General features: G+C 42.6%; 3 protein-coding genes and 1 pseudogene across 5 annotated transcripts; 3 read left to right on the top strand and 1 right to left on the bottom strand.

Annotated features, from left to right (window-relative positions):
- The first annotated feature begins 8,934 nt into the window (after window positions 1-8,934).
- Window positions 8,935-15,250, top strand: LOC135539239 (polyadenylate-binding protein-interacting protein 2B-like). Of its 3 annotated transcripts, none has more exons than XM_064965062.1 (4): window positions 8,935-9,032; window positions 10,316-10,482; window positions 13,511-13,684; window positions 14,271-15,250. In XM_064965062.1, exons 1-4 carry the CDS (start codon window positions 8,957-8,959, stop codon window positions 14,325-14,327), a joined length of 474 nt encoding a protein of 157 aa, XP_064821134.1. In that variant the 5' UTR covers window positions 8,935-8,956; the 3' UTR covers window positions 14,328-15,250. The 3 variants fall into 3 exon arrangements, with proteins under 3 accessions (XP_064821134.1, XP_064821136.1, XP_064821135.1); XM_064965064.1 differs by having other exon boundaries at window positions 8,975-9,139; XM_064965063.1 differs by lacking the exon at window positions 8,935-9,032 and adding an exon at window positions 9,777-10,070.
- An 8,445-nt stretch (window positions 15,251-23,695) lies between these two features.
- On the top strand, window positions 23,696-28,387 carry LOC135539244 (docking protein 1-like). Its single transcript, XM_064965069.1, has 6 exons — window positions 23,696-23,997; window positions 24,859-25,017; window positions 25,412-25,570; window positions 26,040-26,109; window positions 26,347-26,522; window positions 27,007-28,387. Exons 1-6 carry the CDS (start codon window positions 23,917-23,919, stop codon window positions 27,940-27,942), a joined length of 1,581 nt encoding a protein of 526 aa, XP_064821141.1. The 5' UTR covers window positions 23,696-23,916; the 3' UTR covers window positions 27,943-28,387.
- A 157-nt stretch (window positions 28,388-28,544) lies between these two features.
- On the top strand, window positions 28,545-46,531 carry LOC135539243 (semaphorin-4F-like; annotated as a pseudogene).
- A 3,253-nt stretch (window positions 46,532-49,784) lies between these two features.
- On the bottom strand, window positions 49,785-53,346 carry LOC135539237 (erythroblast NAD(P)(+)--arginine ADP-ribosyltransferase-like). Its single transcript, XM_064965060.1, has 3 exons — window positions 53,260-53,346; window positions 53,001-53,092; window positions 49,785-51,038 (listed from the first exon to the last, which is right to left on the bottom strand). Exons 2-3 carry the CDS (start codon window positions 53,076-53,078, stop codon window positions 50,244-50,246), a joined length of 873 nt encoding a protein of 290 aa, XP_064821132.1. The 5' UTR covers window positions 53,079-53,092; window positions 53,260-53,346; the 3' UTR covers window positions 49,785-50,243.
- Between the last annotated feature and the right edge of the window lie 18,743 nt (window positions 53,347-72,089).

Below are 72,089 nucleotides of genomic sequence, written 5' to 3'. Positions count from 1 at the left end.
AACCAGTTGAAAATGATAAAGGATGCAGTGGTCGACCGCCGAGCACCGCCCGAACAAGGAGAGTGACAGAAAGGGAAGTGAGTGTCTGTCAGATGTTATATAATGAAGTGTGCATATGTTACTTGAAGTGCTCTATTAATTGTGTCCAAGGGCTTCATAACCCTGTTAGCTGCATTCATGTTTATAATATCACCATCATCTATAACAGGAATGAATGTAGACTGAATGATCTGTTTTCTACTATTTAATGAAAGACAAGCCCTATTCCTACAGGAGAAGCCCAACTTAACTCTTCATGTCTTGACTCACTCGTCAACATGCTTTTTAAAACATACCTTTTCATCAATCCAGATGACCAGATAGTTATAGGCGGGAACACGATCAATAAGGGCACCATCTGAGGTACTTATGGACAAATCATCAGTTACATTATTACATGATTAGGAAAATAACATGTACTTGTATTTACCAGCGTCTAGTACCAACTTCAGGTCAACTAAGGCTTTCTGCAAGGTAGTAAAATCAGACTGAAGAGTCAGAACCTGAGCTGCCGTAGGGGCAGTAGCATATACAACAGTGTCAACAGTGTTAATATTGGGTCTGCAGTTTATGTACAAACATAGAGTGTAAACCAGCCAAATAGCTTCTCAAATTGTCCATATTTTGCAAGAACATTGTGGTATAGGCCGGGACTTAAACCATTCGCGCTTGTAGACAATGCAGCTTTTAAAGGTAATGGTACCACGTTCGTGGAGATGGTATTCAAGGGAAATGCTGCACATGTCGGCTCAATTTGAAATTACCTTTAAAATGTCAAGCATGGTAACGCATTTAACATATTGAATCCCGTTCATAATGTACTTGTTGTAAATAGACCTAGTGTCATTCTGTTTAAACTTTAGCATGACATTTTATTGGCAGAAAGACCAACAATTTAGCTGGTTAATACCGAAATAGACTGGCGCCAAACATTTACATGTGTTTCTCTTGAAATGATGAATGATTATTTTCCTTGAAAGTTACAGTGTAGATATTGTTGGGTTGATGAGATTAAATACATACTTAATTATGATCTTCCTGTCAGTCTGTCTTCTTTAAAGAGGATAATTAAAGGATATATATCTATATTTCTAATAAAAAATAACAATAACTATAATAACAAATACAATTATATATATTATATTTTTCCATGAAATCAATGGTCAGTTCCAGCTATAATGGTGTCATGACATTTACATTGAAGTCTTCTGCCTTGACCACCATGTTGTGTAACTAGGGCCTCGAGTCTATCCTGACTTTTTGACCTGACCTGGTTTGGAGAAACTCTGGGCCCTATCCATCAATCTATAACACATTCTACACAGCACAGCATATTCTCTTCAACCATACTAAACATCACTTAGTGTTGTCATAACCAGTGGAAAACATTTGCATGTCAGGTGTGGTCCATCTAGTGAGGTGATGGACAGCATCAGTTTGCAGACCGGTGAAATACAGGTGTCTGAGTGGGGGTGGCTGAGGGTGTGGTTGTAGGTGAAGGAGAGAGGGAGGGCAGGAGGGAGCAAAAGAGAGAGAGAGAGAGAGACACACACGTGTTCTCTCTGTTTGGAGGGAGGTTAAGGTTAAGTTAAGGTTCAAGAACTAATTCTGAAAGGTTGTGAGAGTTAAAGTTTGAGATAGGGTTCAAATAAAGAAATAGAAGAACCAGTGTCCCCGACTAATCACGAGTCATGTGATTACGCTCATAACCCCCAACCAAAGCGTACTTGTTGGTAATTGTTACCCCTAGTGGCCTGTTTAAAAGGCATTTCCCGACATCCTCAAGACATGGATAGGCATCCAATCCCCCTGTGGACACTGGACTGTATCGGGTGTATCAGGTGTCTCTGAGGAAGAGGTGACTGAGTCCTCCAAGAATAGATTTTTTTTCGGGCAATGTAATTTTGTAAAAATGTATAATTTCTTTCACCTCATTAGAACATTCAGAAATATGGAACACAGTTTTTTTCGAATCTCAAGAGAAAAATGACTTTTAACGGTGACAATTAAAGTATCAGTGTTGACCGTTGAATGCACGCTTAAAAAATATATTTTGACTTGTTATTTTCCTACAATCTGACATTCCACGTCAGAGCTCTGGTCGACTTCTAAAATGGCAACCTATACCCTATATTTATTTATTTTATTTTAGTTCAACTTTATTTAACTAGGGCTCTAGTCAAAAGTACTGCACTTTATAAGGAATAGGGTACCATTGTAGATACACTGTGGTCTACATCCGCAGGTTGAGATGACACGACAAGCAGGTGTGGCAGGGCAGGGCAGAGATTTGGATATTTAGTGTGAGGTCATCAGTTCCAGGCACCTGTGACAGACACAACCCATCACACCTCAGAGGACAGAGACGCTGAATCAATAGGCTACAGGTGAGTTAAATAGTTGCATTTGTATTTTTAAATTGTAATTTTTCATTTTGAATTTCATTCATCTCAACTGATATAGATTGATGTAGCTTGTGAGCAAAACTATTGTAATATTAGCAATTTATACAAATATATCGACATATTTTGATATTTCGTCATGTTTACAAAGTGATAATCTCTATTGATTATATTATCTACAAAGGCTGGTAAGAGAGTATCTTTATTAATTTAGCTTCATTGGGTTTTGTGTGTGTTTCATTGTGATTTTGGCACAGCTGCACACCTAGTTGATGGTACTCAGTGTTTTTAATACATTTTTCAACCAATGTAAAAAATAATCTGTCATTACCAGAATAATACTGCATCAACACCCTATTGCTGTGGTTACAGAATGATTATATGTGCATATATAAGATGAGTAATGACTGCAATTATAGCAAGTTATAAATAGTTTACATGATCATGTTGCTTGTAAAAGTGTCCTCCTCTGTTTCTATACCTCTCTCTCTCCCTTTCTATCCCTCCCTCTCTCTTCCTCTCTGTTTCCCTCCTTCCCCCCATTTTGCTCTATGTTTTGGTTGCTTTCTTATGGTTCTAACTAGGCTGCACACCTCGTTGACAGGATTCAGAGATTCACATATGTTTTTCAAACAGAGTAAAAAAGAAGTGTCTTTACCAAACACCCTATTAGACTGGAAACATAATTATTATATGTGCATATATAATATGAATAAAGACTGGTATTATATTGAGAGAAATACTTTGCATAAACCTGTTGTTTATATAACAATCCTCCTCTCCCTCGCTCTCTCTTCTCTCTCCCTCCCGCTCACTCCCTCCCTCTCTCCATCTCTCTCTCTCTCTCTTTAGCTCTTTCCTTTACAGATCTCAAGAACTTTCTCACATTACGGTTACATACATCGTTGAGATGAACTTGACTAAAGACAATGATACGTTCACATCTCCTCCTGTCTCGCTCATTGATCCTGGTGTAAAGGCTTTCCTTGTGGCATACTTATTCCCCTTTCTTACCGCTTCCTTTTCAATCAACATCATCCTGGGTCTCCCCACCAATGTCTACATCCTGTGGCTGATATTGACTGGAGCTGGAGGGACGATGTCCTCAGAGTTCTTCTCTCTCAACCTGACCGTGTCTGAGATCATCTTCAGCCTCTTAAATGCCTTCAGCATGGCTGAACTCTACACCCAGTCTGGTTTTAACGCAAAAGCTGCTGCTTTTTCCTATGGGTTTGTTTTCACTGGCCGTCCCCTGTTCCTGTCCTGTATCTGTGTGGAGCGCTACCTGGCGGTGGTCCACCCTGTGGTCTTCCTGAAGTACAAACCCCTGAGATACAGGGTGGGGTGTTGTAGTGTTGTCTGGATGATGGTTCTTGGGTTCTGCTGTTTATCTTTGTTTGCTAACTATTTACCAGTGTTCTTCTACTCTATATTTGCCCAATCACTGATCTATTTTTCTCTGATGTCATTCTGCTGCCTCTCAGTTCTCTGGGCTCTGAAACGTCCAGGGCCGGGGGATGGGGACAGGGAGGGGACAAACAGCATTAAGATGAAGGCCTTTAAGATCATTTTGATTATTCTGGTGTATGCTACTGTGTCTCAACTCCCACTGGCATTGATGGCACAGACTCAAAGTTACATTCCCTACATAGACTTTTTTATAGGCATGTCTATTTGTTTGTGCATTGTTATAATGTCTGGGTTTGTGCAGCCCCTCCTCTACCTCCACAGGGTTGGGAAACTACCCTGCATCAGAAGTCTCTAAGACATGAAGTAAAATCTCTTCAACCATTAGTGCTTTAGAAAATGTACAATATGTCATTATATTTCTGTCTTATGTTTTTTTTTTTTTATTGTGATTGTTTTCCAATTCATGATGTTTGAATCTATTTCCAAAGTAATCAGTAGACTCGAAAGTGAGGGTTTGATTCCCTGCCCTGTCGATTTTGTTTGGTAATATTGGGTCTGCAGTTTATATACCCACATAATGTGTAAACCAGCCTAAGCACTTCTCAAGTCTTCCATATTTAGCAAGAAAATGTGGATATATAGGCCGGGATTCAATCCAATCGCACTTATAGACAATGTCGCTTTTAAAGTCAACGGTACTGCACTCGCAGACATGAGATTGAAAGTAAATGTTGCACGTCGGCTCAATTTGAAATGACCTTAAAATATCAAGTTTGATATAGCGTGGTTTAATTTTGAATCCCGGCTATAATGTACTTGTTTATAAATAGACCTGGTGTCATTCTGTTTCAACTTTAGTGTGATATTTTATTGGAAGAGAGACAGACAATTCAGTTGACTAAGGCAGAAACAGACTGGCACCAAACATTTACATGTGTTTTCTCTTGAAATAATAGATGATGGTGCTTGAAAGTTACAATGTAGATATTGTTGGAGATGATCTGATTCAATAAATAATTATTAAGGAGCTCCCTGTCTGTCTGTCTTCTTTAACGATGATACACAAAGGATATGCCTGTATATTTATATAAAAAATAACTAATTATAATATCAAACAAGGTAACAGTAAACATGTTATCCCCCACGAATGATGCAGCACCCCCCAATTAGTGACAACAATTCAAGATCAAACGAGACAGGAGATATCCTTGTTAAAAATGTTTGATTTCAGTTGATTACTATATCGTCCCCCTTGGCGTAACGGATCTCGTCTTCCTCTTCTGAGGAGGAGTAGCGAGAAGGATCGGAGGACCAATGCGCAGCGTGGTAAGTGTCCATAATGTTTCATCAAAACACAACAGACCACTGGAACAAAACAATAACCGTGAATAAACGAAACAGTCCCAAAACCCCCAAATCAAAAGTGAAACCAGGCTACCTAAGTATGATTCTCAATCAGGGACAACGATTGACAGCTGCCTCTGATTGAAAACCATACTAGGCCGAACACAGAATTCCCAAATTATAGAAAAACGAACACAGACAACCCACCCAACTCACGCCCTGACCATACTAAAACAAAGACATAACAAAGGAACTAAGGTCAGAACGTGACACTTGGGCCTATCAGTTTAAGTAAATGACGGATCTCTATAGCAAGACACATCTTTTAGCCAGTTTTCATAGAAATCGCGCCAGTGCTGACTGAGATATCGCGTGTGACTGACAGGCGGATGGAATGTGATGGATACATAGTCTCCACCCTGATTTAATTGTGGGGGACAATACAATAATCATATTTCAATATATTTATCCTTGAAATCAGTGGGCAGTTCCAGCTATAATGCACTAATCACCATATTGTGTAACTAGGTCCTGGAGATTTCCTAGTCTTTTGACTTGACCTGGTCTGGAAAAACTTGGGGCCCTATCCACCCATCACACATTCTACACTGCACTCCATATTCTCTTCAACCATACTAAACATCACTTAGTGTTGTCATAACCAGTGGAAAACATTTGCATGTCAGGTGTGGTCCATTAAGTGAGGTGATGGGTGGCATCAGTTTACGAACAGGAGAAACACAGGTTACTTGGTGAGGGTGCATGATGGTGTAGCTGTTGGGGATGGAGGGGGGGGGGGGAGGGTTGGCCAATAAAATGACCTTATTGGATGCAGAAGTTTCACCTTTACCTCCATGTTTTTATCATGCCCAGAGTCAGTCATTCCAATCCAGTGCTCATCATCATAGCAGCAAACTAGAACACAATAACTCTGGCAGGAACCAGCAGCTTCCATCACTTCATTACACTCTTCAAAAGCCTCATAGGTGCAAAGAGAGTTTGCAGTGTCACAAATGATGCCATTAAGTTTGACTTGGTCCTCGGGAAACCCTTAGATCTGATTTTGATCTGATTTTCTATTGTCTAGTTTGCTGCTATGATGATGAGTGCTGGATTGGAAATGGCGATGCTGTGGATGATAAAAACATGGTCGTGAAGTTGAAATGAATCCGTCCAAGTTATCCAGCAATATCCTATTCTTGGCCAAACAGAGAGGACACATGTTGTGTACCAACCACTGCAACTGGTCACCAATATTTGGAATGTAACAACATCACCACAATAGAAGATGCAATGAAGAAAGAAAGTGAAAGAATGAAATGAAGAATGAGTAGCCCTCAAAGCAGTTTTTATTTTTCCTGGGCAAATACATTGGTCTAATTTGAACTATTCACTCTGCATTTATAAATGATTATCATTTAAAGGTTCAGCCTTGAATTAACATTGATTGGGGGTTCTTCACACCTTTTTTAGGAACAGCACCAGAACATGGTAATATTAGGAACAGCACCAGAACATGGTAATATTAGGAACAGCACCAGAACATGGTAATATTAGGAACAGCACCAGAACATGGTAATATTAGGAACAGCACCAGGACATGGTAATATTAGGGACAGCACCAGAACATGGTAATATTAGGTTGTATGATGGTACATAAACTTAGAAACTTCAATGACTGATTTCTCTGAACAGGGGAAAATAACCATCACCAAATTCACAGAGGATGCATGAAATACTATGAAGACACAATACTACGAGCCACAGCTTTGTACTACTTGTCAGACATAGAGAATGAATCAGGTATACTGGCCGTTGGGGTGGGCTTGGTGTGGGGTTTTGGGGGTTCCGTGGGTGGCTTTTTACCATTAATTTGGATTCCTCACATTTTAATCATTGTTAAGAAGAGGTTTGGTCCAAATCTAATGTAGGGTACTATGTTTATTGAATATTATAGGTATCCTATAAATGTAAATGGACATTTTGGGTGCAATCAATTCACTTAATTTGTCTTTCAACAAAACAATGCTGCTTATCTTATCTGTTTATAACTACAGCAACTACAGTGCTGTGAAAAAGTATTTTCTACCATCCTGATTTCTTATTTTTTACACATTTGTCACACTTAAATGTTTCAGATCATCACACTAAATTAAATATTACACAAAGATAAACCCAAAATGTAGTTTTTAATTGATAATTTGATTTATTAAGGGAAAAAAGTGAAGTAGGCCAAAAGAACTCAAAAAGCAAGTCATCGTGACGTGATCCAAAGAAATTCGGGAACAGATGAGAAACAAGTAATTGACATCTATCAGTCTGGAAAGGGTTACAAAGCCATTTCTAAAGCTTTGGGACTCCAGCGAACCAAGGTGAGAGCCATTATCCCAAATGGAGAAAGTGTTGAACAGTGGTGAACCTTCTCAGGAGTGGCCGGCCTACCAAAATTACCCCAAGAGAGCAGCGACGACTCATCCAAGAGGTCACAAAAGAACCCACAACAACATCTAAAGAACTGCAGGCCTCACTTGCCTCAGTTAAGGTCAGTGTTCATGACTCAACCATAAGAAAGAGACTGAGCAAAAATGACATCCATGGCAAAAAGAACATAAAGGCTTGTCTCAATTTTGGCAAAAAAACATCTTGATGATCCCCAAGACTTTTGGGGAAATATTCTGTGGACTGATGAGTCAAAGTTGAACTTTTTGGAAGGTGTGCGTCCCGTTACATCTGGCGTAAAAGTAACACAGCATTTCAGATAAAGAACATCACACCAAAAGTCAAATATGGTGGTGGTCGTGTGATGGTCTCGGGCTGCTTTAGAACGTGGACAACTTGCTGTGATGGATGGAACCATGAATTCTGCTCTCTCCCAAAAAATCCTGAAGGAGAATGTCTGGTTTGTGACCTCAAACTGAAGAGCACTTGGGTTCTGCTGCAGGACAATGATCCAAAACACACCAGCAAGTACTCCTCTGTAAACTGGTCATCTCTGTATACCCGTCACAAGACCCACTGGTTGATGGTTATTTATAAAACCCTCTTATGCATCACTCCCCCCTGTCTGAGATACCTACTGCAGCCCTCATCCTCCACATATAACACCTGTTCTGCCAGTCACGTTCTGTTAAAGGTCCCCAAAGCACACACATCCCTGGGTCGCTGCTCTTTCAGTTCACTGCAGCGAGCAACTGAAACAAGCTGCAACAAACACTCAAACTGGACACTTTAATCTCATGGACAGTTTAATCTCAATCTCTTCATGCAAAGACTCAATCATGGACACTCTTGCTGCAGCACAGTCTCACAATCAATTTGTGCATATATGAACAAAATGCATTTCAGCAAATTTCGAGCGTTTTGGGCTAGGCTGCATACTGACAGTTGTGGCTGCTTTGTGTGAAATATTGTTGTCTCTACCTTCTTAAACTTTGTGCTGTTGACTGTGCCCAATGTTTGTACCATGTTTTGTTGTGTGTCGTGTGTTGCTGCCTTGCTATGTTGTCTTAGGTCTCTCTTTGTGTAGTGTTGTATTGTCTCTCTTGTTGTGATGTGTGTTTTGGCCTATATTAAAATATTGTATTTATTATTATTATTATTCAATCCCAGGACCCGTCCCCGCAGGGGCCTTTTGGTAGGCAGTCATTGTAAATAAGAATGTGTTCTTAACTGACTTGCCTAGTTAAATAAAAAGAAATAAAAATAAAAATAATCGCATGCCCATGACATCAACCTCTCAGTTGATGCGCTGAGGTTGGTATATGACGACTGATATAGCGGGCTGGGGGAACTCAACGACGAAACGGAAGTCCCCCGTGAGCGTCTTGATGGAATGTAGTGAGTTGGCTAGCTTGATAGCAAATTAGCTGTAAAGTCGACGAATTGCCCTGTCAAACATTGAAGATATATCGAGTGGTCTTTAAATATTTATCCAACGATGCCAGGTAGCTACGTTTTTGTTGCGCTACTGGCTGCTTGCATTCCAGATACAATTTGACCTGAATCGTGTGTGCATGTCACGCTGTTAGCCTTCGAGCTAAGTTTGATTTAGCTTGTTTCTACCACTACCAGCTAGCAGTTTTATAGCTAGCTACAAAGACAATCCAAGGTAGTAAGAAGGCTTTGCTAGTTACAGGTGACATAACATTCAGTCTGTACATCAAAAACAGCTTGCTAGCCAAGTTTGATCCAATATGCGTGTTTTTATATATTTCAAGTTAGTTAGCAAGCTCGCTAGCCAAGTAGCTTTCTTGCTCGCTAGTAACCTTAGTATGCCAAAGCCTTTTTGATAGGGTGATTGCACGATGTGTTATCTAGTGAATGCTAACTTAAATAACTCGTTTCATCCGGCTACAGTAAATTTAGTCGAAACTACAACCCTTTTATATCACAAATTATTTTCAGGCTACTTAAGTTGGCTATCTAGTTAGCTAGTCCGTGCTAGTTTTCTGAGTTCGCTAGCTACGTAGTTAGCTAACGTTGTGTACCAACTAGCAAACTACCTAACGTTGTTTACCAACTAGTAAGCTAGCTACTGTAACTAGCTCACTAGCAAACTGCCAATACTCAAAATAGAATTTGTGCTGCGATGAACGGTAATGTTAGCTGTAACTAACGTTACTCCAGTTAGCTAATTGGCTGGCTTGTTGCAGCTGTGACACGCAGGTAGGCCTCGCTCCATGTGGGGTTTGTCATCACTTTTTTTCTCGTGACATGTGCATCCTTCAATGCTGACGATACAGGTAACGCGTTAGCTAGGTGTTGAGTTATAACGGTAGGAACTGGCTAGCTTGTAATTGTATCCACGTCAGCTGTAAGCGCAGCCACTGACTCGCTACTCTTGGTCTACTTGAACTAGTATGACAATAGCAAGTAGTAAGTAAAATAATGAAGTATGCACTTTATTTGCGTTTTGGCAATATACATTTTTTCATGTGTGGGTAGATAACGGTTTAACTTTCTACTCTTATGTTTTAGCTACGTTTTTTGACCTTAATGTTTATTAAACACGTAATTTATTCAGTTTACCCAAGCTGAGCTTTACTCTCAATTTGAAAGCCATTTGCCCCACTTTAAAGTGGGTTGCCATTTATGCATGTGTGAAACCGTTAACCCTACAGAGCCTGCGGAGATGAACAGTCCTGAGATGGCGAAAACACCAGGCGGCAGCAGTGCCCCCGGGAAAGAGAACGTGGCCAATGGGCACAAGGAGGGAGAGGTGGGCAACAACAACAACCCCTTCGCTGACTACATGTGGATGGAGAACGAGGAGGATTACAACAGACAGGTCAGTGATTTTTAGGACCACTCTTTATGTACATACGTATGGACAGAGGGACACCCACACAGGTGAACAGACCACACACACTAAAAGGTGAGGAATGTTGCCCTGGATAGATATTGCCTGGCATTGTACACAGATCTAGGATCAGGTTACTCTACTCTTAGGATCAAGGGGCATGTTCACTCTTCCTTGCAGGTTTTCTCAAGCTCTGTTAAGTTAGATGGGGAGCGGCATCCAAAGAGTTAAACATTTCCCCATCAGACCACAGAATTGTTTGCCTTGTGCTCTGTCTTTCACATGCCTTTTTGCAAACTCCAGCCATGCTGTCATGTGCCACTCTCCCATAAAGCCCAAATTGGTGAAGTGCTGTAGAGACTGTTGTCCTTCTGGCAGGTTCTCCCTTCTTGCCCGGTTGTTCAGTTTGGTCGAACGGCCAGCTCTAGGCAGAGTCTGGGTAGTTCATATTCCCTTCCGCAGATATATGCCTCATCACAATTTTATCTTGGAGATCTACGGACAGTTCCTTGGACTTCATGCTATATTCTACTCTGACATGCACTGTCCTGACATAGACTGACCAGGTGAAAGCTATGATCCCTTATTGATTTAACTTGTTAATTCCACTTCAATAAGTGTAAATGACGGCTTAAATAAGGGGTTTTGAAGTTTGAGACTATTGAGACATAGATTGTGTGTATGTGCCATTCAGAGTAGTGTTGTATACCAGTACCAAGGTACCAAAACGTCATGATACATATGACACCAACATTTTTAGAATACTGTTTCATATGATAATACCACATTTTTCGGCCCGACTGATCTAAAGAACCAACTGGCGCCTGTCAGTTTTCTTAATAATTTCAGTAATAAAAAAATATAACTCAGCAAAAAAAAGACGTCCCTTTTTCAGGACAATGTCTTTCAAAGATAATTTGTAAAAATCCAAATAACTTCACAGATCTTCATTGTAAAGGGTTTGAACACTGTTTCCCATGCTTGTTCAATGAACCATGAACAATGAATGAACATGCACCTGTGGAACGGTCACTAAGACACTACCAGCTTACAGACGGTAGGCAATTAAGGTCACAGTTATGAAAACTTAGGACACTAAAGAGGCTTTTCTACTGACTCTGAAAAAATCGGCCAAAAGAAAGATGCCCAGGGTCCCTGCTCATCTGTGTGGACGTGCCTTAGGCATGCTGCAAGGAGGCATGAGGACTGCAGATGTGGCCAGGGCAATAAATTCCAATGTCCGTACTGTGAGACACCTAAGACAGCGTTACAGGGAGACAGGACGAACAGCTGATTGTCTTCGCAGTGGCAGACCACATGTAACAACACCTGCACGGATCGGTACATCTGAACATCACACCTGCGGGACAGGTACAGGATAGCAACAACAACTGCCCTAGTTACACCAGGAACGCACAATCCCCCCAATCGGTGCTCAGACTGTCCGCAACAGGCTGAGAGAGGCTGGACTGAGGGCTTGTAGGCCTGTTGTAAGGCAGGTTCTCACCAGACATCACCGGCAACAACGTTGCCTATGGGTACAAATCCACCATTGCTGGACCAGACAGGACTGTCAAAAAGTGATCTTCACTGACAAGTCGCAGTTTTGTCTCACCAGGGGTGACGGTCAGTTTTGCGTTTATCGTCGAAGGAATGAGCGTTGCACCGAGGCCTGTACTCTGGAGCGGGATTGATTTGGAGGTGGAGAGTCCATGGTCTGGGGCGGTGTGTCACAGCATTATCGGACCTAGCTTGTTGTCATTGCAGACAATCTCAACGCTGTGCGTTACAGGGAAGACATCCTCCCTCATGTGGTACCCTTCCTGCAGGCTCATCCTGACATGACCCTCCAGCATGACAATACCACCAGGTACACTGCTTGTTCTGTGCATGATTTCCTGTAAGACAGGAATGTCAGTGTTCTGCCTTGGCCAGCGAAGAGCCCGGATCTCAATCCCATTGAGCACGTCTGGGACCTGTTTAACCGGAGGGTGAGGGCTAGGGCCATTCCCCCAGAAATGTCTGGGAACTTGCAGGTGCCTTGGTGGAAGAGTGGGGTAACATCTCACAGCAAGAACTGGCAAGTCTGGTGCGGTCCATGAGGAGGAGATGCACTGCCGTACTATCTGGTGTGGCCACCAGCTGCATTAAGTGACTGCTGATTTTGACCCCCCCTTTGTTCTGGGACACTATTCCATTTCTGTTAGTCACATGTCTATGGAACTTGTTCAGTTTTTGTCAAATCTTATGTTCATACAAATATTTACACGTTTGCTGAAAATAACCGCAGTTGACAGTGAGAGGACAGTTTTCTTTTTTTGCTGAGTTATCTCAAATAGTTTATTGTATTCGCCGGTCCTTATATGCGACGGGTCCGATAATGTTCATATCAGCTCTGCTCAGCAAGCCGCATGGCCCACATCCCCTTCCAGCCGTCACTCACCTGATTCTCTTTCCTGCACATCTATTTTTTTCCATCCATTTTTAAAATATAATTTAGCAGGCGATCAGGGATGCAGACCCTTATCAGTCTTCTGTTACATTTGATACATTGGAGCAGCCCGCAGAGTGAGCAAAGTTGATACATTGTCTCTTCATCCCTGGTGTAACCAGCACTATAGGCCAATCTGAGTAGGCTTTGCAAGTTGTCACTCAGCAGTGCCAGAGGGGGAAAACGGATTTCTGACAGTCATGCTTTCAGCTTTAAAGCAAAGAAAAAGCTTGTCACTAGCTCAAATGGTGTAAAATTAAATAGAACCCATATTACGTTGGAGCATTGTGGTCCACATGGGCCTGCATACCTGTGGAACGCTTTGGACACATTGTTAAGCCCCTGCCCCGGCAAATGAATGCTGTTCTTAATGTTTTGTACACTCCCCTCGAACCTGGGCTGCCCTCCAGTGCTTTGAGAAGGAGGCAAGGATAGAGGACACGAGGAAAGACATTAAGAAATAATCATCATCTAGTGCTGATTGTAATCCAGCCCTATTCTTCCCCTATTGTGTGGTCATCCCAGGTGGAGGAGGAGCTTCTGGAACAGGAGTTCTTAGAACGCTGTTTCCAGGAAATGCTGGAAGAGGAGGATCAGGATTGGTTCATCCCTGCCAGAGACCTCGCCCCTGGGGTGGGGCAGATTCAGCAACAGCTCAACGGGCTATCTGTCTCCAATGGCAACGCAGATGAACTCGCGGTAAGTCCTGTCAGAAGTCCTGTCAGAATGTTTGTCCGTCAGAATGTCTGAGCGTCGTCGACCAAACCGTCACTATATTTATAGGGCCAGTTTCCCAGACACAAAGTTGAATCCTGGACTAAAAAGCGTGTTCAACGGAGATTCTTTATTCAGTCCAGGACAAGGATTCATATTTTGTCCCTTAGAGTTAACCTGAGAGTTAAAAGCCTGAAAAGTATTTGCTGTGGAGCGTTATCCACATTCAGTACCTAGATACCATAGGTAGCCCATCTTCTCCAGTTGTTTGAGCACAGACACGATACCGCTCCTACTCTTTGGCTAGTTTCCCCCCAAAATATTAAGCCTAGTCCTAGACTAAAGACCATGCAGAAAGGAAATTCTCCATTAAAATCTGTTTTTAGTCTGGGACTAGGGTTAATCTGGCAGGGAAACGACCATCAGCTGGAGAAACTATCCTGCATGTTACAATCCGAACCGCCGCCTCTTGTCCGTTTTTAATGTTGAGGCCCTGTTGTTTTTACCTGTTCATACAGGTCTGGGTCCTTTTTGTATGCTCCTATACTAAATCTCTCCTCTCTTTTTACAGCGCAAGAGCAGCTTGAACCCAGAGGCGAAGGAGTTTGTTCCGGGAATGAAATACTAGGGTCCTCCCGCCAGTAGGGGAACCCTCATAAAGACTCTTTGTGACTGCTGGCTTCCCAGCAGACACCCTTGCACTCGCCTGCTTTTGGGCTGTGTGGGGTACATGGGGTGGGGTTGGAGGGTGGGCTGGGGTATACTCTTCAATAAGCTTTTGGTCGCATTCGCCTGCTCAGACGTTGCATGCATCAACCTATGGTTACGTGCCAAGTCGTCTACTGTGCCGTCGGGCACCAGATTGCTATGACATGTGGTTAGGGTTATAAATAAAATACCTATTCAGGAGTTGGAAGATCTGGAATGCGTCAGCACCGTCTGAGTAGGGGAACGCAGCCTTTTATTTCCGTTTTGTTCCTATGTGGTTAACTAGGCAAGGGGCAGTGATGGGAGAAGGGTGGGCAGGGGCCATATCAGTATAAAATAATCCTATTGGACAGATTGGGAGGGGCCATCAGTATAAGATGTTCTTATTGGACAGACGGCAGAACTGGAGGTCAGATCTGCGTAGAAAGTTTGGTGTTTATTTTTGTTCTTTCTCCTCAATCTCAAGTGCAGCCGTGTGAGTCTGTCGTCGTGGTGATCGTGGCTGGAGATTTGTCTCTCCCCTGATCATTGTTGCAGTTTCCTTTTTTTGTCTTTTCTCTTTTCTGGATGTTTTTCTTTTCCTCGGAGGCTGGTTTTAGGGTAGGTAGTGTGTAGGGCGAAGTAGGCTTGGCGAAAGATTGACATGCTGCAATGTACAGAAGGATTGGATGGGATTTGGCTGCGGGGGTGTAGCTGACCTGCGAGGGATTTCCATGGCAACAATTTCGTTTTTTCGTTTGGTTGATATGTAAAAACTTGAGTTGAAATCCTGTCACAGTGTGCGACTTGCATTAACAAACGAGGACAAAGTATGATGGAATAAAGATCAGGTACCCTCTGGGACTTTGGTGTCTTGTTCATTGTTTTATATACAGGTTTGATTCTGTTATTACATGTCCAGTAACCTGTCATTACCGTAGCTAAAGGACCCCTCAAAAGATCACGCTGTGGGTTTGAGAATGTCGACACAAACAAGTATCTCTGAATTGTCAAAATACATTTCAAATGTTTATTTTCTGAACCTTTGTCAGGTTGAACATCGACTAGAGATCATGCAGGTCTAATCCTGAAGATGGTTTAGGTCAGTTGTCTCTGTTCTGTCTGTACGCAGGGCTGGTCTTGGGTCTGGACAGGCCAGGGTAGTTCTGCAGCAAAACCAGAGGAACAACATAATGATTTGTATTGTTTTTCCTTTTGCTCAACTGTCTCTGTAAATGATTGAAGTTATCAGTTGTTCATTGTTGAGCTGGGTTTATACTGCAAGTGTAACCTGATCCCAGATCCGTTTGTCATTTTGTCAACACCAGTGCTGTCATTGTGAAGCCAAACGTGGTATGACGGTGAGGTTGCATGATGGTACACAAAGACTGGCACTCGCACTACACCAAACCCCTATTCAAATCGACGGGAACGCAGTGGAGAAGCTGAACAGCTTGAAGTTCACTGACAATCTGAAATAGTCCAACCACACAGTGTGGTGAAGGCGCACCAGTGCCTCTTCAAACTCAGGAGGCTGAAGAAATTTGGCTTGGCCCCTAAGAGCATCACAAACTTTTGCAGATGTACAATTGAGAGCATCCAGTCGGGCTGTATCACCGTCTGGTACGGCAACTGCATCGCCCACAACCACGGGGCTCTCCTGGGGGGGGGGGGTCTGCCCAATGCATCACCAGGGGTACCCTGCCTGCCCTCCAGGACACCTACAGCACCCAATGTCACCGGAAGGCCAAAAAAAATCAAGGTCATCAACCACCTGAGCCACAGCCTGTTCACCCCGCTGAGGGGAGGTCAGTACAGGTGCATCAAAGCTGGGCCCGAGAGACTGAACAATTTCTAAGGCCATCAGACTGTTAAATGGCCATCACTAGCCGGCTACACCCGGGTTACTCAAGCCTGCACCTTAGAGGCTGCTGCTCTATATACACAGACATGGAATCACGGTCACTTTAATAATGTTTACATACTGTTTTACTCATTTCATATGCATATAATGTATTTTAGTCATTGCCACTCCAACATTGCTCACCCTAATATTTCTGAATTCCATTATTTTACTTTTAGATTTGTGTGTGTTGTGAATTGCTAGATACTACTGCGCTGTTGGAGCTAGGAAAGCAAGCATTTTGCTACACCCGCGATAACATAAATATGTGTATGTGACCAATACGATTTGAAATGTAAACATTAATGGGGTAGGGACGTCCCTTGGATTCCGGATAGCAAGGGCCCATGTAAATCTCAATCTCTGTGCAGAGCCCTCAGTGCACCACAAGGTGAAAGTCACAGCCTCGTCTAGTGTAGTGGTGTGTAAGTGCAGCCTTATGTTTACTCTACTAGGGAGCCTTGAAACTGGGTCTTTGTCACAACATTATTTTCAAAGTGCACCATAAGGCCCTGGTCAAAAGTAGTGCACTACGAAGAGAATATGGTTCCGTTTGGGATATTACCTTCTTAGTGAAGTGCCTCTGATACTCTGAGCAGATGTGTCCTCGGGTCTGGTCTGCAGTGTGGGCACCAGGCTGGTACTCGGCGGTGCAGGGCTCCTTCAGGCCGCTAGGGGGCTTCCTCTGCCCAGGGACGTAGCGATCAGGGCCCTGGTACCGGTCCTGGTACTCTGACACCCAGGCCCTCCTGGATGGATGGTGAAGAATATTAAAGTCTTGTCATAATTCGGCCCTAACCTAGCTATGTTTTTTTAGGGGGTAGATAATCTAGCTATGTTTTTTTAGGGGGTAGATAATCTAGCTATGTTTTTTAGGGGGTAGATAATTAGCTATGTTTTTTTAGGGGGTAGATAATCTAGCTATGTTTGCAGATCTGAAGGTCTGGAGGACAGGTATAAGTAGCGGTGGAGCTGCTAAAATTCCATAATACTCCCCAACTGGGTTTATTGTGACATCACTTTTACCTCTGGCTATTACAGACACCAGACTATCTGATGGACATAACCTCTGCAGCACCACTTGACTGTTAATGAGTTGCTGGGTGAAGGGGATTGCTGTTGAATCACTATGTAATCTGCTCTGCAGTTATCTATCGCAGTGAACAGATTGCAGGAGCTTGAGACAGATGCAAAGAAAACTAGCATGGGGTGGAACGAGCTGGAGGAGACTGTCCTGAACAGAGTGCGAAGGAGAGGAGTCGTCCATGGCCTGTGCACCATGGCCTTAGGTAAGTAAGTATGAACATATCCCTCCTTTCAATCCGTGTCGGTATGTGGATGTGATCTACAGTACCAGTTGAGTGTGGCTTCAGGCTGGATGTACTGCGGGCCTCTCAGTGTGGAGGGGTGGTCCCAGTGTGTGTAACTCTGGCTGTAGGTGGTCACACCGTTGAATGGCAGCCCTACACACACACGTGGATGAGAGTTATCATGAATAATCCCATATACAGCTTCATACTGCACCTACGTCACAAGTTTAACATGTTATTGCCAATGAGGTTTGGCCAGCAGGCTCTCAACAAAGTAGGTGGCTCGGCCCGTATTAAAGCGCCTCAGAGTAGGGAGTGCTGATCTAGGATCAGGGTGGAGGGTGGTAGCTCGGCCCGTATTAAAGCGTCTCAGAGTAGGGAGTGCTGATCTAGGATCAGGGTGGATGGTGGTAGCTCGGCCCGTATTAAAGCGTCTCAGAGTAGGGAGTGCTGATCTAGGATCAGGGTGGATGGTGGTAGCTCGGCCCGTATTAAAGCGTCTCAGAGTAGGGAGTGCTGATCTAGGATCAGGGTGGATGGTGGTAGCTCGGCCCGTATTAAAGCGTCTCAGAGTAGGGAGTGCTGATCTAGGATCAGGGTGGATGGTGGTAGCTCGGCCCGTATTAAAGCGTCTCAGAGTAGGGAGTGCTGATCTAGGATCAGGGTGGATGGTGGTAGCTCGGCCCGTATTAAAGCGTCTCAGAGTAGGGAGTGCTGATCTAGGATCAGGGTGGATGGTGGTAGCTCGGCCCGTATTAAAGCGTCTCAGAGTAGGGAGTGCTGATCTAGGATCAGGGTGGATGGTGGTAGCTCGGCCCGTATTAAAGCGTCTCAGAGTAGGGAGTGCTGATCTAGGATCAGGGTGGATGGTGGTAGCTCGGCCCGTATTAAAGCGTCTCAGAGTAGGGAGTGCTGATCTAGGATCAGGGTGGATGGTGGTAGCTCGGCCCGTATTAAAGCGTCTCAGAGTAGGGAGTGCTGATCTAGGATCAGGGTGGATGGTGGTAGCTCGGCCCGTATTAAAGCGTCTCAGAGTAGGGAGTGCTGATCTAGGATCAGGGTGGATGGTGGTAGCTCGGCCCGTATTAAAGCGTCTCATGCAGGTTGTACATCCCAAATGGCACCCTATTCGCAATATAGTGCACTACTTTTGACCAAAGCCATATTCCCTATATAGTGCCTATAGGGTTCTGGTCAAACGTAGTGCACTATATATATATATACACACACATTAGTGTTCTATTTGGGACATAAGGCTGGTGATAGAAAGCCTACCTAGGTGCATGAGGTTAGACTGGGTGGCTATGGGTATAGAACAGTGTTTAATATATTGTTATGTCTCTATAGGACCTACCTAGGTGCATAAGGTTAGACTGGGTGGCTATGCGCTGGTTGATCTGGCCTTCCAGCCTAGATGAGTGGGTCATGTCCCGACGGAACTGCTCCGCCCTGAACCGCTCCACCTGCAGCGGGAGCTCCCCATCACTTCCTGTGACAACAGGAACAGGTAGTACACACACATATGTTATTGGTGCTGGTCTATCATCTTGCACTAAAGGAAACAAAAGCGGATAAACTGTGGAGTTATAAGGCCATTCAAAGCCTCAAATAAAAACATGTTGTGAATACAAAATGAACAGGGTATTCCCTCTCTCACCTTCTCCACTGCCGATGTGAGGCAGCTCCACCATGTCCTTGGGTGTCGTTGTGACCCCCAGTGCCGGGTCCCCTGTTGCATGTGTCCATGCCTCTTTCCTGGCAGGGCGGGACGGGAGGGAGTTATGGACTGAGGGTGAGGAGAGAGAGGGAGAGACCGACCTTCGTTCCCCAGAGTCGGAGATCCAACGCTGTGGTGGTATCTGGCTCCGCCCCTTCTCTGGAGGAGCTGTCCTTTCCACTTGGATCTTACTGAAATTCTCACTGTCCAACGGAGCTGCCCTCACTGTTCTCCCCTTCTGTAGAGACACAGAGAGAGAGGATGAGAGAGAGGGGAGATGGAGAGAAGAGAGACAGAGAGAGGGTGAGAGGTTGAGAGATAGAGGGGAGAGAGCGAGGATGAGAGAGAGGGGAGAGAGACAGAGAGGGAGGGAAGAGAGGAAGAGAGGGTGAGAGGTAGAGAGAGAGAGGTTTGAGACTGACTAAGATAAGATAATATCAATGCATCTACCATGAAATGCCCCTAAGGTATGCCAGTCAAGGGACAGGGAAGACAAGTAAGTTAGTTCTTGTGGCTGAGGGACTCACCTGAGTGAAGGCAAAGGCGGGGTTCTGTGGGCCGTTGGTAATGGTCTGGAAACACTGTCTGTAGTACTGAGCCCACATATCCGCCAACTGACAAACAGGCAGGCAGAAAGACAGACAGACACACAGATAGGAAGACAGATAGACAGACAGGCAGGCCAAATCAGGGCAGTGTGAATGTGTACAGTTTGTACACTCTAAAAATTAAGAGTTCAACAAAGGTTCTTCTACGATCCTCAAAGTTCTACGAAGAACCGTAGGGTTCTTGGCACTGAAAATTGCCCCCAAAAGTTCTTAGAAGAACCCCATAGCAGGTGGGGTTCATCGAGGAACCACCTTAGTTCTTGGGGGTTCTTGCAGGAACCTAACTGCCCACCTGAAAAATGTGGATTTGAATTTGAAAGGACAGCAGGTGCAGGCACTTAACTGAAAAACATAAAGATCTCCTCAATTTAAGTAAGGTTTGTCCCTTTGTATCATCTAAATGTATATTGTTTATGATGATACCATCTATCTTTTCATATTTGTGAAAATCTTTCTAAAACAGAAAATGGACAATTGAATGGATATAAAACCAACAAAGAGGTAAGAATATGTAGGCTATAAGAATATGTAGGCTATAAGACTATGTAGGCTATAAGAATATGATCTGGCTTCCAGCCTAATATGTAGGCTATAAGAATATGTAGGCTATGAGAATTTGTAGGCTATAAGAATATGTAGGCTATGAGAATATGTAGGCTATAAGAATATGTAGGCTATAAGAATATGTAGGCTATAAGAATATGTAGGGAGGCTATATAAGGCTATGAGAATAAGGGATGAGAATATGTAGGCTATAAGAGGCTATAAGAATATGTAGGCTATAAGAATATGTAGGCTATAAGAATATGTAGGCTATGAGAATATGTAGGCTATAGAATATGTAGGCTATAAGAATATGTAGGCTATAAGAATATGTAGGCTATGTAGGCTATAAGAATGAGAATATGTAGGCTATGAGAATAAGGCTATAATTTGTTATATGTAGGCTATAAGAATATGTAGGCTATAAGAATATGTAGGCTATGAGAATATGTAGGCTATAAGAATATGTAGGCTATAAGAATATGTAGGCTATAAGAATATGTAGGCTATAAGAATATGTAGGCTATAAGAATATGTAGGCTATGAGAATTTGTAGGCTATAAGAATATGTAGGCTATGAGAATATGTAGGCTATAAGAATATGTAGGCTATAAGAATATGTAGGCTATAAGAATATGTAGGCTATAAGAATATGTAGGCTATAAGACTATGTACTATGAGAATAAGAATATGTAGGCTATGAGAATAAGAATATGTAGGCTATAAGAATATGTAGGCTATAAGAATATGTAGGCTATGAGAATATGGAGGCTATAAGAATATGTAGGCTATAAGAATATGTAGGCTATAAGACTATGTAGGCTATGAGAATATACACATGAGAATAGGAAGACTATAGACAGAATTTGTAGGCTATATGTGTAGGCTATAAGTTCAAGAATATGTAGGCTTGAGAATATGTAGGCTATAAGAATATGTAGGCTATAAGAATATGTAGGCTATAAGAATATGTAGGCTATAAGAATATGTAGGCTATAAGAATATGTAGGCTATAAGAATATGTAGGCTATAAGAATATGTAGGCTATGGATTTGAATTTGAAAGGATGAGGCTAACTGAAAATATGTAGATCTATCAAGAATATGTAGGCTATAAGTCCCTATGTAGGCTAAAGAATATTAGTTTATAGGCTATGAGAATATGTAGGCTATAAGAATATGTAGGCTAAACAGAAATGGACAATTGAATGGATATAAAACCAACAAAGAGGTAGGAATATGTAGGCTATAAGAATATGTAGGCTATAAGAATATGTAGGCTATGAGAATATGTAGGCTATGAGAATATGTAGGCTATGAGAATATGTAGGCTATAAGAATATGTAGGCTATGAGAATATGTAGGCTATGAGAATATGTAGGCTATAAGAATATGTAGGCTATGAGAATATGTAGGCTATGAGAATATGTAGGCTATGAGAATATGTAGGCTATGAGAATATGTAGGCTATAATAATATGTAGGCTATAAGAATATGTAGGCTATAAGAATATGTAGGCTATGAGAATATGTAGGCTATAAGAATATGTAGGCTATAAGAATATGTAGGCTATAAGAATATGTAGGCTATAAGAATATGTTAAAGGCCAGATGTATTGGCTGCAGATGACTGAACTGCTCACTTTTGTTTCTGTGACTGCCGGTATACAGAGGAAGAGGCATATAAAGGTATGTCAATTAGTATTGGTATGTTATGCAGATCACATGTACCATCCTCCTTCTTAACCTCTTCAATGAATATCCCATAGGCCTCTACATTATGGACCAGGTATGTGTATGAAAACCATTATCAAAACCGTTTTTTTTTTCATTCACATTCACCACAAAAACCAAGGTATGAATACTGTCGTGTGCATGTTTTGTTAATCATCTGTATAATTACTATTTGTTGGATTCACAGACTTCACCCTCCCTACACCTCTGTTGAATATAACAGGAAACCTGTTCGATCACCATGCACTGCAAAATCATTCTGGCTGTGGATACGGAGAACCTTACTTAACACAGTAATTTAACATCAACAGGCCAGAGGATATACCCATGTGACTCGGAGCTCTGCTGGGAGTTTACCTCAGATTGAGATGAGTGAATTCTGCTTTGCCACTAAAATCATAATAAACACTGACAATTAAAATATTGTGTTATTGTTATGCTGATGATTCATAATACATGTAAAAAATAGGGGGGTGGTAGTTGAAAAATGTACATCAAAAGGTTCTTTGAGGATACTTTAAAAGGAGTTACTTGAAGAACCCTTTTAGAGGGTTCTTCAAAGAACTTGGGTTCCCCCACAGTTTCAATTTGAAGAATCCCTAAAGGATACTCCAGGAACCCTTTACAGCGTATGGCATTAGTATACAAGTGGAAAGTGATGGTGTGTGTGTGAGGGAGAGACAGCGAGTTAGTTGTACCTGCTGGTGTGTGGTGCAAGACGGCTCTGCATGCAGCCTGAACAGCCTGAGGTGCCGATCACTGGGGGGCTTGTAGTCAGCCCCATAGGTGCTTTGCTGCCCCTCTCTGGCCTGAGGGCCCCGAGACTGGAGGAGAGAAGAGTGGAGAGATGGATGAACCCTCACCTTTAACCAACCAAGAGCATCAGTGAAAAGTATTCATTCTAGTAAGCAGTATGAGACAATCTCATTAATGACCTATTCTTACTAGTTGAATAGCCTAGTGTTTATGTTATGAAAATGATCAAATATGGCAATGATAAACCCGTACTAGACATACCTGAATTGGCCTTAAAGAGTGCATTAAATTGCTCTTGTCCCCTGATATTTAAGATGGTCATTCGTCAAGGATAAATCGGGGTCAACCCTAGCAAAACTAAAACAGGCTACGTGAGACAGTGGCTAAATGTGTGTTGGAAAACCCATAATAGTCTATGTTCCATAGAACGTTGGAACGTTTGAGTCAACATAATATACTTTTATCGATTCCTTAGTTACGCAGCGATATCCTAAATAGGGCGATGTCACAGAGATCCAAAATAATTGGAGTCTTCGTAGCCGTTCTAAAAACATTGGTCATAAATGAAAGAACAATACAAATATCGTAATAAAATCAACCATGAATGGGCGGTTTCACTTCCTTCAGTCTTCACAATACACGTCTTATTCACTGTATGGTTCTCTGTGTAGGCAATTGTTCATTGTATGACATCACAAGGGTTGGTCTTTGTCGATTCAGGTAGTTAGAGGAACGTGCATTAACGCCCTGGACCAGACGTAGTAGCCTGGGGCGGTGAGAAAGGTGTGGACGCGGTCATAATTTCACCGTAGGTTTAGCCTCTGACGTAACGAAAGAAAAGCACACCTACATTTGTCAGGGGGAGAGTTTGACCGTACTGAAATCACAAGTGTAGGATTAGGATACCGTAAACTAACATATATCACAGTCAAATCCAAGTTATTGGTTAAAGTTCAGTTGAATGCCGAGAGACGCTTTGAACATAATGGACACTCATGTGAAAGCAGGACAAGTTTACCTTCAACACAGAAATGTAGAAAAGGTAAGCACGTAACTTTATTTAGCTCACTTAATTGTACACATCCTGGTACCTTATCTATCTTGTTTTTGTGGAATGACAATAAAAGTCAATAGGAACATATTGTATTTATTTAGATTTTGAATGCAGCTTTATAACAGTCTTGTAATGTAAGTTTTTATTTAGTTAATTTTGATATTGGCTATTGCTGTTATCATGTAAATGGCCGCCCCTTGTTTACTCTATGTACTGTGTATGACAGCCATCTAATCCCTCTACCATTCCACTTGACATTTTAAAGTATATGATTACAGTATACGAGGACATTTACTGTAGCCGACATGTTGAAGTCTTTTTTGCAGAGACAGAGACGTTGGTAATGGTGCGTGTGTAAAGGTGTGAGGGGGGAACGGATCCTCACATGCGTGCCCAGGCACAGTACTGCTCACAGTTTCCTCATGGCACATTCCAACATAATGTGTCCCAAATGGCACCCTATTCCCTTTTCAGTGCACTACTTTTGACCAGGACTCACGGGATCTCTGGTCAAAACTAGTGCACTATGTAGGGGATTGGGTGCCATTTGGGATATAACATTAAACATGTACTGTACCTGAGCACACATACCTCATCTACCACTGCACCTTTATTTAAAAATAGGCAGATGTGCTGGAGCAGGTGTGGGGGAGTGATATTCTGAGTCTGTCATTTGACTAATGTGTTGTGGGCGAAATGGGGAAACTAGATACTCACTTTAAAAAATAATATTTTTCTCACCCACAAACTTTTCTCCCATTCTCTTGGCCTTTCTCTTTTCTCCCCATTATTTCTGTCTTCCCTCTCTCCCCTCATCCCCTTTCTTCCCTCCCTCCGCCCTCCCTCCAGAAGTGGAAGCAGCATTGGCTGACTCTCTATCCCTCCAGCCGCTGCGGTGTAGCCAGGCTAGAGCGCCAGGAAGTGGGGGGAGGAGAGCGGGCCGGTCCCTCTGGGGTCTGGAAGCACCAGGACAAAGTTAAGGAGAAGAGGGTGATCCGCCTGTCAGAGGTAAACCTTACTGCTGTACTTGTCTTTCTTACTAGCACTGACTTTTATTAGCTGCATTATTGAGTTTTGTTTTTTACTGGCACTGACTGTGATACAGTATGTGGTTGTCTTACCTAACTTCGTTGAATGCACTATAATTGGCTCAGGATATGGACAAGCCTAAGGCCCTGCGAGAAACTAGCGTCCTGTCTAGAGGGCATACTTTTACATCAAACTGGCTCATGCTACAGAAACAAAAGATAGGCCCCTCCTCCTATGAGCTGTTAGATCGGGGGTAAGGCTTGTGCAAGCTCTATCTCTTTAATGCTGAGTGCCAAGCAGAGACGCACCAAGTCACATTTTTTTACAGTCTCTGGATAAGAGTGTCTGCTAATGGAGAAAAATGTAAATGTAGGTGATCAGGGTCCTGAGGCTGCCCCCACACGCTGAGGCCTGCCCCAAAGACAACATGGCTGCCTTCTGTGTGGAGACCGACGGCAGGAGGTACGTCTTCGCAGCGGATAAGGACGACTGCGTGGAGTGGGTGGAGAGGATGTGTGACCTCGCCTTCCAGGTGAGAATAGCAGCTTCTGTTGTTGTCTTGTGACTGTTATGAATCAGTCTCAATTCAACATTTTGACAGTTACAGATCGAAGTAGAATCATACTTTATTAGCATTCAACAACGCTGATAGGAATTTGTCTCGGTATTGGTACAAGGCTAACAGCAAACGTCATTATTCACTGGTCTCTCTATCATTAAACTATTTTCATCACCAAACAGTTATTATATAGAGGATGTGTACACTCTTAGAAAATAGGTTGTAAAAGGGGTCTTCTGCTGACCCCATAGGAGAAACCTGTTTTGTTCCCTGTATGAACCTCTGTAGAAAGGGTTCTACATGGAAGCCAAAAGGGGTTCTCCTTTGGGGACAGCCGAAGAACCCTTTGAAGGTTCTAGATAGCACCTTTTATTTCTAAGAGTGTAGGTATCTGTGAGGACAGTTCTCACAGTCTAATGTAAATACATGTCTTGTCTCCCAGGGAGGCTCCACCTGTCAGCAGCCCCAAATTCAGATGGAGGACAACCAGATCTACGTCTCCAGGGAGGAAGGTGAGCAGCACATCAGATATCCTAGTGGCCACACAAACTATAACGAACAGCCATTCTTCTGTCTGTTTATGTCTAATGGGCGTATGATTACTGCTGTCTTGGAACAGGTTCTTCTTTTCAAAGATATTACTACGAACAAAGGAAAGATAAACACAAAATATAAAACAAGAAATAGAAATGAACACCGTCCATAGTGCTTCGGTCATGACCGCGACTCTCCCTCCTCTCTCCCCTCAGTTAGTGAGTTCAGGGTGGGTGTGAAGCAGACCGATGTAGCGATGCGCTGCGGCCTCCAGGGGGAGTACTATTGGCTGCAAGTGGCCCAGGAGGGGCTGGTCCTTAAGGAGGCGGAGACCAGGAAGAGTTTGCAGGACTGGCCCTATCGGCTGATACGACGCTATGGCAGAGACAAGGTCAATAGAACCATGGAATTTAGAATCTCATTGAGCCATAGAATTAGATTCCTAATCTGTTACTAGTTTTAATCTAATGCTACTCTCTAGCGTCTAATTTCAAGGCCGTCACAGTACGGTACTATGCTGCACTACAAAGGCAAAACGCAGTAACGACATCATTTTTTTGACTGCAAATTCTGACTTCAAAGTCTTTTTCTCTCTAAAAAGACAGCAATTTCTGGTACTTCATGAAACAAAATACCACACTAATCAGATAATATACCTGGCCATTACAACAGATCAAAGTTACTGTGTTTGGCCTTTTTAGGGCAGTGTGGGTCCAAAAAAGGATATGTCTAAGGATCATTGTAGGGTCATCAGTGTCCAATCAAGAAGGTTGCAGGTTATAATACGTTTGGTGCCCACATTCAATTCTGCAATTTTCCAGTGAACACCTGTGGGAATTTCCTCAAATCATTGTGTCCTCTTGGTTCTCCCACAGTTGACATTCAACATCGAGGCGGGCCGGCGCTGTGACTCTGGACCCGGAACCTTCACCTTTGAGACGTGCCAAGCTGACGACATCTTCAGCCTCATCGAGACCGCCATACGGGAACAGAAGGCCGTCGCCAGGGACGAATGTGAGGGCGACACTGTGGTTGCTAACCGTAGCCCTAATATGCCTCGTGCTCGTTCACCACTGCCCAAACTACCAGATAGCGCAACCATTTTGGAGGGCAGCTACAGTTTTAAACCAGTATTTTCAAATGCTATTGGCTCAGAGCAGTGTTTGTACTCACAGCCGCCTAATTTGATTGGCTCGGAGGAGTGTCCGTACTCTGAGCCAGCAGACAGTATTAAACCCAATGCCCCCAGCTTCAACTCCTATCTGACGCCCCCAACAGCCTCCACCCTCACCCCCTCTATCCCTCTACACCCCTGCAATCACCATGTCAAACGAACGGAACCAGTGTACGCCGACCCAGCAGACATCCTCTCACTCACACCCCCGAGATCTACACCACCACCACCCCCACCCACATCCTCTTCCTGCTCTTATCACCACGACAACAAGCCAGAGCCGGTCTACTCCGAGGTGTACGACCGTGCGAGTCCTCTACCTGACAAGACTCAACAACAGAAACAGAGCCAGGACCAGCTGGGGCAGGAACCTGGCAAAGAGGAACCCATCTATAGTGAGCCTTGTGTGGGGACCCCAGCCAAGGGCCCCAACACTGACCCGTTCGCCCACCTTTACAGCCAGGTCTGCAAGCCAGGCTCTTCATCACCATCTTCATCATCCCCCTCTTCCTCACTGGCCTCCTCTTCCTCCTCATCATCATCGTCGTTCACCATTACCAGGACCTTGGCCACCAGGAGGCCCACTGGTGGACGCCAGTCACCAGAGGTCATCTATGAAAACATGGGGTTCATTTAGGATACTCTGCTGCGTCAGAAATGGCACCCTATTGCCCTTTAAGGTGCACTACTTCTGATCAGCGCCCATAAGGATATATTGAGACCAATACACACATTTACTCATTTCACAATGTTATTGTCTACTTACTTTATTTATTGAACTTGTTTTCACATGCAGAATCATAGTTTTTTCTTATGATGTAATAACTCTTGTATAAGTTGTTATGAATATCAATATTGCACACCAGTGTAATGAACGTGGGAGAGGGAGAAAAGAGCCTCAGAGATCTTCCAGAAGTCTGTCAGTGGTCCATGTAAATGTTTTCAAACAGTGTTAGCCGCCTCTTCCCCAACAGAAACCAATGACTTCCGCTCAGTCTCACATCCTTTTCCTCATTTACTTTGTTTTACTGATGTGATTCAATAAAACAATAATGGGTGTGTATCCAGTAACTCTCCTTCCACGATTTGTTTTGTGCATTGATTGTTTTTTTTTTTTTTTTTGTGCCCCTCAATAAATCAGACTACTGTTCAGTTCAATGCTGTTTACATGGGAATATGTGAACGTTAATAGGCCTACTACTGTATATTTCAGGCTCCTCTGTGGTTGTGGGCGTGTATTGACGTTTGGTTTAGAGAGATTTGAACGCCTCCTGGTTTAACACATTGTAATAGTTCTATTACATACTGTACTGTACCTGACCAGGAGGCTAAGTAGCCTATTATACCGTGTTAGAAATAGCACCAAATCGGACACCGAATAGGTAGGTGAGAATAAAAAAAATACGCCGTATTTTGATACACTTGAACCGTACTTTTTTGTTTTCTTGGTTTCTGTAGGCGCTTCGTTCCCCCCTGTCCTCCACTTTTGACAGAACGGCCCGAGCGCACTTATTAATGATGCGTAACTGACGCGCGGTCTTCAACGGACATTCTTCCTGATGTCACTTCTCAACATGCCGACCACCTGTTTTATGGCCGTGATCTTGTGGCTCACAACTGGTTCAACTCGTTGTCAAACACCAATTCCCAATGTTCACGGAGGTGAGTACAGTACAGTTGGACAAACGGCCTCTCTCTCTCTACATACAAAATGTATAGCAATTTTAAAATGTATCGCAATTCCTAATGGATACGGTAACGTTACGGAGGCTACAATCTAATTAGTCATAGCAATGCAAATGATGTTGCCTAGCAAACAAGTACATTTGTAAGAAGTCTATTATCAGCACCCAGTGTGGTTTTGGTAGGCAAATTTATTCATTTGGGAGTGGAGATGGTTAATTACTTAATTCAACATTTAACCAGATGGGAAGGTTTGAGGCATGGTCGAGAAATGCCCATTAAACAACACCTTTAAAATGACTGAAGACAGGCGTGTCATTTCACTGCTGTTTTCACTAAGTACCTGGAATAATCCAGAGTGAGTATAGACTGGGGTTACAGTGTTATCCTAGTTTTGCCTGCTTTCATGGATAGATAGGCCTAGGCTATAGGTCTTAGATTGTAATACAGAGAATGTGGAGGATTAAGATGCCCCACTCTTTGTGGTGTGTGTGTGTGTGTGTGTTAACACACAAATGCAACAAGGAGCAGTTTACCGGACACATATTGAGCCTATGTCACGGACTAAATAGCAAACGCAAAGGAGAGTTTAGCCCCAAAATTGTCTACCTAAATTAGCATCGCGTGACTGGTGAGTAGGGGTTTATTTATTACGCTGATTCTGTTGCAAAATATTTCTTAAACTTATTTATTACACTGATTCTGTTGCAAAACATTTCTTAAACGGAATGAAATGGGGAGGGACCTAACTGAATTTGTCCAATAGAAACCATTTTTTGTTGTTTGGACTAATTATTGCACCCCAGCTGTGGGTAGCAGCCGACAGACCACAAGAGTGTTTCTCAGTAGAGGAAGTGACACAATTACTGATGCTTAGAAATGGTTCCGTAAAAGTCCCTGTAAGTCGGTCTCATCCTTCGCACATTCACTCAAAGGTCAAAGGCAAATAAATGGGGCGGAGGAGGGGAGTCTATATATTACGGAGGCCTGGTCCAAAGTAGTGCACTGTAGGAAATAGCCATTTGGGGCACATCCCTAATGTTATGTCCTGTTCTCCTCAGGGTTAGGTGCAGTTCTGGGGGTGTCCAACGCCAGCGTCCTCCTGCAAGACCCCAGCTCTGAGACACTCTACCTGGGAGCCAGAGGCTCCATCCTGGCCTTGCACACCTCCAACCTCACCTGGAAACACCCATCAGTGAGAGAGAAAGGGAGGAAGAGACAGAGATGGGGAGGGACAAGGACATAAGAGGACAGAGGGAGGGACAGCGAGATAAGAGGGGAGAGGGAGGGACAGGGAGATAAGAGGGCGGAGGGAGGGACAGGGAGATAAGAGGGGGGAGGGACAGGGGGATGAGGGGGAGGGAGGGACAGGGGGATGAGGGGGAGGGAAGGAGGGACAGAGAGATAAGAAGGGGGAGGAACAGGGAGATGGGAGGGAAGGAGGGACAGAGATAAGAGGGTAGAGGGAGGGACAGGGAGATAAGAGGGGGATGTACAGAGAGATGGGAGGGGGAGACTTCTTCACTTGACTGTCTGTGTGTGCACGGTTATCTGTGCATATTTCCACTCTTGATCTTAGCTAACTGGCAGTGAAACGAGTGTGTATTTATTTCGGTGTTTTCATGATGGGAGTATTCATGAACACAAAGCCATAGAAAAACCTTACCTGGGACAAACACACTATGCCAGACATTGATTAAACCTAGTCCTGGACAACTTTCTCAATAGAGATTCTCCACTGACAGCACTGGGCTTAACCTGATGTTTAACTGTGTGATGTAACTGTATGCGTTTGTGTGTTGCCTCTTTGACTTCCGTCTCTGTCTCTGCAGATTAAGTGGGAGGCAACAGAAGAGGAGAGGAAGTCCTGTATGCATAAAGGCAAGAGAGAGGTGAGCAACGTGGGGTGCTCTGGATCTGTGTTTGAAGTGGCAAGAAAACTGTGTGTGTGTGTGTGTGTGTGTGTGTGTGTGTGTGTGTCTGTGTGCTGCTCTGTAGTGTATGTATGTGGTTAAAGGTGTCGGTGAGAGGCCATGCTTCACACCCATCACCTTTGCCTTTTGTCATACTCATCTATGTCATGATGTATGATACCGTTACCATAACGACTGCTTTACTGACTCTTCAGCTTCCTGTCAACAACACATCACATCCCGTATGTTTGGCTTTCAGATGACTTTTCACTTTGTATCTGGTCATCTTCAAAGACTGATAAACAGAAGCATGACTTACCTTAAATAGTCAGGGAGTTAGAGTTCTTCACTACCGTTTATTCATTGGGAGTAATATGAAAACCAACCTTGGCCTGTACACATTGTGTTCCTGGCACCTGAGTTGAGAAACCCTGCATTGTACTTCTGATTATAACCATATTTTATTGATCTGTTTAGAGCCAGGTTCTCCTGATCTAGGATCATGCTATCTACCCCAAATCCTAACCTTAGCCATTATGGTGAGGAATGTAAACTGACCTGAGATCTGTGTCTAGAGGCAACTTTATCCTGCTCTGTTATGGCCCTGTGGTAAGAAGGAGTTGTCAAACGCGCTTCAGCCGAGCTTAAACCAAAAGGCAATCAGGGACTTGAAAATCCCCAAAACATTCCTTATCCCAGGGCACTTGAACTGTTTCCGCATATCAAATCAAATCAAATGTATTTATATAGCCCTTCTTCCATCAGCTGATATCTCAATGTGCTGTACAGAAACCCAGCCTAAAACCCCAAACAGCAAGCAATGCAGGTGTAGAAGCACGGTGGCTAGGAAAACTCCCTAGAAAGGCCAAAACCAAGGATGAAACCTAGAGAGGCTATCAGGGGTGGCCAGTCCTCTTCTGGCTGTCCCGGGTGGAGATTATAACAGAACATTGACAAGATGTTCAAATGTTCATAAATGACCAGCATGGCCAAATAATAATAATCACAGTAGTTGTCGAGGGTGCAGCAAGTCAGCACATCAGGAGTAAATGTCAGTTGGCTTGTCATAGCCGATCATTAAGAGCATCTCTACCACTCCTGCTGTCTCTAGAGAGTTGAAAACAGCAGGTTTGGGACAGGTAGCACATCCAGTGAACAGGTCAGGGTTCCATAGCCGCAGTCAGAACAGTTGAAACTGGAGCAGCAGCACGGCCAGGTGGACTGGGGACAGCAAGGAGTCATCATGCCAGGTAGTCCTGAGGCATGGTCCTAGGGCTCAGGTCCTCTGAGTGAGAGAATGAAAGAGAGAATTAGAGAGAACATACTTAAATTCACACAGGACACCGGATAAGACAGGAGAAGTACTCCAGATATAACAGACTGACCCTAGCCCCCCGACACATAAACTACTGCAGCATAAATACTGGAGGCTGAGACAGGAGGGGTCAGGAGACACTGTGGCCCCATCCGATGATACCCCCGGAAGGGCCAAACAGGCAGGATATAACCCCACCCACTTTGCCAAAGCACAGCTCCCACACCACTAGAGGGATATCTTCAACCACCAACTTACCATCCTGAGACAAGGCCGAGTATAGCCCACAAAGATCTCCGCCACGGCACAACCCAAGGGGGGGGCGCCAACCCAGACAGGGAGATCACGTCAGTGACTCAACCCACTCAAGTGATGCACCCCTCCTAGGGACGGCATGGAAGAGCACCAGTAAGTCAGTGACTCAGGCTCTGTAATAGGGTTTGAGGCAGATAATCCAAGTGGAGAGAGGGGAACCGACCAGCCAGAGACAGCAAGGGTGGTTCTTTGCTCCATAGATCGTAAAGAATTAGCGATACAAAGAGGCTTACATTTCCCCATCTGGTAATCATAAATGGCACCCTAGTCCCCTATTCAGTGCACCACTTTTGACCAGGGCTTATAGGGGAGAATAGGATGCTGTTTGAGACATGTTTCTTTGTCTCCCTCTACAGGTTGACTGTTATAACTACATCTGTCTGCTGGAGGTTCTTAAGGATGGAAGTATCTACGTCTGTGGCTCCTACGCCTACAATCCCAAGTGTGCTTTCATAGTCAGTCACATTCTCTCTCCTCTGTCTCTTCTCATACTCTAAACCTATATTATCATTATTATTATTATACTCTACACCTATATTATCATTATTATTATTATACTTTACACCTATATTATCATTATTATTATTATACTCTACACCTATATTATCATTATTATTATTATTATACTCTACACCTATATTATCATTATTATTATTATACTCTACACCTATATTATTATTATTATTATACTCTACACCTATATTATCATTATTATTATTATACTCTACACCTATATTACCATTAATATTATGATACTCTACACCTATATTATTATTATTATTGTTATTATTACATTCTATACCTATATTATTATTATTATACTCTACACCTATATTATTATTATTTGTATTATTATATTCTACACCTATTATTATTTTTATTATACTCTACACATATAATGTTATTATTATTATACTCTACACATATAATATTATTATTATACTCTACACCTATATTATTATTATTATGCTCTACACCTATAATATTATTATTATACTCTACACCTATAATATTATTATTATACTCTACACCTATAATATTATTATTATTATACTCTACTCCTATATTATTATTATTCTCTATTCCTATATTATCATTATTATTATTATACTCTACACCTATATTATTATTATTATACTCTACACCATATAATATTATTATTATACTCTACACCTATAATATTATTATTATACTCTACACCTATAATAATATATATTATTATTATACTCTACACCTATATTAATATTATTATACTCTACACCTATAATATTATTATTATTATACTCTACACCTATATATTATTATTATACTCTACACATATAATATTATTATTATACTCTACACCTATAATATTATTATTATACTCTACACATATAGTATTATTATTATACTCTACACCTATAATAATAATATTATAATTATTATACTCTACACCTATATTAATATTATTATACTCTGCACCTATAATATTATTATTATACTCTACACCTATATTAGTATTATACTCTACACATATAATATTATTATTATTATTATTATACTCTACACCTATATTACCATTATTATTATGATACTCTACACCTATATTATTATTATTATACTCTGCACCTATAATATTATTATTATACTCTACACCTATATTATTATTATTATTATACTCTACACCTATATTATTATTATTATTATACTCTACACCTATATTACCATTATTATTATGATACTCTACACCTATATTATTATTATTATTATACTCTACACCTATATTATTATTATTATTATTATACTCTACACCTATATTATATTATTATACTGATACTCACCTATATTACCATTATTATTATTATACTCTACACCTATATATATTATTATACTCTACACCTATATTATCATTATTATTATTATACTCTACACCTATATTACCATTATTATTATTATACTCTACACCTATATATTATTATTATGATACTCTACACCTATATTACCATTATTATTATGATACTCTACACCTATATTATTATTATGATACTCTACACCTATATTACCATTATTATTATGATACTCTACACCTATATTATTATTATTATTATACTCTACACCTATATTATTATTATTATTTATACTCTACACCTATAATATTATTATTATACTCTACACCTATATATTATTATATACTCTACACATATAGTATTATTATTATACTCTACACCTATATTATTATTATTATTATTATTATTATTATACTCTACACCTATATTATTATTATTATTATTATACTCTACACCTATATTATTATTATTATTATACTCTACACCTATATTATATTATTATTATTATACTCTACACCTATATTATTATTATTATTATTATTATTATACTCTACACCTATATTATTATTATTATACTCTGCACCTATATTATTATTATTATTATTATACTCTACACCTATTATTATTATTATTATACTCTACACCTATATTATTATTATTATTATATTCTACTCCTATATTATTATTATACTCTACACCTATATTATCATTATTATTATTATACTCTACACCTATATTATTATTATTATACTCTACACCTATATTATTATTATTATTTTTATACTCTACACCTATATTATTATTATTATTATACTCTACACCTATATTATTATTATTATTATTATACTCTACACCTATATTACCATTATTATTATGATACTCTACACCTATATTATCATTATTATTATTATACTCTACACCTATATTACCATTATTATTATGATACTCTACACCTATATTATTATTATTATTATACTCTACACCTATATTATTATTATTATTATGATACTCTACATCTATATTATTATTATTATTATACTCTACACCTATATTATCATTATTATTATTATACTCTACACCTCTATATTATTATTATTATTATACTCTACACCTATAATATTATTATTATTATTATACTCTACACCTATATTATCATTATTATTATTATACTCTACACCTATATTACCATTATTATTATTATACTCTACACCTATAATATTATTATTATTATTATACTCTACACCTATATTACCATTATTATTATGATACTCTACACCTATATTATTATTATTATTATACTCTACACCTATATTATCATTATTATTATTATACTCTACACTATATTATATTATTATTATTATTATTATTATACTCTACACCTATATTATTATTATTATTATTATTATTATACTCTACACCTATATATTATTATTATTATTATTATTATTATACTCTACATCTATATTATTATTATTATTATTATTATTATTATACTCTACACCTATATATTATTATTTGTATTATTATACTCTACACCTATATTATATTATTATACTCTACACTATAATGTTATTATTATTATGTCTATTATTTATTATACTCTACACATATAATATTATTATTATTATACTCTACACATATAATATTATTATTATTATACTCTACACCTATATTATTATTATTATACTCTACACATATAATATTATTATTATTATTATACTCTACACATATAATGTTATTATTATTATACTCTACACATATAATATTATTATTATACTCTACACCTATATTATTATTATACTCTACACATATATTATTATTATTATACTCTACACCTATAATATTATTATTATTATACTCTACACCTATAATATTATTATTATACTCTGCACCTATATTAGTATTATACTCTAAACCTATATTATTATTTTACTCTACACCTATACTATTATTATTATTATGATACACCTGCTAGATGCTCTTTAACTGTTGTGGTGAAACACATGTTATTCATTCAGTTCATGTATTTAGTTGACAGGCTGACACACATGATGTTCACGTCACAGGAAGTATTGGGGAGACCATGGTAATGGCTGGAGTGGAATCAGTGGAACCATATCAAATACATCAAACATATAGTGTCCTTGTGTTTGATGCCGTTATTGTCTCCGTTCCAGACATTACTACTCCCCCCTAGCAGCCTCCACTAGTTCACATACACTTAAATATAGGCTGTGTGTGTGTTCAGGACTCAGTGACATTTGTCCTAGGGAAGGAAGGTGGTGACAAAGTGAAGATGGAGAATGGGAAGGGGAAATGTCCTTATGATCCCAGACAACCTCACACTGCTGTTACTGCAGGTTAGACACACACACTGCTGTTACTGTAGGTTAGACACACACTTGTTACTGTAGGTTAGACACACACTGCTGTTACTGTAGGTTAGACACACACTTGTTACTGCAGGTTAGACACACACTGTTGTTACTGTAGGTTAGACACACACACTGTTGTTACTGTAGGTTAGACACACATATTACTGTAGGTTAGACACACACTGTTGTTTAGACACACACACTGTTGTTACTGTAGGTTAGACACACAGGAAGTGGGTTAGACACACACTGCTGTTACTGTAGGTTAGACAGGCTCTGTAATACTGTAGGGACACACTGCTGTTACTGTAGGTTAGTGGCTGTTACCTGTATATTAGATACATCACACAGGTTATAGTGTTACTTAGGTTAGACACACACTGCTGTTACTGTAGGTTAGACACACACTGCTGTTACTGTAGGTTAGACACACACCTGTTACTGTAGGTTAGACACACACACTTGTTACTGTAGGTTAGACACACACTGCTGTTACCACTCACTGTTGTTACTGTAGGTTAGACACACACACTAGTTCACATACTGTTGTTACTGTAGGTTAACACACAGTTGCTGTAGGTTAGTGTGTTACTGTAGGTTAGACAGACACATTTGTTACTGTAGGTTAGAAGCTGTTACTGTAGGTTGACACAAGTGTAGGTTAGATGCTGTTACTGTAGGTTAGGGACACACTGTTGTTACCTTAGGTTGACACAGGCCTGTTAGACAGACACACACACTGCTGTTACTGTAGGTTAGACACACACTGTTACTGTAGGTTAGACACACTGCTGTTACTGTAGGTTAGACACACACTTGTTACTGTAGGTTAGACACACTGCTGTTACTGTAGGTTAGACACACACTGTTACTGTTAGACACACACTGCTGTTACTGTAGGTTAGACACACACACTGTAGGTTAGACACACACTGTTGTTACTGTAGGTTAGACACACACTGTTACTGTAGGTTAGACACACACTGTTGTTACTGTAGGTTGACACACACACTGTTGTTACTGTAGGTTAGACACACACTTGTTACTGTAGGTTAGACACACACTGTTACTGTGTTACTGTTACTAGGTTAGACACACACTGCTGTTACTGTAGGTTAGACACACACACTGCTGTTACTGTAGGTTAGACACACACACTGCTGTTACTGTTAGGTTACTGTAGGTTAGACACACACTGCTGTTACTGTAGGTTAGACACACACTGCTGTTACTGTAGGTTAGACACACACTGCTGTTACTGTAGGTTAGACACACACTGCTGTTACTGTAGGTTAGACACACACTGCTGTTACTGTAGGTTAGACATACACTGCTGTTACTGTAGGTTAGACACACACTGCTGTTACTGTAGGTTAGACACACACTGCTGTTACTGTAGGTTAGACACACACTGTTGTTACTGTAGGTTAGACACACACTGCTGTTACTGTAGGTTAGACACACACTTGTTACTGTAGGTTAGACACACACTGTTGTTACTGTAGGTTAGACACACACTTGTTACTGTAGGTTAGACACACACTGTTGTTACTGTAGGTTAGACACACACTGCTGTTACTGTAGGTTAGACAGACACACTGTTGTTACTGTAGGTTAGACACACACTGCTGTTACTGTAGGTTAGACACACACTGTTGTTACTGTAGGTTAGACACACACTGCTGTTACTGTAGGTTAGACACACACTGCTGTTACTGTAGGTTAGACACACTGCTGTTACTGTAGGTTACACACACTGCTGTTACTGTAGGTTAGACACACACTGCTGTTACTGTAGGTTAGACACACTGCTGTTACTGTAGGTTAGACACACACTGCTGTTACTGTAGGTTAGACACACTGCTGTTACTGTAGGTTAGACACACACTGTTGTTACTGTAGGTTAGACACACACTGCTGTTACTGTAGGTTAGACACACACACTGTTGTTACTGTAGGTTAGACACACACTGTTGTTACTGTAGGTTAGACACACACTGCTGTTACTGTAGGTTAGACACACACACTGCTGTTACTGTAGGATAGACACACTGCTGTTACTGTAGGTTAGACACACACACTGCTGTTACTGTAGGTTAGACACACACTGCTGTTACTCTAGGTTAGACACACACTGCTGTTACTCTAGGTTAGACACTCACACTCACAAACACGCTCACACTCTATCACATCCTGTCTATATGTGTACTGTAGATGGATTGCTGTACACCGCCTCCTTCTAACTTCCTGGGCACGATGTTTGACATCACCAGGGCAACAGGTCAAGAGGTGCACGTGCATCAGTCCATCAACTGGCTCAGTGGTGAGACCCATCTGTCAATCACACACACTCCCAATGCATGTTGGGAAAGATGATAAAATACTTCTACTGTCCAAACTTCTGTAACACCAAACAACAACAGAATGTGTCCAATGAACAATGAAGAGTTTAACTCAGGATGTGGTTTAGCAGTGTGGTGTTACTTACCTAATGAGTTCTCTTTGATGATGGTCTATGTCTTTAACCATCCACTTGTTTTATGCCAGTAAAGTCATACAGTATAAAATAAACATCACCACAGCTCTGATGGAAACTGGATGTTTTGGTACAGTTTTATAAATGCCAACAGAGAACTTGTCCTTTGGACATGGTGGGATCTTTTTGTGGCGGTAGAATGAAGGATGTGAGAAGTGGAGATGGAAACATCTTTATATGCTAGTATTGATGTAACAACCATCATATGGAAGTAAACTTGGAGTCATGCGATGACATGTTGTGTGGTCCTCCCACTACGACTCAGGAAATCATCAGGAAATCATACAGTTTATTGTGGCTACAGATGACATGTTACAGAGACATGTTGTGTTGTACGACTCAGGTTGTCCTCCCACTACGACTCAGGAAATCATACAGTTTATTAGGCTACAGATGACATGTTGTGTTGTCCTCCCACTACGACTCAGGAAATCATACAGTTTATTAGGCTACAGATGACATGTTGTGTTGTCCTCCCACTACGACTCAGGAAATCATACAGTTTATTAGGCTACAGATGACATGTTGTGTTGTCCTCCCACTACGACTCAGGAAATCATACAGTTTATTAGGCTACAGATGACATGTTGTGTGTCCTCCCACTACGACTCAGGAAATCATACAGTTTATTAGGCTACAGATGACATGTTGTGTGGTCCTCCCACTACGACTCAGGAAATCATACAGTTTATTAGGCTACAGATGACATGTTGTGTTGTCCTCCCACTACGACTCAGGAAATCATACAGTTTATTAGGCTACAGATGACATGTTGTGTTGTCCTCCCACTACTACTCAGGAAACTCAGTTTATTAGGAAATCATACAGTTTATTAGGCTACAGATGACATGTTGTGTTGTCCTCCCACTACGACTCAGGAAATCATACAGTTTATTAGGCTACAGATGACATGTTGTGTGGTCCTCCCACTACGACTCAGGAAATCATACAGTTTATTAGGCTACCGATGACATGTTGTGTTGTCCTCCCACTACGACTCAGGAAATCATGCAGTTTTTTAGGCTACAGATGAAATAACTGAAAGTACAAGGTGATTTTGACGCTTTTTTCCAATAAATATCGAGGGTCTTATTCTGGTGACGTGATGATCGATGCTTGACTGCAGTTTGACAAATACAAATATTCTTGCTCTTATCCATAGTAATCTCATCATGTAGACTAGCCTTCCCACACTGTATCTGTGAGCTGTTGGATAGAGCGCTCATGCCAAGACCAGAATATGCACATTTGCTATTTAACCTAACCTGAGATATAACTATCGGTACAGTTGAAAATGGAAACACATTGAACTTTACATTTTTATTCGGTACATGAAAACTTAAGCGAAAAATAATGTTTTGTGTGTCTACGTCATCACACATTGATTTTTATCCGCAAAAAGACAGTTTAGTGGAAACACCACTGATGAGAAAATGTGCAAGTTTGTCTGTGGCTACAAGGAAAATGTGAACCGTCGGGGCTGTTGAGGACTGGAGCTGGGAAGCACTACATATAATATGTCATTAATATGTCATTCTCTGATGAGTCCAGATCCAGAGTTTGTGAGTTCGGCCCTGGTCAGGGAGAGTCCTGGAGATGATGATAAAATCTACTTCTTCTTCATGGAGAACGCCTTAGAGTACACCAAGGTCAGGGTCACACGGGTGGCCAGAGTCTGCAAGGTGAGATGCATCTCTCTCTCTGTCTGTCTGTCTGTCTCTCTTTCCTCTCTTTCTCTCTCTCTCCCTCTATTTTGCTCATGTGTGCTTTGACTCGTGCTCTCTCTCTCTCTATCCTTCTCATCCCCCTCTCTCCCATCCCTTTCCCTATCTGCCAGGGAGATGTGGGGGGCTCTAAGACCCTGCAGAAGCGCTGGACCAGTTTCCTGAAGGCTCAGCTGGTGTGTCAGGACCGGGACAGTGGCCAGCACTACACCGTCCTGACCCACGCCTACCCCCTGGAACACCACCTGGGAGACCCCAGCAGCACACACTTCTACACCCTCTTCACCTCCCAGGGGTAAGGGGGGGGAGAGGGGAAGAGAGAGGGAGGGAGGGGGGGTAGAGATGGGGAGAGAGGGAGGTAGAGGAGGAGTAGAGATGGGAAATGGGGTGGAGAGTGAATGAGAGAGAGGACAGATTGCGAGGGAAAGAGAGAGGAGAATCACTAAAATATGAATATTATGTTACAGTGACTCATACAGACTGCATTACTGCAATGAACATGTTAATGTGTGTGTGTGTGTTTAGGAAAGGAGAGCGCGTGTCAGCAGTGTGTGTGTACAGCCTGGCTGACATCACCAAGGTGTTTGCGACGGGAGGCTTCAGAGATATGAAGAGGAACTGTGTGAACAGTGGGAACTCTGAGTCTGTACCCGACCCCCGACCTGGACAGGTATTCACCAGACTCACCTGGGTTGTATTTATTAGGGCATGCAATGGAAAACATTTTAAAAACGTTTTGCAATGGATAGCGAAAGTTAGTGCTTCTTTCGAAAATGAGTGTTTCTTTGTTATTGGACGGATCCAGGTAGTCATTTTCCATTTAAGGGTTATTATCATACAGTGTCCTAGTATGTCCATCATCGTCATAACACGCTGAAGTGTTCTCTGTTCCCCCTCAGTGTATCAACGATGTCCTGAGAGCCCAGGGTTACAACTCCTCCTTCAACATGCCCGACCGCGTGCTGCAGTTTGCCAAGGAACATCCTCTGATGACGAACACTGTGGACGCAGCGCCCCTTCTGGTGAGGAGGGGAACAACATACACCAGGATCACAGCCACCAACATCTCCAACAGTGATGCTGCCCTACTACATCTGGGAACAGGTGAGAGAGAGAAACATCAAGACATCAATAGACCAGGCAGTTAATTAACCATGCTGAACATATCAGAAAATATTCTCATTTTGTGGTTGATTATGTTCTGTGGTGTGAATTGATGTGTGTTTTCACACAGATCAGGGGGAGTTACACAGTGTGTCTATCGTTGGTCGTACTGCTACTCTGCTGCAGGAGATCCCTCTGACAATCTCAGTAGAGCCCGTCAACAACATCCTCATACACCAGGTATCAGACACACACACACACACACACACACACACGCACATATATACAGACACACTCAGACAGACACACGGACATCTTTAACCTTCTGCTCCCTCCCAGGGCCATGTGGTGGTGGGCTCCCCCTCCTCTCTGTCCCGTGTGCCAGTAGAGGGGTGCAGGTTGTACTCCAGCTGTCAGGTGTGTGCCCGGGCAGCAGGACTAGGTTGTGTGTGGGACCTCAACATGAGAGCCTGTGTTGCGGAGTGAGTCTACATAGCATTCTCTTTGTGGGGTTTTGAGTCTCTTTCTCTCTCTCTCTCCCTCTCTCTCTGTCTCTCTGTCTCTCTCTCTGTCTCTCTCTCTGTCTCTCTCTCTGTCTCTCTCTCTCTCTCTCTCTCTCTCTCTCCCTCTCTCTCCCTCTCTCTGTCTCTCTCCCTCTCTGTCTCTCTCTCTGTCTCTCTCTCTGTCTCTCTCTCTGTCTCTCTCTCACTCCCTCTCTCTCTCCCTCTCTGTCTCTCTCTCTCTCCCTCTCTGTCTCTGTCTCTCTCCCTCTCTCTATCTCTCTCTCCCCTCTATCTCTCTCCCTCTCTCTCCCTCTCTCTCTCTCTCTGTCTCTCTCTGTCTCTCTCTCTCTCTCCTCTCTCTCCTCTCTCTCTCTCTCTCTCTCTCTCTCTCTGTCTCTCTCTCTGTCTCTCTCCCTCTCTGTCTCTCCTCTCTCTCTCTGTCTCTCTCTCTCTCTCTCTGTCTCTCTCTCTCTCTGTCTCTCTCTCTCTCTCTCTCTCTGTCTCTCTGTCTCTCTCTCTCTCTGTCTCTCTCTCTCTCTGTCTCTCTCTCTCTCTCTCTCTGTCTCTCTGTCTCTCTCTCTGTCTCCCTCTCTCTCTCTCTCTCCCTCTCTCTCTCTCTCTCTGTCTCTCTCTCTGTCTCTCTCTCTGTCTCTCTGTCTCTGTCTCTCTGTCTCTCTCTCTCTCTCTCTCTCTCTCTCTGTCTCCTCTCTCTCCCTCTCTCTCCCTCCTGCTGTCCAGAACATTGCTTTATCTTCCTTCCTTTCAAACTAGTTGTTTCACTGTCACCCTCACATCTCCCCGTCTCTCGTTGTTCTTCCTCTGTTCTCAGCTCTCCAGTGCAGAGGGAGTCAGAGGACCCCTTGAAGGTGTGTGGCACTGGAGAGGGTGAGTATGAACACTATTCCACTATTAAACAGGTTGATTGTAATTGTAGTGCTAGAGGCGCACTATAGACCCTTGTTTGATTCCAGGCTGTATCACAACCGGGCTGTGATTGGGAGTCCCATAGGGCGGCGCACATTTGACCCAGCATCGTCTGGTTTAGGGTCTGGCCGGGGTAGGCCGTTATTGTCAATAAGAATTTGTTCTTAACTGACTTGTATAGTTAAATAAACGTTTTAAAATATATGTATAATAATTATATAATATAATTATATTAGTTATATTCCACTATTACCTATGCATAAGGTTCTTATATCACATCTAGTCCACTATTAAACATGTTTAAGGCCCTTATATAACATCTATTCCACTATTAAACATGCATAATGTTCTTATATCACATCTATTCCACTATTAAACATGCATACAGCCCTCATACCACATCTATTCCACTATTAAACATGCATACAGCCCACATACCACATCTATTCCACTATTAAACATGCATACAGCCCTCATACCACATCTTTTCCACTATTAAACATGCATACAGCCCTCATACCACATCTATTCCACTATTAAACATGCTTACAGCCCTCATACCACATCTATTCCACTATTAAACACATCCACCAAATCTACAACATTTCCAAACAGAATTAGGACGATCTCTCGCTCTTCCTCTCATCTAGTAACTCCCTCCTTCCTCTTGCCCATCTCCCATACTTCCTATCTCTCCCTTTATCTTTCTTTTACTCTCCATCCTTCCTTCACACTCCTCCTCTCCCTCCAACTCCTCTTTCTCTCTCTGCTTCTGCCTCTCTTTGTCATCTCTCCCACCCCCTTCCCCTCTCAGGTCGTTGTTCCCCTGTGGTGAAGGAGCTGCGTGTGAAGAAGGGCCTGGTGGTCCTCCTCCCCTGTGACCACCCCCACCTCTCCCCTCTCCCCTGCGTCTGGGAGCACCCCCAGGGCCGCCACACCCTGCAGCACCACTCCCACCTGGAGGTCACCGTCTCCGGATCCAGCCTGGGCCTCTACTCCTGCCACTGCCTAGTCCAGGGTGATTATTCCCGGGGTAGTGAACCCTGCCTCACAGCCTCCTACCAGCTCACCATGGAGGACCTCAGTGTCGAAGGCAGGGTGGACCCGGGGCTGTCGAGATCACCAGTATGGTTGTACATCTCCTGTGTCCTGCTGGGGGGGCTGGTTGGAGCTTTAGGAGCCACTGTGTTCCTGAAGAGGCTGTGCTGGAGAGCAGCCCAGCACACCCCATTAGAGGACAGAAATGGGAGAGGAGCCAATCAAGGACAGCAGGGGCGGGACCCCACCTGCTATGAGAATCAGCTGGTGATGGGTGACACGTCGGTCGGCCAATCGGGAGAGGGCGTTTTGTGAAGAGATGTCCAGAATTGACTTAATTGAAGGGAGTGTTTTGCCAGTTATCACTTAGAGACTACTGTCTCTGAGGCTTTCTTTCTTTCTGTGTCTCTCTCTGTCTCTTTCTCTGTGTCTCTCTGTCTGTCTCTATGTCTCTTTCTCTGTGTCTCTTTCTCTGTGTCTCTGTGTCGCTCTCTCTGAGGCTTTCATTCATTCTGTGTCTCTATCTGTCTCTCTCTCTCTCTGTCTCTTTCTCTGTGTCTCTTTCTCTGTGTCTCTTTCTCTGTGTCTCTCTCTGTGTCTCTCTGTCTCTGTGTCTCTCTGTCTCTGTGTCGCTCTCTCTGTCTCTGTCTCTCTCTGTGTCGCTCTCTCTGTGTCTCTGTCTCTCTCTGTGTCTCTGTCTCTCTCTGTGTCTCTGTGTCGCCCTCTCTGTCTCTCTCTGTGTTTCTGTCCCTCTCTGTGTCTCTCTGCTTCTCTGTAACCAGGTTTCCATCCAACCTTTTTACGTGAGTAAAACATGTCACGACAGGCCTGATGGAAACAGCACATTTTTGGGTAAACTTTCAATATGTTGACAAAACAAAGTCCGCTTGACAAGGTGGGATCGGTTAGTGTTGGTGAAGTGAATTATGTGAGAAACGGCGGTGGAAACACCACCTTTATAGGCAGATATTGATATGATAACCATCCTATCCATGCAGTGACATGTCGTGTGGTCCTCACACTACTACTCAGGCAAGCATGCAGTTTATTAGCCTACAGATGAAATAAGTAATGATGAACTTCACAGGGAGGTGATGAGCTTGATGCTCCTTTCCAGTAAATATCCAGGGTCCTATTTTGGTGACATGATGATCGATACTTGGCTGCCGTTTGACAAATAAAACAAATCTTACTCTTATCAATAATATTGTCATGTAGACAAGACTACCCCACTGTATCTGCCAGCTGCTGGCTACAGCGTACATACAAGGACCAGAGTGGGCACATTTGCTATTTATCGCAACATAATTGAAAATGCGATGGAAGCCCGTCATCACTCACTGTCATCACCCACTGTCATCACCCACTGTCAGCACCCACTGTCATCACCCACTGTCATCACCCACTGTCATCACCCACAGTTTCGCCAAGTCAGTTTGGGGCAAACACGGCACTGGTGGGAAAATGTGCATATTTTCCTTATGGATATTTTCCAAAATTCACATGAAAATCTGTCGCCAGTTGGATTGAAACCAAGCTAGTGACATCACAGGGTAGGATTAAAAGTGAAAAAGATAGTGATTTCCAAACCTGCAACCAGTTTCTAGCCAGCGGGAGGGTATATACCTGCTCCCCACGTCACCACAAATCTCAGTGTTTGATGAAAATCACTGTTTTTAAAATGTTTTTGCTTTTAATGTCATTGGCTAGAACGTTATATATTTGCGGCGTTTTCATATGTTTCGACACTGGCATTGTGCTGGAGATAATTAACATGAGGATGACAACATGTTTAGACTCTGGCATTGTGCTGGAGATAATGAACATGAGGATGACAACATGTTTAGACTCTGGCATTGTGCTGGAGGTAATGAACATGAGGATGACAACATGTTTAGACTCTGGCATTGTGCTGGAGATAATGAACATGAGGATGACAACATGTTTAGACTCTGGCATTGTGCTGGAGATAATGAACATGAGGATGACAACATGTTTAGGCTCTGGCATTGTGCTGGAGATAATGAACATGAGGATGACAACATGTTTAGGCTCTGGCATTGTGCTGGAGATAATGAACATGAGGATGACAACATGTTTAGACTCTGGCATTGTGCTGGAGATAATGAACATGAGGATGACAACATGTTTAGACTCTGGCATTGTGCTGGAGATAATGAACATGAGGATGACAACATGTTTAGACACTGGCATTGTGCTAGAGATAATGAACATGAGGATGACAACATGTTTAGACACTGGCATTGTGCTAGAGATAATGAACATGAGGATGACAACATGTTTAGACTCTGGCATTGTGCTGGAGATAATGAACATGAGGATGACAACATGTTTAGACACTGGCATTGTGCTGGAGATAATGAACATGAGGATGACAACATGTTTAGACTGGCATTGTGCTGGAGATAATGAACATGAGGATGACAACATGTTTAGACTCTGGCATTGTGCTGGAGATAATGAACATGAGGATGACAACATGTTTAGACTGGCATTGTGCTGGAGATAATGAGGATGACAACATGTTTAGACTCTGGCATTGTGCTGGAGATAATGAACATGAGGATGACAACATGTTTAGACTCTGGCATTGTGCTGGAGATAATGAACATGAGGATGACAACATGTTTAGACTCTGGCATTGTGCTGGAGATAATGAACATGAGGATGACAACATGTTTAGACTCTGGCATTGTGCTGGAGATAATGAACATGAGGATGACAACATGTTTAGACTCTGGCATTGTGCTGGAGATAATGAACATGAGGATGACAACATGTTTAGACTCTGGCATTGTGCTGGAGATAATGAACATGAGGATGACAACATGTTTAGACTGGCATTGTGCTGGAGATAATGAACATGAGGATGACAACATGTTTAGACTCTGGCATTGTGCTGGAGATAATGAACATGAGGATGACAACATGTTTAGACTCTGGCATTGTGCTGGAGATAATGAATGATGACTAGTGGTGGGATTTCCCTTTAACTTGTCCTTTGTACATTTGACTTGCTTTTTTTACATGATGTTGAATCTTTTTGGGGGGAAATGTATTTTTGTAATATTTGAGAATGTTTTGTAGTTGTTGTTATCCATTGTTTGATATTTCTGAACAAAATGTATTTCAGTAAATATTCCCCCAGTACCAATTGGTAGTTTTCCCATATAATTTTATTGAACCATTTAACTTTGTTAGTTCAGTGTGTCATATAATATGATATCTTAACTATAATCAGAGGACCATGTGCTATTATAATTCAGAAGAGAGAGGCAGGCACATGTTCTACTTAACTATGTAATATTATAATTCAGAATAGAGAGGCGGGCACATGTTCTACTTAACTATGTAATATTATAATTCAGAAGAGGGGGGCGGGCACATGTTCTACTTAACTATGTAATATTATAATTCAGAAGAGGGGGGCTGGCACATGTTCTACTTAACTATGTAATATAATTCAGAAGAGGGGGGCGAGCACATGTTCTACTTAACTATGTAATATTATAATTCAGAAGAGGGGGTCTGGCACATGTTCTACTTAACTATGTAATATTATAATTCAGAAGAGGGGGCTGGCACATGTTCTACTTAACTATGTAATATTATAATTCAGAAGAGGGGGGTTGGCACATGTTCTACTTAACTATGTAATATTATAATTCAGAAGAGGGGGTCTGGCACATGTTCTACTTAACTATGTAATATTATAATTCAGAAGAGGGGGGCGAGCACATGTTCTACTTAACTATGTAATATTATAATTCAGAAAGAGGGGGCTGGCACATGTTCTACTTAACTATGTATATATAATTCAGAAGAGGGGGGCTGGCACATGTTCTACTTAACTATGTAATATTATAATTCAGAAGAGGGGGGCTGGCACATGTTCTACTTAACTATGTAATATTATAATTCAGAAGAGGGGGGTTGGCACATGTTCTACTTAACTATGTAATATTATAATTCAGAAGAGGGGGCGGGCACATGTTCTACTTAACTATGTAATATTATAATTCGGAAGAGGGGGGCGGGCACATGTTCTACTTAACTATGTAATATTATAATTCAGAAGAGGGGGGTTGGCACATGTTCTACTTAACTATGTAATATTATAATTCAGAAGAGGGGGAGGGCACATGTTCTACTTAACTATGTAATATAATTCAGAAGAGGGGGCGGGCACATGTTCTACTTAACTATGTAATATTATAATTCAGAAGAGGGGGGCTGGCACATGTTCTACTTAACTATGTAATATTATAATTCAGAAGAGGGGGCGTTGGCACATGTTCTACTTAACTATGTAATATTATAATTCGGAAGAGGGGGGAGGGCACATGTTCTACTTAACTATGTAATATAATTCAGAAGAGGGGGGCTGGCACATGTTCTACTTAACTATGTAATATTATAATTCAGAAGAGGGGGGCGGGCACATGTTCTGCTTAACTATGTAATATTATAATTTGAAGATTTAGGTCAGTCAAAAGGGTAGTACACCAGAAGTTCAAAAAAGACGTGAGACTTTTACTAAATCAGGGATGGGCAACATTGATGAGGGTGGGGACCACAAAAAATCTGAACTCAAGATGACGGGCTGCAGTTGCCCCCCTCCCCCACACCTATTGCAAGCAAAACATTTAGTGGCCCCACTCTTGACAGCAGAAATGTTTTTTATTTTTCACTGTTAATTTTGTGCATTTCTACACATTTTGCCATAGGATGTAGAGAACATTTAGCAGTTTTCTAACTAACTAATGCAATTCTACTCCTTTTGCCAGGGGCGGAGGGGAAAATAAGCTGTTTTCCAGCTCATTTTCTGTAATTCTACACATTTTGCCATGGGGTGGAGAGAAGGAATTGCCCGTGGGTTGCCGTTGCCCATCCCTGTACTAAATATTTCCACGTTTCCAGCTTCTTTGCAACACTTCATGACACAACACCACCAGACCACTTTTTTTCCCATCATTGTTTATGTTACAGACAATTTTGACTTCACAGCTTGGCCATAGTGGGAACCGACCATTGGTTGATGCAATGCAACGTCTACAAGGAAGTTGGCCTGGACCTTGACCTTGACCGAGTGTTAGAGGAATTAAATTCCTATATGTTTAATACCCAATTAAATTAATACACTCAGCCCATTTCTAAGGATTTGTAAGAAACTTATTTGCATAAAATGGGAGGAGACCAGTCTCAAAGTCAAGCAATAGCGTTTATTCTCGAGAGTACTGAACATGATACAGTTTACCACAGGTTATAAACTGAAAATGACGTCATTAGTTTTCGAACTGTCCCGTCTCTTCTTCACCCTGGTACAAAGGCCGTCTAGTTCTCAAGCCTTCCTACATCGTCTCTCACCAATTTAGATCATTTATGACCGAGCCAAGGTCTTCCTGTGTAGATAAGCATTCTAGCCAGCCTGACGATAAATTCATTCATTTCTACCAAGGAACAGACAGTCATTGTTCTAATTCTTGATTATAATTACACACATTATATTCAGTACTAGGATTAAAAGAAAATTCATACATCTATACAGTAACATAATAGTATTCTGATTAGTCAGTCCTGATTGAAATGTATACATAATTAGTCATTATTGATAAAAAATCCCTTAACACCAAGACATTCACATGTCACTAATGTCAGGTGTTACATGATGTGACAGGGTTGGTCTATTTTTTGGTCTTTTTCGACAATATTGCAATTCAATTGACTTTGGGTTGTTTTTGTGCTTTCTAGTTCGTAGACAATCTCACATTCACTCTTCTCATCTTTGTCCTTATCTTCCAATTCTTTATTCTTGGTAACCTCAAGAATTTTGAAAACCTCATATGGGGGAATCAACACCTCTTCTTCATCATTCAATTGAGATAAACCTGCCAGGGAAGCACCAAAACAGGTAGTGATCTTAAAACATGTCTTCCAATTTGCAAACATTTTTGCCACATGCTCGTCAGTAGATGATGAAGCAAATTGTCCAAATCGCATGGTGTGACCTATTTCTCCTTGGAAAGCTCGAGTGCTTCCACGAAAGGTTTTTCCACACTTTCCCCCCTGGGCTTTATTAAGAATACGTAAGGCATCAGACAACAGGAAATGCAAGGAGTGATACTTGTAATCGGTCTTGTAGCGCTTCCCTAGGGTACGAGTGGCCTCATTGAATGACTCGAAAATGTTCTTTCCTGTATTCACATACACATGAATTGCCCTTAAATGGTCATTAGACAGTTCATTGTTAGAGCGATAGTTGTTGTCATACACCTTCATAGCATCTTCCCAAGCGCCTTTGAATTTGCTGTCAATATTTTTCTCATTTGGTAGGAAGTTGTTTGTCACCTCACAGAGCATATTCTCCCTGCAGCCCTCATAGGAGTCATCGATAGAGTCAGGGGCCATGTCAAGGTGTATTGGGTCGAGATTACGACGATTCAGTCGGGGATGAATCTTCAGGAAAGGGAAGAGACAATGGTAACACTTTAATTACAGTGGTGAAATGTATTATTCATAAAGAGTCATGAAGCCTTTATACAGTGGGGCAAAAAAGTATTTAGTCAGCCACCAATTGTGCAAGTTCTCCCACTTAAAAAGATGAGAGAGGCCTGTAATTTTCATCATAGGTACACTTCAACTATGACAGACAAAATTTGGGGGAAAAATCCAGAAAATCACATTGTAGGATTTTTAATGAATTTATTTGCAAATTATGGTGAAAAATAAGTATTTGGTCAATAACAAAAGTTTATCTCAATACTTTGTTATGTACCCTTTGTTGGCAATGACAGAGGTCAAACCTTTTCTGTCTTCACAAGGTTTTCACACACTGTTGCTGGTATTTTGGCCCATTCCTCCATGCAGATCTCCTCTAGAGCAGTGATGTTTTGGGGCTGTTGCTGGGCAACACGGACTTTCAACTCCCTCCAAAGATTTTCTATGGGGTTGAGATCTGGAGACTGGCTAGGCCACTCCAGGACCTTGAAATGCTTCTTACGAAGCCACTCCTTCGTTGTCCGGGCGGTGTGTTTGGGATCATTGTCATGCTGAAAGACCCAGCCACGTTTCATCTTCAATGCCCTTGCTGATGGAAGGAGGTTTTCACTCAAAATCTCACGATACATGGCCCCATTCATGGCCCCTTTATGTGCATGACATAAAGAGTCATGCAGCCTTTATATGCATGACATAAAGAGTCATGAAGCCTTTATATGCATGACATAAACAGTCATGAAGCCTTTATATGCATGACATTGTCATAAAGCCCTATTATCGTAAACTCTTTATAAGCTTACATAGTTTTATGTAGTCTTATACAGTAATGACATAAGCATTATAGCACCCACTCCACATGGGTTATAAGAAAGCTACATTGTCTCTGCCAAATGTCTCTGTTGCACATGTATGTTATGAAGCCTTTATGTGTAAACATACTTATACATGTATTGGGAACAATCAGAGAAGACACATTAGTGTTTACAAGCACTCGTAACTGATTCATTCATTATTTTCCACCACGATTGGTAAAGTGGCACTCTTTGGTTGTTATAACACATTCATAGGAATTCAAACTTATTCAGGAATACTTTCTCATGACTTACTGAAAAATGATTCAGTTGTGTTGTGTCATTTTGGCCTCTTTTAAGACTACAGTCTGTAGGTGCTACAAAGCAATAATTGGTTTAATTTGAAGCTGTAATAGCGTGCTCTGTAGAGTGAGTAGTATTTCCATAACAGTTTTCTTATATTAATTAATGAACCACAGAGGTATCCCCGCTCTAAGGGTGGTAACACATTGAGATCGGATTCATTTGATTAAATGCAATTACATGTTTTAGGGCTGCAACCATAGAAATACAATGTATTTATGCTACTAAAAAAGCTATTGTCAACTTCATGTCTATGGTTATTTTGTTCACTGTCAGCCTATTTGTGCAACTATTATTGAATTTGCATAGAAAAGTAATGTGGTTGCAAATGCAACTGGGGCCATGTAAATCATTTTTACGCTACTGATTCCACCAGTGGAACCTTGTATGACCACACATGTCTATTATGCGACCGAGCACAGTAAAAGGAAGTCATCTCACGCCCTACCTCAAAGAAGACCTTTCACCATAGAAATATAATTACTATTGTGATGCATGATTTCCACGGTAAATTGGAACGTTCAGTTAATGAGCATTATGGGTAATGTAGTAATTCTACATTTTTCAAGTTGGTTACCCATGGCAACCGTAGCATCCCCCCCCAAACAAAAAGGAGAGAAAGAACTGACACATGGTATTTAAAGTGGCCAGTGGCAAGTAACATGAAATGTACTTCTATGCTGAATAGTGAAAAATACCCAAAAAGCCTTTGTGCTAAAAAAAAAAGATCTTATAATTCAATGTAACAGATTTCAGAGATTCTTACCATCTTTGATTCCACACCCAGAGTCCAATCATGGAAGACACACAGCAAAGCAATGGATAGGATGTTTTCTCTCCCCATGACTTCAACAGGTCCTGTAGTAAAACAACATGCAAAGGGAACAGTGATCGTATAGTGGTCAGCAATAGTCACTTATAGTAAAGTTTAAGAATATAAATGATAAATTATTATTATTATAGAAGTTCCCTCCAGGAAAAATGTAATTATTCTAAGTCAGAGTCTAATAAATGTTACAACTTACGTTACGACTCTTGTGCTCCTGTTGGGTGTAGCTTCACTAGGTATTCTTGACTTTGATGTCTCTTGGTGTGTCTCTATCTGTTGTTGCTCTTGGTGTGTCTACTTCAGTCGGGGCTGTATTTTATCCTGTCTGACCATTTACGTAGAACCCACGTGAACTTTAAATTTGACTATCATACACCACAGACTCTCGTGTCAGCCTCCCATTGGCTGTTTTTAATAGTTCCTTTATATACTTTGGTCTAATTCTTCTGTCCTTTTTTGGACTTTGGCTTTTACTTCTGCCTGGACAGTAACATTAACACAAGGCTCATAGTTCTGCCTGGACAGTAACATTAACACAAGGCTTATAGTTCTGCCTGGACAGGAACATTAACACAAGGCTCATAGTTCTGCCTGGACAGGAACATTAACACAAGGCTTATAGTTCTGCCTGGACAGGAACATTAACACAAGGCTTATAGTTCTGCCTGGACAGGAACATTAACACAAGGCTTATAGTTCTGGCTGGACAGGAACATTACCACAAGGCTTATAGTTCTGCCTGGACAGGAACATTAACACAAGACGTATAGTTCTGCCTGGACAGTAACATTAACACAAGGCTTATAGTTCTGCCTGGACAGTAACATTAACACAAGGCTTATAGTTCTGCCTGGACAGTAACATTAACACAAGGTTTATAGTTCTGCCTGGACAGGAACATTACCACAAGGTTTATAGTTCTGCCTGGACAGGAACATTACCACAAGGCTTATAGTTCTGCCTGGACAGTAACATTAACACAAGGCTTATAGTTCTGCCTGGACAGGAACATTAACACAAGGCTTATAGTTCTGCCTGGACAGGAACATTAACACGGCTTATAGTTCTGCCTGGACAGGAACATTAACACAAGGCGTATAGTTCTGCCTGGACAGTAACATTAACACAAGGCTTATAGTTCTGCCTGGACAGTAACATTAACACAAGGATTATAGTTCTGCCTGGACAGGAACATTAACACAAGGCTTATAGTTCTGCCTGGACAGGAACATTACTGGACAGGAACAAGGCTTATAGTTCTGCCTGGACAGGAACATTAACACGGCTTATAGTTCTGCCTGGACAGTAACATTACCACAAGGCTTATAGTTCTGCCTGGACAGGAACATTAACACAAGGCTTATAGTTCTGCCTGGACAGGAACATTAACACAAGGCTTATAGTTCTGCCTGGACAGGAACATTAACACAAGGCTTATAGTTCTGCCTGGACAGGAACATTAACACAAGGCTTATAGTTCTGCCTGGACAGGAACATTAACACAAGGCTTATAGTTCTGCCTGGACAGGAACATTAACACAAGGCTTATAGTTCTGCCTGGACAGGAACATTAACACAAGGCTTATAGTTCTGCCTGGACAGGAACATTAACACAAGGCTTATAGTTCTGCCTGGACAGTAACATTAACACAAGGCTTATAGTTCTGCCTGGACAGGAACATTAACACAAGGCTTATAGTTCTGCCTGGACAGGAACATTAACACAAGGCTTATAGTTCTGCCTGGACAGGAACATTAACACAAGGCGTATAGTTCTGCCTGGACAGGAACATTAACACAAGGCTTATAGTTCTGCCTGGACAGGAACATTAACACAAGGCTTATAGTTCTGCCTGGACAGGAACATTAACACAAGGCTTATAGTTCTGCCTGGACAGGAACATTAACACAAGGCTTATAGTTCTGCCTGGACAGGAACATTAACACAAGGCTTATAGTTCTGCCTGGACAGGAACATTAACACAAGGCTTATAGTTCTGCCTGGACAGGAACATTAACACAAGGCTTATAGTTCTGCCTGGACAGGAACATTAACACAAGGCTTATAGTTCTGCCTGGACAGGAACATTAACACAAGGCTTATAGTTCTGCCTGGACAGGAACATTAACACAAGGCTTATAGTTCTGCCTGGACAGGAACATTAACACAAGGCTTATAGTTCTGCCTGGACAGGAACATTAACACAAGGCTTATAGTTCTGCCTGGACAGGAACATTAACACAAGGCTTATAGTTCTGCCTGGACAGGAACATTAACACAAGGCTTATAGTTCTGCCTGGACAGTAACATTAACACAAGGCTTATAGTTCTGCCTGGACAGGAACATTAACATTATAGTTCTGCCTGGACACAAGGCTTATAGTTCTGCCTGGACAGGAACATTAACACAAGGCTTATAGTTCTGCCTGGACAGTAACATTAACACAAGGCTTATAGTTCTGCCTGGACAGGAACATTAACACAAGGCTTATAGTTCTGCCTGGACAGGAACATTAACACAAGGCTTATAGTTCTGCCTGGACAGGAACATTAACACAAGGCTTATAGTTCTGCCTGGACAGGAACATTAACACAAGGCTTATAGTTCTGCCTGGACAGGAACATTAACACAAGGCTTATAGTTCTGCCTGGACAGGAACATTAACACAAGGCTTATAGTTCTGCCTGGACAGGAACATTAACACAAGGCTTATAGTTCTGCCTGGACAGGAACATTAACACAAGGCTTATAGTTCTGCCTGGACAGGAACATTAACACAAGGCTTATAGTTCTGCCTGGACAGGAACATTAACACAAGGCTTATAGTTCTGCCTGGACAGGAACATTAACACAAGACTTATAGTTCTGCCTGGACAGGAACATTAACACAAGGCTTATAGTTCTGCCTGGACAGGAACATTAACACAAGGCTAGCTCTGTATCTTTACCTGATAACGTACTGCAGGATAGAGCCATTCCCATACAGCACTATGAATTAGTAACATGCTGTTGAGTTGTTATACATTTTCAGAAGACTGGTCTACTGCCCCTCTTACTGAACATCCCCCTGCTCCCAAGTCAATACCACACTCATCCACCCTCTCTTCTTAAATGTCAAATACAATAAGTCATGTGGAGACAATGGCTTCAACAAATGTAAAAAGACTACTTAAGGGGTCTATTTCAGTATGTGAAATTACTGGGCACCTTGCAGACAGTGGCTTTAACTAGTGGTATGAGGTATTTTAGTGCTGGGCTGGAACAATAGCCTAAAACCTCAAGGTTGAATTCAAATGATCTCAAGCTAGAATTTACATTATCTCAAGGCAGAATTTACATTATCTCAAGGCAGAAATGGTTAGAGGCACTATTGAACACAGTATTATGTAATGTTGTGGTTGAGGTTTATTCAAAGGGACAGAATAAAGACCAGTATGGACAGAACCAGGTATATTTACATGTTATAGGATATATTCAGCAACTGAGTGATTAGATGTAGCTATTGTCCGATCGATTGTTATAAAGGCCAAGCAGACAGAAAACATTCTAATGGTGCAGGAACGTGTAGCAGACATGGCTCTGACTTTTAAAACAACACTGTGAGTAAGATGAGTGAGAAAGGATTCAACCCACTGGTTAGGGACATTCAGTAATTGTGAATAATATGACTAGTTTTTAATACTTTTATGTAATTGTCATACTTTATTATAACCCCGTAAATGTAGTACATATTTCCACATTTGTGCTTGTTGTTATGTAATCTGAGACTTATTTAGAGCCTCACATCAATGTCATGGGATATCATTCCTTTAGCACCACAGGTATAGCATAGAAATCAAGTGGTCGTTCTTATATCTCTTCATTTCTTTGTTTTTCCTTTGGATGATGTGCATGTTGATTCTAGGTCTAAAAACGTATAGAAAGCAGAGGTAGACTTGTTGGATTTAAACATCTTGACGGAAAATGAACCAAGATGAATGTATCTCTCAAAAAGATATGGACCACGCACATGACTCAATAGTTTGCTGTATTCACACAATATAAGTTGACCCTGGATGTACAATTTGGAGTTGAATGAACTTGTATACTAATATGAGGGTATGTTAACATTTCCCATGTTGACATAACTTACATTTTAAGGCAGTGGTTTATAACATGACAGTGTTGGTATTGATAGAAGCTGTAGACAGAGGCACCATCTAGATGACAGATTTCAATAAATGCAAAATGTCATATTAAGAACTTAAATCTCAATGCAAATAGCTACGGATATATTACCTATCTGTTTCTCCAAATACGGCAAAGTAGTAGAATCATTATCTGATTCCTAACAGGGGCTTGATCTGTATTTACACTAAAGCACAGTTCAGATCACTTAGATATGTTGCACTTTTCAGTTTGAAAACAACTTTGCACCACAGGTCTTTGACTGTGTTTCTATTTTTCACTTCCTCAATTTTAAATTTCTCATAAGGAGGGATCAAAATCTCTGCCTCAAGTGACCCCATGATCGTATATTTTTCACAGAGGCACCATAGCATGTTTCAATTTCAAAACAATTTTCAGTTCCAAATTCTGCAGCAAAGAGTCTGAGAAGTAGAGGTTGAGAGGAATTTGACAAATCTAATTTCTTGATTTAATTGACCCTTGTAAACACGTTTGGTTCCACGGTATACGGTTTTCAAACATTCATTGTGTCAGGACCCGGTTTCAAACCTGGGTCTCCGGAGTGAGAAACAGTCACTTAACCAACTGAGCCACGAATAGACAGCAGAACCCAGAAGATGAGGCAGACACAGCAGTACTTAAGACGGTGTATTTAATAAAGAAAAAATCCTAAAATGCAAAAAATGGCAAATCCAAAAGGTGGTAGGAAAAACACAAAAAGACCTCAAAAGAAACTCACCAAAAAATAAACAAAAACAAAAAACAGACTAGCACAAGAACTTCACCCGGAATCGACAAGAGCACACAGAACACTAGGGCAGGGTGCTAACATACAAACACAGAGCACAGAACTGAGGGAAACAAAGGGTTTAAATACAATCAGGGGAAACGAGACACAGGTGCAAATAATAATGGGGATCAAGGGAAAAACATAGGGACAAAAAGCACAATGGGGACATCTACTGACCAAAACCCGGAACAACCCTGGCCAAATCCTGACAGAATCCCCCTAGAACGGCTCCTGACGTTCCTACCAGCTCTCTCAGGGTGGAGGACCCTGAACTGACGAATGAGGTCAGGGTCCAGGATGTCTTTGGCAGGAACCCAGGAGCGCTCCTCAGGACCGTAGCCTTCCCAGTCCACCAGATACTGCCAGGACCGCTGCACCCGGCGGGAATCCAGTATCCGGTGGACAGTATAAGCCGGCTGGCCTCCAATGACACGAGGCGGAGGGGAGGTCTGTCTGCCGGGACAAGGGGAGAAAAAACAACAGGTTTTAACAATGACACATGAAATGTGGGATTAATCTTAAGGGATCTGGGTAAGTGTAGGCGATAAGAAACTGGGTTAACTCTCCTGGCAACCTTGAAGGGACCGATGTATTTTTGGGACAGCTTGCGAGACTCCACCCGTAGAGGTAAGTCTCTTGTGGAAAGCCAGACTCTCTGGCCGGGGCGCAGGGTAGGCCCGGGACGGCGACGTCTGTTGGCTTGTTGTTGATACCTCTGTGAGGAACGCATCAGATTAAGACGGGTCTTCCTCCACATAAGCCGACAGCGTCTGACGAACCTCAAGGCTGAAGGCACTCTGACTTCTGCCTCCTGGTCCGGGAACAATGGAGGAGCATAGCCAAACTGACACTCGTGCGGGGACATACCAGTGGAGGAGGAGCGCAAGGTGTTGTGCGCGTATTCGGCCCAAACAATAAAGGATGACCATGTGGACGGGTTGTCACGAGTCATACATCGGAGGGTGGTTTCCAGCTCTTGATTCATCCTCTCTGTTTGGCCGTTGGACTCCGGATGGTACCCTGAAGATAGACTGGCAGAAGCCCCCATGAGTTGGCAGAAGGCCTTCCAAAACCTTGAGGCGAACTGGGGACCTCTGTCAGAAACCACATCTTGAGGAATGCCGAAGACTCGGAACACATGATTAATTACCAACTCAGCCGTTTCCTTGGCAGAAGGTAACTTAGTCAGAGGGACGAACCTGGCCGCCTTTGAAAACCTGTCGATTATGACTAGGATAGTAGTATTGCCATGGGATGGAGGAAGTCCAGTAATAAAGTCCAATGAGATATGGGACCAGGGTCTGTGGGGAACAGGTAAAGGGTGAAGGAGTCCTTGAGGGCGGAGGTGAGAAGATTTGCCCTGGCAGCACACGGGGCAGGCATTGACGAAAGTGGCAACGTCTTCTCTTATGGTAGGCCACCAGAACTTACGCTGGATGAACTCCAAGGTGCGACCTACGCCCGGATGACAGGTGAGGCGAGAGGAGTGCCCCCACAGAAGGACCTGAGTCCTCACTGCCTTGGGGACAAACAACCGATTGGCAGGGCCTCCTTTAGGGTCCGGTTCGCTAGCTTGAGCACGTCTCACGGTATCCTCAACTTGCCACGAGATCGGAGCCACAATCTTAGCAGCAGGAAGGACAGGCATGTCCGTGTCATCTCGAATGGCAGGAGCGTAGACTCGGGACAGGGCATCCGGTTTGAGATTCTTCGACCCGGGCCGATAGGTGAGGATAAACTGGAATCGATTGAAGAAAAGAGACCATCTAGCATGTCTAGAGTTCAATCGCTTCGCCTGCTGGATATACTCCAGATTTTTGTGGTCCGTAAGCACTTGAAACGGGTGAGAAGCCCCCTCGAGCCAGTGTCTCCATTCCTTCAATGCCATCTTAACCGCTAGGAGTTCACGATCCCCCACATCGTAGTTCCTCTCAGTCGGGGTAAGCCGGTGTGAGAAGAAAGCGCACGGATGAAGCTTCTTGTCTTCACCCCTCTGAGACAGGACAGCTCCAACACCAACCTCTGATGCGTCTACCTCCACCACAAATGGTTCATCCGTAGTCGGTAGTATCAGGATGGGAGCAGAGAGGACGCGCTGCTTGAGTCCTTGGAAGGCCGTCTCAGCTTCTCTTCCCCACAAAAACCTTGCATTGCCACCTTTGGTTAAAGCTGAGAGAGGAGCTGCCACCAAACTGAAGTTCTTGATGAACTTGCGGTAAAAGTTTGTGAAGCCCAGGAAACGCTGAACATCCTTAACGGATTTGGGGGTGGGCCAATCCGCTACCGCCCCTACCTTCCTAGGGTCCATTTGGACTCGACGGGTTCCACTACAAATCCCAGGAATTGTACTCGGGATGAATGGAATTCACATTTTTCCGGCTTAACGTACAGATGGCTGTCCAGGAGGCGTTTGAGTACTTGTCTGACATGCTTAGTGTGTTCTTGAAGGGAGCTCGAAAAGATGAGGATGTCATCCAAGTAAACGAACACAAATATGTTAAGCATATCCCTAAGCACATCGTTTATGAGCGCTTGGAACACCGCTGGGGCGTTGGTCAGGCCGAAGGGCATCACCAAGTATTCATAGTGACCAGTAGGCGTGTTGAAAGCGGTCTTCCACTCGTCACCAGGTCTGATCCGCACAAGATGGTATGAGTTCCGCAGGTCAAGCTTAGTGAAAACAACTGCTTCCTGGAGCAGCTCGAAGGCTGTGGCCATAAGGGGTAGCGGGTAATGGTTACGGACGGTTATGTCATTGAGTCCCCGGTAGTCGATGCAAGGACGTAATCCACCATCTTTCTTGGCCACAAAGAAAAACCCTGCTCCCGCCGGGGAGGTTGATGGACGCATGAGGCCTGCTTCCAGAGAGTCCTTGATGTAGGTATCCATAGCAGCTCGTTCGGGTGGAGATAGGGAAAAGATCCGACCCCTGGGGGCAAGTGCCCGGAAACAGGTCGATGGGGCAATCGTAAGATCTATGGGGTGGTAGCATGGTGGCCCTCTGTTTGCTAAACACCAGTTTGAGGTCATGGTAACACTCGGGAACTCGGGTCAGGTCGATGGATTCTAAAGACTCGGGAGTAGAACTCGGGGAATTCTGGAAAATACAAGTAGCTTGGCACGTAGGACCCCACTGCTTGATAGTGCCCACAGACCAGTCGATGTGAGGATTATGGCTGTGAAGCCAGGGGTATCCAAGGACGAGAGGGAACTCGGAACAGGAGATCAAATGAAAGTTCATCAATTCCTGGTGTTGTGAAACTGAAAGTCTCAAGGAGGTAGTGACATGAGTGACAAGTCCAGATCCCAAAGGGCTTCCATCCAATGTAGTAACCCTCATGGGGTCACTTAGAGGTTCAGAGGGAACGCCATTCTCCTTCGCCCAGACACCATCCATGAAGTTACCTGCGGCTCCAGAGTCTACCAAGGCTTGAAGGTGAAGCTTGTGGTTGTCCCAGGAGAGGGTGACTGGAATGAGCAGACGGGAGTTGGACGGATGGGAGGAGGTTATGTTTCCCGTTACAGTTCCCCCGGTCTGTACGGGACAGAGCGTTTCCCTGGAGCCCGGGACACGTGGAACGGAAATGGCCCGGTTTGCCGCAATATAGACAGCGTCGCTCCCTCATCCGGCGGTCTCTCTCAGCCTGGGAGATGCGTCCAATCTGCATGGGTTCCGGTGGAGCCAGCGATGATAAAGGTGGGGACTCGGAGCTGGGACTGATAGGGGCTAGAGGTCTACGGTTGAGTTCTCTCTCTCTCAGACGCTGGTCAATGCGTGAGGCCAACTTGATCAGGGACTCGAGATTGTCCGGTGGTTCCCGAGTGGCCAGTTCATCTTGGATAGTGTCGGAAAGGCCTTTCAGAAAGCACACCGTGAGCGCCTCGTTGTTCCAGCCACTCGCTGCTGCCACCGTGCGGAACTGGATGGCATAGTCCGTCACGCTGCGCCAACCTTGATGGAGAGTCAGGAGCTGTTTGGCTGAGTCAGAACCACTGCTTGGGCCTTGAAACACTCGTTTGAATTCCTCAGCAAAGGCAGAGTAGCTGGCACAGCAGGAACTATGGGCATCCCACACAGCAGTAGCCCAGGCCAGGGCTTTTTCCGACAGCAGGGTAATGATATATGCGATCTTAGACCGGTCGGTGGGAAACGACGAAGGTTGCAGCTCAAAGGAGAGAGAACATTGAGTGAGAAAGCCTTTACAAGCACTTGGATCACCTGAGAACCGTTGGGGAGGTGGAAGACGAGGTTCAGCCAGGGGGTTAACTGCCATGGGTACGTGAACCTGAGGTACTGGGACGGGAACCGTTGCCGGGGTAAGTCGATCAGATATCTGCTTTATGGAAGTCAGCATCTCCGACAGAAGATGAGAATGTCTAGCCATTAAGGCCTCTTGCTGAACCAGGGCGGCTTCGTGGCGTTGGACAGTCTCCTGGTGGTGGGACAGCGTGGCAAAAAGGTCCTGGGAACTGGCTGCCTCTGGGTTCATTTTTGGCTCTGTGTTTCTGTCAGAACCTGGGTCTCCGGAGTGAGAAACAGTCACTTAACCAACTGAGCCACGAATAGTCAGCAGAACCCAGAAGATGAGGCAGACACAGCAGTACTTAAGACGGTGTATTTAATAAAGAAAAAATCCTTAAATACAAAAAATGGCAAATCCAAAAGGTGGTAGGAAAAGCACAAAAAGGCCTCAAAAGAAACTCACAAAAAATAAACAAAAACAAAAAAACAGAATACCACAAGAGCGTCACCCGGAATCGACAAGAGTACACAGAACACTAGGGCAGGGTGCTAACATACAAACACAGAGCACAGAACTGAGGGGAACTAAGGGTTTAAATACAATTAGAGGAAACGAGGCACAGGTGCAATCTCGAGTCCCTGATCAAGTTGGCCTCACGCATTGACCAGCGTCTGAGAGAGAGAGAACTCAACCGTAGACCAGAGTGCCTTCAGCCTTGAAGTTCGTCAGACGCTGTCGGCTTATGTGGAGGAAGACCCGTCTTAATCTTATGCGTTCCTCACAGAGGTATCAACAACAAGCCAACAGACGTCGCCGTCCCGGGCCTACCCTGCGCCCCGGCCAGAGAGTCTGGCTCTCCACAAGAGACTTACCTCTACGGGTGGAGTCTCGCAAGCTGTCCCAAAAATACATCGGTCCCTTCAAGGTTGCCAGGAGAGTTAACCCAGTTTCTTATCGCCTACACTTACCCAGATCCCTTAAGATTAATCCCACATTTCATGTTTCATTGTTAAAACCTGTTGTTTTTTCTCCCCTTGTCCCGGCAGACAGACCTCCCCCTCCGCCTCGTGTCATTGGAGGCCAGCCGGCTTATACCGTCCACCGGATACTGGATTCCCGCCGGGTGCAGCGGTCCTGGCAGTATCTGGTGGACTGGGAAGGCTACGGTCAGGGTCCTCCACCCTGAGAGAGCTGGTAGGAACGTCAGGAGCCGTTCCTAGGGGGGGGATTCTGTCAGGATTTGGCCAGGGTTGTTCCGGGTTTTGGTCAGTAGATGCCCCCATTGTGCTTTTTGTCCTTATGTTTTTCCCTTGATCCCCATTATTATTTGCACCTGTGCCTCGTTTCCTCTAATTGTATTTAAACCCTTAGTTCCCCTCAGTTCTGTGCTCTGTGTTTGTATGTTAGCACCCTGCCCTAGTGTTCTGTGTACTCTTGTCGATTCCGGGTGACGCTCTTGTGGTATTCTGTTTTTTTGTTTTTGTTTATTTTTTGTGAGTTTCTTTTGAGGCCTTTTTGTGCTTTTCCTACCACCTTTTGGATTTGCCATTTTTTGTATTTAAGGATTTTTTCTTTATTAAATACACCGTCTTAAGTACTGCTGTGTCTGCCTCATCTTCTGGGTTCTGCTGACTATTCGTGGCTCAGTTGGTTAAGTGACTGTTTCTCACTCCGGAGACCCAGGTTCGAAACCGGGTCCTGACAATATTGGCTGTAATCTCATCGTTCAGGTTCACCTTCGTCAACATCGCTGGAACACAGCCCTTGTACGCATCATGGACAGATGAACGTGCCATGTCCAGAACGGTGTCAGGCCTCACCGTGGAGAGGAGGAAAAGGATTCAGCTATTTCACCTTTTTAGGATTTAAAATTCATTTTAAACATTCAGTTAAGGTATGTGACACGTGCACACAAACAAACATACCATTCCACTGACCATACTGAAGGTCATTGAGAAAACAGCCCACACTACAAACTTCACCATCTTCATTGCAATCTAGTGTAGACTCAAAGGTGATCCTAGTTATTATCAGGTTACAGCTCTCTGGTGCTTGTGGCTGTGATGTTACCAAGTTGTCTTCACTTTGGTGCGCCTCCCTCCTTCCGGACAGCCATTTATCCTTTATCTGCTATTTGCATAGCTAAAATGCCACTTCAGTACAGGTCTCATTCATACAATACAAACTCGTGACGGTCTCCTATTAGCTGTTTTTACTAGTTAGTTTTGAATCTGTTGATCTTATTTCTCTGCCCTTTTTTGGAAATTGAGCATTGCCCAAGGAAGATGAAAATGGACATTTACATGCCACTTGACATCATGTTTACTCCATAACTCTATACTGAGTAGGACAAGTTTGATACTGTATTGTCAGCATAACAATACAAAAACATGATACAACATAGCTTTGATATGATCAACTATTTAAAAATGGATAGGAGTTACTGCAATGCCACCATTTAATGAAGCTGTATCACGCAGAGATTCCAATGAGGTTTACGGTATTTGATAGCTGGACTTACCAGACTGGAGCCCGATAGAGGTTGTTTTGTATTGATCAGCTTCAGGACGTGTTTTTGCAGACGGTCTGCCAAGATCTACTTATACCTGGTCAGAGATCTGACTTTACAAGCAGACATGACCACAAATCCTGTTCCCACACTGAAGCACCAAGCAAATACGTGAACAAAGTCATGCAGATCTTCATGTCTGCACACGTACACATGCATGAGGATGTAAACAGCTCTACCTTGGTTAAACCACAGGCCCATTTTCAACTAAAAGTGATGCTGCTGAGAAAGGGTTAACGTTCCCCTTTTCTGTCTTTCTGATGCTCCCCTCGACCCCAAGTCTACCACTGCAACGTGTGGTCAGTTGTCATGGACACAGTCTGTCAGGTTGTGTTACTGATAATGACATCATTGGATGACTTCCATACATTTCTCAGTAACACATAGGATTTCCATCTCTTAGAGATATTCTGTATTATAGTGGTGTCAAAACAACAGTTATAGTGTCAACGTAACCTGTGGAAAGACTGTAGATGTTATGACAGTTAACCTGTGGATAGACAGTAGATATTATGACAGTTAACCTGTAGATAGACAGTAGATGTTATGACAGTTAACCTGTGGATAGACAGTAGATGTTATGACAGTTAACCTGTGGATAGACAGTAGATGTTATGACAGTTAACCTGTAGATAGACAGTAGATGTTATGACAGTTAACCTGTGGATAGACAGTAGATGTTAGGACAGTTAATCTGTGGATAGACAGTAGATGTTATGACAGTTAACATGTGGATAGACAGTAGATGTTATGACAGTTAACCTGTGGATAGACAGTAGATGTTATGACAGTTAACCTGTGGATAGACAGTAGATGTTATGACAGTTAACCTCTGAATAGACAGTAGATGTTATGACAGTTAACCTGTGGATAGACAGATGTTATGACAGTTAACCTGTGGATAGACAGTAGATGTTATGACAGTTAACCTGTGGATAGAGAGTAGATGTTATGACAGTTAACCTCTGAATAGACAGTAGATGTTATGACAGTTAACCTGTGGATAGACAGTAGATGTTATGACAGTTAACCTGTGGATAGACAGTAGATGTTATGACAGTTAACCTGTAGATAGACAGTAGATGTTATGACAGTTAACCTGTGGATAGACAGTAGATGTTAGGACAGTTAACCTGTGGATAGACAGTAGATGTGAGGACAGTTAACCTGTGGATAGACAGTAGATGTTAGGACAGTTAACCTGTGGATAGACAGTAGATGTTAGGACAGTTAACCTGTGGATAGACAGTAGATGTTATGACAGTTAACCTGAGGATAGACAGTAGATGTTATGACAGTTAACCTGTGGATAGACAGTAGATGTTATGACAGTTCACTGCCACCAGGTGGCCTCTGTTGTCTCTGCCAGTCAACAAGATGGCTGCTGAAAGCTTCCTTCATAACCAAGTCCCGCCCCCTCTCTCTCCTCCAACCCCACTTATGATGTTGGCCATGTTCCAGGCTGACTACATTGAAGTCGCCTGCCAGATCTCACATCTCCTGGATTACTGTTTAACATATCAGTTAACCACATCATATGTTATAGCGATTTGATGCTCATTTGTCGTAGCGTCAAACTCAACAGCAATATAGTTGGCCTGGAACGAGACCGTTCTCTCCTTGTTGTGGTTGATAGATTGAGCTGTACTGAGCTCTGACATCAGACACAGGGAACTACTAACCCTGACAGTGTTGATCAGATTAGCCACAGAGCTTTTAGCTTCCTATTTGAGACGTTAGTTGCTAAGGGGTGCTACTGCTGCTGCTTACAATTTTAAACCAATCAGAGAACAACCTGAGAACTAGTGAAGTTGCTTTTTAATGAGATGTAATATATATATATATATATATGTGTGTAATATATCTTCTATAGATTTACACCATATTTACACATGGTGGGTAAAGAGGACAGGAGATGTAATATATATCTTCTATAGATTTACACCAGATTTACACATGGTGGGTATAAAGAGGACAGGAGATGTAATGTTACCCAATGATTTTTCACACACACATTCTAGTGCACATGACAACAAAACAGAACGTACCATGAGAAACGTCATGGGGCACGTGCATCCTCACATTTGTCCTGTAAAAATAATAATATACAGTAGCAGTCAAAAATGTGGGTCCACCTACTCTTTATTTGTACTATTTTCTACATTGACGAATAATGGTGAAGACATCAACACTACGGAATAACACGTAATCATGTACATGTAGTAACAAACAAAAGTGTTAAACAAATCAAAATATATTTTAAATTTGAGATTCTTCAAAGAAGCCAACCTTTGCCTTGATGACAGCTTTGCACAGTCATGTGTGTATGTATGGTCAAAAGACTATACCTCTCCCACGTCGAGCTAGGACTCCCTCCCACCTGAAGGCCCAACTTCCTGCCTTCCTGCCTTTATCCCATCAATAACACACTTACCACAGTACAATCAATGGGCAACAGGGGGAGCCAAAAACTAAGGTGCACTAATAACAAGGGAATATATCTCAATCAGGTAATCACATAAATCATTAAGGTACGTACCTAATATTTCATCACATACATTCATATGTAAATAAATATATCAAAAAAAAAAATATATATATAAATATACACACACACATACATGATGGAGCTCTGAATGTTCTGTCTTTTATACAAATATGTCTAAAACAGCTTTAACATAGAGTCTACCAAACATACATTCTACCAAACTAGTATCTCTCTACACTACTTCAAACAAACTATGATTTGCATATGTAAGTAGCCTTGTCTGAGCCAGAACAGCAAGAGGCCATCTTCTGTAACATGAAGAAGCTTGGACAGGATGTATTTGTATACAATAACCAAAGCATTATTAGTTATATTATTAGTGTGAAGACATTATTGGAGATGAATACCCACATTGCGGCCGGTGCGGTGGCTACAGGAGGAGGAAAGGTTATTTGAGGGAGGAAGTCGGGCCTACGAGGAGGAGTCTTGGTTAGACGGGGGAGCGGTAGAGTTTTTTGACCGCACTTGCTCGCACTTACTCTCATGATTTCTTGAATGTACTGCACACAATAGCCTTCATTTATTGCCTTATAAGTTATTTGAATTAGAGGAACTATAAGGAACATTTTCGTTCCCCCATCTTTTATATTAGAAAGTCTGTACGTTTTATATGCTTGAACGAAGAAGCATCCTTTTGTTTGTAAACTTGCAATCCGAAGTGCCCCACTGTCATCCGAAGTGCCCCACTGTCATCCGAAGTGCCCCACTGTCATCCGAAGTGCCCCACTGTCATCCGAAGTGCCCCACTGCCATCCGAAGTGCCCCACTGCCATCAGAAGTGCCCCACTGCCATCCGAAGTGCCCCACTGCCATCCGAAGTGCCCCACTGCCTTCCGAAGTGCACCACTGCCATCCGAAGTGCCCCACTGCCATCCGAAGTGCCCCACTGCCATTCGAAGTGCCCCACTGCCATCCGAAGTGCCCCACTGCCATCCGAAGTGCCCCACTGTCATCCGCAGTGCCCCACTGCCATCCGAAGTGTCCCACTGCCATCCGAAGTGCCCCACTGCCATCCGAAGTGCCCCACTGCCATCCGAAGTGCCCCACTGCCTTCCGAAGTGCACCACTGCCATCCGAAGTGCCCCACTGCCATCCGAAGTGCCCCACTGCTATCCGAAGTGCCCCACTGCCATCCGAAGTGCCCCACTGCCATCCGAAGTGCCCCACTGTCATCCGCAGTGCCCCACTGCCATCCGAAGTGTCCCACTGCCATCCGAAGTGCCCCACTGCCATCCGAAGTGCCCCACTGCCCTCCGAAGTGCCCCACTGCTATCCGAAGTGCCCCACTGCTATCCGAAGTGCCCCACTGCTATCCGAAGTGCCCCACTGTCGTCCGAAGTGCCCCACTGCCCTCCGAAGTGCCCCACTGCTATCCGAAGTGCCCCACTGCCATCCTCTCTACAGACGTGCAGTAAAGCCTGCGGCGAGCGTGTGTCCCAAATAGCCCCTCTCTCACCAAGGCAGTGGTCATATTTATTGGACGGAATAGAGGAAAATATGCCGTTACATCCTCAATCCATCTGTTGAATGCAGAGTGCCAAGCAGAGAGGCATCAGGTCCCATTTGTCCTGAGTTTTTGGTAAGACTCAACTCCCTTTCAGTCTCAGGGTGGACACTCTAACCACAAGGCCACAAAGTTGGTTTCCTGTGTAATATCCATTTCATAGATCTTGTGTCAGAAAGCTCATATTCCACATGCAATGGTTTGCTTTACTCCACCACTTTACACAACGAGTCGGCAACCCTGTTCCAGGAGAGCACCAGGTACTGCAGGGTTTTGTCCCAACTTGGCACCACACTGAGCTACTTAGTTAATTGATCATCTTAGTGATTTCCTAAATTCAACACACCTGGTATTCCAGGTTGGTTAAATGAAAAACATCAAGTGCCAGCGGAACTCCAGGACCAGGGTTGCCTTCCCCTGTTATAAGGTATCCCTATAGAGATAAACAGTCCCCTTAACAGACATGTACTCATGACCCCAAACTCTCCCCCTGCACTGTGTGGTCACTGGTCAGTCATGATTATGGTCCCTTAGTTCGAAACAAAGTTATGGATGACCACTAGTTGCTATTTGTCAAATTTCCAGGAAAAGGTGTGTTTAGTTCAGGCAGAACCACATTTGTGAATATGTTTGCAGCTCTTTGAGGATGTGTGACCATCATCTTCTTGATTAAATGACAGTGAACTTACCAGAACTGGAGCCCGATAGAGGTTGTTTTGTAGAAGACTTCCGCTTTCCTGTCTGCAGACTGTCTGAAATGGTCTACTGATTTTATTATTTTTTAGATGTTTATTTTTGAACCTTTATTTAACTTGGCAAGTCAATTAAGAACAAAAGCTTATTTAAAAGTATGGTTTAGGAACAGTAGGTTAACTGCCTTGTTCAGGGGTAGAACAACAGATTTTTACCTTGTCAGCTCAGGGATTTGATCTAGTAACCTTTTGGTTACCAGCCTAATGCACTAACCACTATGTCACCTGCCACTCCATACTACCCAGACTACTTGCATTGCCCTTCCCCCTCTTCCCAGCATCTCCTTCGTCTGACCACTTTTGCATGTAAGCAGGAATCAGGAGGATATACTTATGGTCAGATTTGCCAAATGGAGGTCGACGGAGAGCTCTGTACACATCTCTGTGTATGGAGGTACGGTGGTCGAGAACGTTTCCCCTCTGGTTGCACATTTAAATGCTGTTTCAAAGTATGAATGGCAACAGTCAGATAGAAGTGCTGTGAATGATACTGGAATGATGATGTTCCACACCCACCTGCGTTCTCAAACTTTTTTGTTGAAGTCCTGGTAGATGGAGGGTTCTTGATTTGTGTATGAGTATATAGTACAGTATAGTGTAGTGTAGTACATAGCCATGAACTGCTCTTCTGGCAGAGCACGTCCACTTTCCCTTCATCCTCTTCAACCTGCCAGGACTCATTACAGCCTGGAAGATGTTTTTCTGACGTAGGTAGGTAGTGTTCAGTTCATTGTACATGTAGTCTCTGCAGCCATCACATTTGTCATCAACTGAATTAGTGAGTGAGTAAGTCATGTCCAGTGAGTAAGTCATGTCGTCCAGTGAGTAAGTCATGTCGTCCAGTGAGTAAGTCATGTCGTCCAGTGAGTATGGCATGTCGTCCAGTGAGTAAGTCATGTCGTCCAGCGAGTCAGTCATGTCCAGTGAGTAAGTCATGTCGTCCAGTGAGTAAGTCATGTCGTCCAGTGAGTAAGGCATGTCGTCCAGTGAGTAAGTCATCAGTAAGGCATGTCGTCCAGTGAGTAAGGCATGTCGTCCAGTGAGTAAGGCATGTCGTCCAGTGAGTAAGTCATGTCGTCCAGTGAGTAAGTCATGTCGTCCAGTGAGTAAGGCATGTCGTCCAGTGAGTAAGGCATGTCGTCCAGTGAGTAAGGCATGTCGTCCAGTGAGTAAGGCATGTCGTCCAGTGAGTAAGGCATGTCGTCCAGTGAGTAAGGCATGTCGTCCAGTGAGTAAGGCATGTCGTCCAGTGAGTAAGTCATGTCGTCCAGTGAGTAAGTCATGTCGTCCAGTGAGTAAGTCATGTCGTCCAGTGAGTAAGTCATGTCGTCCAGTGAGTAAGGCATGTCGTCCAGTGAGTAAGGCATGTCGTCCAGTGAGTAAGGCATGTCGTCCAGTGAGTAAGGCATGTCGTCCAGTGAGTAAGGCATGTCGTCCAGTGAGTAAGGAGTCAGGCATGTCGTCCAGTGAGTAAGTCATGTCGTCCAGTGAGTAAGGCATGTCGTCCAGTGAGTAAGTCATGTCGTCCAGTGAGTAAGCCATGTCGTCCAGTGAGTAAGGCATGTCGTCCAGTGAGTAAGGCATGTCGTCCAGTGAGTAAGTCATGTCGTCCAGTGAGTAAGGCATGTCGTCCAGTGAGTAAGTCATGTCGTCCAGTGAGTAAGGCATGTCGTCCAGTGAGTAAGTCATGTCGTCCAGTGAGTAAGTCATGTCGTCCAGTGAGTAAGGCATGTCGTCCAGTGAGTAAGTCATGTCGTCCAGTGAGTAAGGCATGTCGTCCAGTGAGTAAGTCATGTCGTCCAGTGAGTAAGTCATGTCGTCCAGTGAGTAAGTCATGTCGTCCAGTGAGTAAGTCATGTCCAGTGAGTAAGGCATGTCGTCCAGTGAGTAAGTCATGTTGTCCAGTGAGTAAGGCATGTCGTCCCGTGAGTAAGGCTTCTGTAAAAGTACCATTTAGTTACAGGTAAAATACATTACTTTCTAAGACCAACCACTTCCCTGTGTACATCTTAGGAACAACATTTGTTTACTCCTATGTGCATTCATTTGATGTATATTCTGTCTTATCACATATACTCAATAGATAGTAGAGAAACTTGAGCTTTTAATGATCACATCAATCAGACCAAAACAAAAGTCCCCAAAGTGCAAACCCCACCCATCTGGCACTCCAGGCAGACAAACAAACACTAAAGTTATTTGAAAGGATTTTGTAAGTATTTCAACCCAGGTCAGATATGCAGTTATAGATGATCAAACTATGAGGCTTTACATTTCTAATAATATATAATAAATATATATAATAAAGTACAGTATTTTTCACGTTGGTATTTTGAGTTTCTCTATAATTATATTGTTTATATTTTTTAAAGTATTGTTTGTGCATTGCCAGTCAGGGGTGCCAGTAATTTTGGAGCCCACTGTATACTGGATATATCTCAACAGTCCAA

This window comes from Oncorhynchus masou, unplaced genomic scaffold (assembly GCF_036934945.1).
Source record: "Oncorhynchus masou masou isolate Uvic2021 unplaced genomic scaffold, UVic_Omas_1.1 unplaced_scaffold_1053, whole genome shotgun sequence".
NCBI classification, from domain to species: Eukaryota; Metazoa; Chordata; class Actinopteri; order Salmoniformes; family Salmonidae; genus Oncorhynchus; species Oncorhynchus masou.
The sequence above is the reverse complement of the archived record's forward strand: the minus strand, read 5'-3'. Positions and strand labels throughout refer to the sequence as shown.

Bases quoted from the DNA above. Each gene is read 5' to 3' on its own strand.
- LOC135539244 (XM_064965069.1), top strand. From the start codon at position 23,917: ATGCCGAGAGACGCTTTGAACATAATGGACACTCATGTGAAAGCAGGA. The intron at 23,998-24,858 runs GTAAGCACGTAA...CCCTCCCTCCAG, and splicing joins AACACAGAAATGTAGAAAAG to AAGTGGAAGCAGCATTGGCT. The intron at 25,571-26,039 runs GTGAGAATAGCA...CTTGTCTCCCAG, and splicing joins TGTGTGACCTCGCCTTCCAG to GGAGGCTCCACCTGTCAGCA.
- LOC135539239 (XM_064965062.1), top strand. From the start codon at position 8,957: ATGACGACTGATATAGCGGGCTGGGGGAACTCAACGACGAAACGGAAG. The intron at 9,033-10,315 runs GTGAGTTGGCTA...TTAACCCTACAG, and splicing joins GAGCGTCTTGATGGAATGTA to AGCCTGCGGAGATGAACAGT. The intron at 13,685-14,270 runs GTAAGTCCTGTC...CTCTTTTTACAG, and splicing joins GCAACGCAGATGAACTCGCG to CGCAAGAGCAGCTTGAACCC.
- LOC135539237 (XM_064965060.1), bottom strand. From the start codon at position 53,078: ATGGGGAGAGAAAACATCCTATCCATTGCTTTGCTGTGTGTCTTCCAT. The intron at 51,039-53,000 runs GTAAGAATCTCT...CCTTTCCTGAAG, and splicing joins TGGGTGTGGAATCAAAGATG to ATTCATCCCCGACTGAATCG.